At 31.3% G+C, this 56,348-nt stretch overlaps 2 protein-coding genes across 4 annotated transcripts; one reads left to right on the top strand and one right to left on the bottom strand.

Moving 5' to 3' along the window:
- On the top strand, positions 28,930-30,920 carry LOC109358909 (UPF0496 protein 4-like). 3 transcript variants are annotated; one of them, XM_019603398.1, is made up of 2 exons: positions 28,930-29,041; positions 29,475-30,920. In XM_019603398.1, exon 2 carries the CDS (start codon positions 29,592-29,594, stop codon positions 30,765-30,767), a length of 1,176 nt encoding a protein of 391 aa, XP_019458943.1. In that variant the 5' UTR covers positions 28,930-29,041; positions 29,475-29,591; the 3' UTR covers positions 30,768-30,920. The 3 variants fall into 3 exon arrangements, with proteins under 3 accessions (XP_019458943.1, XP_019458945.1, XP_019458944.1); XM_019603400.1 differs by having other exon boundaries at positions 28,943-29,041; positions 29,539-30,920; XM_019603399.1 differs by having other exon boundaries at positions 28,948-29,041; positions 29,447-30,920.
- Positions 34,845-39,075, bottom strand: LOC109357722 (probable U3 small nucleolar RNA-associated protein 11). The gene is made up of 8 exons (XM_019601743.1): positions 38,976-39,075; positions 38,786-38,876; positions 37,620-37,711; positions 37,431-37,524; positions 37,249-37,328; positions 36,001-36,081; positions 35,277-35,376; positions 34,845-35,182 (listed from the first exon to the last, which is right to left on the bottom strand). The coding sequence occupies exons 1-8, from the start codon at positions 39,029-39,031 to the stop codon at positions 35,090-35,092; spliced, it is 687 nt and encodes a 228-aa protein (XP_019457288.1). The 5' UTR covers positions 39,032-39,075; the 3' UTR covers positions 34,845-35,089.

The raw sequence follows: 56,348 nt of genomic DNA, 5'->3' as shown, positions 1-56,348 counted from the left end.
GGAAGGGAGTCAAACCAAGGGATAAGGTTCTTTAGTTTCAAGTGAAAGTCTAAGTGTTGTAATTGGAAGAATTACTTGTAACACATTATTTCAATTATAGTGAAGAAAAATCTCCCAGATCAGCCGGGAGGCCTGGATGTAGTTTGCAAGTGGACACGCAAACGAACCAGGATAAAAATCGTGTTGCATGCTTTTTTTTTCATCTCTTTATTGCTTTAATCGATTACTTTGTATAGTTGTTTTAATTGCAATATCTTGTTTCTATACTATACTGTTGTAACTCTGATATATCTGTTAGCTCTATATATTCGTTCCAAACTCGGTTGATTGTCGTGCAAGAAACCGAATCTGTTTATGTAATCTGAGCTATTTTAATCGATTAAATTGATTACGTTAATCGATTATTTCTATTCTTTTAATCGATTAATCTATGGTTAATTCAGCATTAATTGTTGTTTTCAGAAAAGCGGATACTCTGACCGCTACACCTATTCAACCCCCCTTCTAGGTGTATTCTAGCCACTGATACCTAACAGGGAGAAAAGTTGGGTTGTGTATTTTTATGTAATATCGATTTCAGACACATACAATAAAACAAAGGGGAGTCTACAAGATAGGAGGATCATACTCAAAATCTTCAAAGCAATAACTTATGATATCCTAGATTAGAAAAAAAAACGACTTTCAAAGGATATTGTTTTGTCATCATCAAAAAGGGGAAGATTGTGAAGAAGATCTTGCTCCTAATCTTGACACAGTTTTGATGAAGATACCAAGATCACAAAAAAGAAGAAGACCATGAAGACAAGATGATCAAGCTTCAAGGATTAATCATAGAATAAGTCTTCTTAGGTATATACATCCTTATAACTCAAAGTAAGTTAGTAACAATGTTCAAAGAAAGTTAAAAGTATTTTTGAAAAGAATTGAAATCACTTTGAAAAATATTTCACATACCAAGTAATGGGTTACTGGATAAGAGTAACAGGTTATTTATATTATGTGATAGTTGGTAACATGTTATTAGGATTACGTAAAATGTTACCTCACTAGGAAAATAATTTTGAAAAATAATTGTTATGGCATAACCGATTATTTCAAAAGACAGTAACTTTATTGATGTAATCGATTACACTGTACTATTAAACCAAATTTTCAAATCTAAAACGAAATGTTCTCATTCAAACTTAATGAGTTTCATTCCAATCATGTCCCAAACCTTTGGAAGGGTACCATGACTGATTGGAAGCCTATTTAAAGACCTTGAAACACTTATTTGATAAAAAATAATCAACATACAATTTACATACAATTGACACAACTTTTGTAAACAAATTCTTGGCACTTGCATTCAACTTTTGTTCTAAAATTTTGAGAAATTTTCTAAAGTTGTTTTAAAGTGCAAATTCTTAAAGTTTCTTAAACACTTTTCAAGAATATTTGTTTACTAATTATATTGAGAATCAAAGGATTGCAAGTTATATTATTGTCATATCTTGTAAAGGCAATCCTACCATTATTATTATTCTTCATGTTATTGTAAACTTATCATCACAAGGGTTTGGTGATAAGGAAAAGATTGACTTGGAAAAGTTGTTTTCCAAGGGTGAGATATTTGTGAGTGTGTAAGGTACAAGGGTCTCGGGGAGAGAAATTGTAATTGTAACTCAAAGTATCTAGTGGAAATATCTCTTATGTGACAAGAGTAGTGGGTATAACCTTCAGTGGACAAGAAGTTGATCCAGTATACAATACTCTATGTACTCTTCTTCTATCATCTTCTTGTGTTTACTATTTAAGTATAACTTGGTAAATTTTTGCAACAATATTCTGCTGCTCTTACATTCTGATATTCACGGAAAAATTGACAATTTCTCCCATCAACTAAATCAGCCTCTCTTAGTTGATTAATATAATGAATCAAATCTTCCTTTTATACTGGTGGACCAAATAAATTATCCATTTAATTACGATTGATAGCAGGTAGTCCATTATACACTTGACACTATACCAAATTTTACATTTGTGAAAGTTTTTGTGTGGATGTTATTGAAATCTCTACAAATAAATAAAACAAACAGGCCAAACAAATAACTAAATAGATAGTGGGGGTTTTTATTTAATTAGTGTAGGTTGTCAACCTCCACTATCAATTTCCCATTACAAAACCTAAATCCTAATTCCTTCATTCTTTCCAATTCTTTTCCATTCTTCCACGCAACTTCTCTTCCATGCAACAACAAAAGCTTCTCTTGCACACATGTTTATGTGTTCCGATTCTTTTACATTCTTTCCGATTTCTCCGTGTTTGAGTTTATAAGCTTTGTGTCATTATCAAAACAGGTTTATGATGTTATGTTAACCCTTCAATTTCGTTGTGTCTTCGTCAACAACATGTTGCTCTTTCCTTTTTACTATCATCGAAATTACATTATTCATTCTTATAAGCCAATTCAATTTTCTTTTTTCGTTTATAATCTCCTCTTCACCCTGAATTCTTTCTTCGTAGGTAGAAATTTTGTTTGATTTTGAATTGTTTTAAATGTGTTGCTTGTCTACAAATCCCTAATTCTGATATTCGTATAAAAATTGACCATTTCTCCCATCAACTAATTCACCCCCTCTTAGTTGCTATCTTAAATTCACAATGCATTCATAATTAGAGTTTTGATAGATAATTTCACTAATCCCATGATTTGAGTTTTCATGACATTCTTGGGCATAAAAAGGGGAAAATGACAAGATTTGATACAAATGGCATAAATCAAGCAAGGTGACAAGCCAGCTGACTTGCGCTCATTGCAATAGTTGAGCTCAGTGCAACCCGGCTGAGCGTGGAGGGCGCACCATTTGTAGATAGTCCAAGTGATGAGCTAGTCCGCAAAAGGAGGTCCGCTCAACGCACCGCCATGAGCCCATGACATGTGTCAAAACTCATACATATTAAAAAGAGGTCTAGATAGCCAAAAGAGGATATATCATCTATCAATAGTAAGTTGTAGCAAAACTAATTCCTAGGATGTTTTTGAGTTTCCTTAGCTCTTAGATACTTTGTGTTGGAAATAAGATTTAAAAGTGAGAGAGTATGTGTATTGAGATTGTTGTATATTCATGGAGAAGTCGACACTTCTCCATGACTTATAGTTTTCTGAATTGCTCTTTTACCTTGTTATGTACGAAAATGCTTAGCTATGTTACTTTCTTGCTGTGATTGGTTTTATTATTCATTGATGTAATATTTGAAATTCGATATTGAATAAATTGAAGTTTGACTTTCATAAGTCATTATTGATGTGCTTAATGCTTACTATGTGATTGACGAATTGTTTGGTATGTTTTAGGAAATTAAAGGAATGAGTGAAGAAATTCCAATTCAATAGCTCAATGCATGTAATTCATCTCTTTTGTATAATGCTAGACATAGTTTTATATTTAATTGTCATAATTTGTGCCTATTATGTTCATATGATTTCTAGATATAGATTCATGTAAACTTTGAATCACTCTCAACCTAGATGACATTAACTACTAAACATAGAGGCATGTTTGATGATTCACATTGTTTAATTTTATTATTATAGTTGCTAGACATAGAACTATTTTATAAAGTGTTAATATAGACCAAGACATTAACGGCTAACACAATTGAGGTGTGCACTAAACTTAACTCACATGCATAGACTTCTAGACATAGAGATGTGGTGTATGAGTCATAATACCTTTTGATTTTATATGTACGATTACTAGACATAGAGCTTTATTGCATGAGTGTCTAAATTGACTAAAGTATTAGCTTCTAGTAATTTTGAGGTCGAACATTGTGTAAGAGTCACACTTATCTGTTTGCTTGATTGTTTCGAAATTTACTAACATGAATATATAATCAATCCCACATCTAAATTCCAACATCTTTGGCTATTATAATTTTATAACTTTAACATCAACACTTTCAAAAATTCATTTGAAAACTAACTTAGAATAGTGATTTAATTATGCAGAATCTAGATTTAGCAAGTCTCTATGGATATGACAAATTTCTTATCATTTTACTTGTTTGCAATACCGTTGATAGTTTTTATACACCAAATTGTCAGTTAGCAGTGTTGACTTTTATATTATTTAGACATGACTCCATATTATAACATATTTTGTAGAAATCTTGTGTAGGCTAAGGAAAGTTGTATCCTTTCTTATATATAGTCATTAGTAATTATATTTATTTTTAAAACAAATAAGGGTTCATAAGTAACTAGAAATTTAAAGATGATCTCAATTTACTTTATTTTATACCCAACACTTCACTTTATTGGTAACAATATAAGGTCGGAACCATGAAATGATTTAAATAGAAAAATAGTGCATGAATTATATGATTAGGATAGAGTAGAAAACTAGATATCAAATAAAAAATTGATATTTTGTATAAAAACAAATAGTAATATTGTGAGTAGTATAAGAATGACGTATTTTATATTAAAATGTTAATACAAATAAACAATAAAACTTTTGAGCTTATCTTACCACTCAAATATTTTTTATTTTGCTAGGTTAATATATTTTAAAAATGCTTAAGAACTTGCTTCATGGTCTAATGAAAGTTCGATTTCAGTTTCTCTATAAACTTATAAGAAATTATCATTGTTATACTTAACAACGTGATATATGTCAAAACTTATATTGTCAGCATTCCCTATGTGGTGATGTCACAGTCCAAAGAGGGACATAAACATAGTAAATTTAAAAAATAATACTCATTGAGTTCGTTAGAAAATACATGAACAATTCTAAGAAGATGTTCCTTAAATACAAGAAAAGGGAAGAATAAATTCATTACAATTGAGAAATGATCGGTTGTCCTATTTAATGTATAATTAATTAATAGTAAATTACACTGATACCCTTGGAATTTAGTTTAATTATATTCAACACTCATTTTTGTTTACGATATTATATCAATCTTCCATTTAGGGATAGTCAATATAACGTATGTATATGAATTAGAGAAACAAATGTATATGCTGACAACATATGAGTTTTATACATTATGAGTCCATCATCTATAATTCAATTTTAATCATCATTGACTCTTCAAAAAAGTAATACAAATGAGTGATGAATGATGTAGTGACTGTGTAATATTTACACTAATAATACATAGATATTGCACTCTATGAATTAAGTATGGTTTATGTATGTACAAAAAAAAAGGTACTTTGTATAATTTCACTACATTTTAGGGAATTTCAATGGAATTACTTTATAATATACAATTTTTAATGTATATGAAAGTCACGTTATATAAAATTATAATTTAAGATAAACCTTATGAATTGAAAATTGTCTCAATTAGTTGTATTTTAATTTTTTATCGAATTGGCTCTTCAAACCATGATTCTAATTTCATGTTGCTTCCAAAATTGAAATTAAAATTAGAATTTCAATGCAATGTCCAACTCCTATTCCAATCTAGATTCTTAAACTTCAAACTTACCTTAATGCTTTGATTGGTTTCAAGAATGGAAAATAAGATAAGAGAGAGATGTGAAAAAGGGAGAGGGGAGAAAGAAAGAAATGAGAAATAGACACTTGTGTATTGTTTGGTATGAGAGAAAGAGAGAAAAAAAGAGAAAAAAAAAAGAGAAAGAGAAAAAAAAGAGGAAAGAAAAAGTTAGATATGAATTTTTGAATGATACAAATATTCATATAATAAAAAGAAAAGGTGGCTTAAAAACACATAAGTTGAGGGATAGTCTTGTCATTTCAGACCAAAGTATCTCTTGTCCCAAACTTTCTTTGCACTAGTTGAGAGAAATGATTTTGTGAGGGTCTCATGTCACTTTTTTTCTCTCCCACACTTTCTCTCTTAAACCAAAAAAGATAAAGTTTGTGTTTCTCATCAACCTTTCTCCTCCATTTCTTTTTCTCCTATATTTCTACTCAACCAAATACAAAAGAAATGTTTAATACAAAATGAAATATTATTTTTATTCTAATTTTTCTGAAAGAAATACCTAAATTTTCTAAAGAAAAATACAAAGATGCTATTAGTCTACAAAAGTAATCACTCAATCTGTCAAAATTATAAGTGTGTGATACTTTGGTTCTTTTATCCAATTAGGGGTTAATTTTAGTTACTAATAATGTATTTTTAAATTTTAAATGAAAAGTCACTCAACATGACAGGTACACTTTAAATAAAAATTGGTTGATATCATTAAGATTGACCAATTTTAACTCATATGATTGCATTATTAGTATAATTGTTGTTTCAATTATTAATAAAATGATTTTGTTGTACTATTTTTTTTGTATAATCATGTCCAAATATATATTACATGAGATGGATAAAAAAAGGAGAATAATGTACATAATTTATGTAAACTTAAGGGAACATTTATTGCATTCAAGGTCGAGAAATTGCCTCTTAACAAATATGATAATCGAATAGAATATTCCTTTAATATTAATTAATATAAAAAATCAATATCTATTTAATGTTGATTAATATAATGACTCCAATCTTCCTTTTATACCGATGGACCAAATAAATTCCCCCTTTAATTGCGATTGATAGCAGGTAGTCCATTATACACTTGATAGATGATGAAGGTTTCATCAATGACCTTTATCTTGGATGTAAGATTAGTGAACTTGGTGGTGGGAAGAGGTTTTATAAGTAGGTCCACCAATTGATCCTTGGTGGTAGACACATGTGTGATTAGAAGTTTGTTTGATTAAACTTGTTGTATGATGAAATGCTAATCCAAAGAAATTTACTTCTCTCTTGGATGTAGGATAAGATTGGAGGAGTAATTCAATTTATGGACCGTATCACGTGATGCAGTCACATCAGGTTGTAATGCAACTGCATCAGACCGCATTTAGGTCACACCAGGCTACAACTCAACCACATCAGGCCACATTAGATCACATCAATTTCAAAAAAATTGTTTTACCCACAAAATAATTCACACCACAATGACCACAATCTGCATCACAACGACCACAACCATAGTTGTAATAACCATAATTTAAAACACTGGATTGGAATATAGGTAGGTAACACCCATATTATCACTCCGTAAGAGTGTGGGAGTCAACTTTTGATTTTTTTAGCTAATGAGGTAAATTTCGGAGACACATTAATTCAAATGTATTGGTAGTAACTGTCTGATACTCTGCTTCTATGGATGATCTTGCCAATGCTCATTGCTTCCTTTAGACCCATGAATTTGGGTTACATCCGAAGAAAATGAAATAAGTTAATGTTTATGTTTAATATCGTTCTTCCCTCCTCAGTCTGCATAAGATAATGCTTGCAAAATGTTGGTGTTAGTTTTGCATAACATGAGAAAATGATTGATGGTTTATTTGATGTGTCATAAAATACGATTCAGATGTTGTAAGCAAAGGGAGGTTGGTTTGTGCATGAATTGTGACAAGTTATTGATGAAGTAAGATAAATCAAGACGAGAATGATTAAGGTACTGGAGCCCACCGATGATTCAACGATACTCAATAGCATCTATAGACTTTGTGTCATCAATGATGAAGTATGAGGGAGTCACAAGATGGTCAAGTGGTAAGGGTGAATGGCTTAGAGAATAAGGTGATAAGGAGGTTGAGGGTTCAATTCTCATCCACCACAAAAATATTATTAATATACTAATATTTACCTATAAAAAAGAGTTGAAGTATGACCTTTGAGGAAATAGGAGTGAATGATGGCTTTGCCCCTTCCATGTCAAACCTATTTCCAAGCTCAAAAATATATTTATGTTGGGAAAGGAAAATCCCAACACTAATTGGTATAATTTCAATACCCATAAAATGGTAGGGTTGTTCCATATATTTTAATGAGAATTGTTGGGAGTGTCACAATGAAGCTCTGAAGAAGAGTGGACATGTTGCCTATAAGCACTAGATGATCTACATTGACTAGAAAGTAACTCATCAAATCACTCGAGTGATAAAGGAAAGGAGATGGACTACTTTTTATGGTTTTGAAGCCAAATGATATAATAAATGCCTTAAGTGAGTCATGTCATGCACATGAGGATTGACAAAGGCCATAAATACCTTTGTGGAGTTTGCACGCGTAGGTGTGATGTGTAATATCTTTGAGACCTGATGGTTGAGTCTCGAAAACCTCTCATGTTTGTGTTCCTTGAAGAAACACATTGTTGATCTCAAGTTGATTCATTGCCCACTAACTTGAGATGGCAAGAGTGAGGATAATCTTGATCATTGTGGGTGAACAATTGTAGCAAATGTCTCCTTGAAGTCAATGTTAGGGCATTACGTGAATCCCTTTGCAACAAGATGTGCCTTATATTGAGTTAAGAAATGATCACTATTTTTATTGATGTGAAATAACCATTTGCATCCAACTATGTTTTTCCCTTCCATTACTATATTTTTTGTCTACGATAATGCTTCTATTTTCAACGATTTCAAAACAATGGTCTTAAAGCAGAGTAGACCACGGTTTCCATACCCTCCCAAGAAATTATCAAACCTACATTGAAATCTTCAGCAAGTCCAACAAACCTACCAAGCATATGGTTGTTGAGCAGATGCTTGCTTTTCAATTTTAGGATTCATCTTCACTTCTGAATTCTCTCTCTCGTAAGTTCTTCATTTTATGCATACCTTTTCTTTTCTCGAGTTTTATTTATCTTGTTCAAAATTGTCTATTGGTAAAACATCTAAATTTTTCTCATTTTCAACCATTGTTAGGCTAATTTATGATTCCCTTGATTAATGTATATATTACTCAAAAATCTCTTGTGACAAAATCAAAGTAACCATTTTGTGACATAATATTATCAAAGTATAGGATTGGAGCCAATGAGGTCAAGGCACCAATTGTGAGGTGATAGTATTTCATCCTAAACCATGTAGCAAGCATTGCATAACATAGCTATATCAACAATATAAACAAGAATAACTGTCAATCTAACATTACATAAGTAGAAAATGTCGAGCCTTTTTATCATATAATGTTTTCTTTATATGTATGAGGATTTCTACATAATATCTTATGGCTTGAGTTGAGTTCAAATACCAATAGTGCTTGCATTCTTGAATGCGTCTTCCCATAATACCGATGTTGATGAGAAAAGTAAGGTTGGTGTGACTTATTTAGATTTTTTATAAGATTTAAGTTTATTGATATGCATCTTTATCTTTCTAACTCATGAGTAAGAGAGATAAAATACACAAGCTCATTAGCTAAAATGCACAAAATATGATGTTTTTAAGTGCGATATTTTGGCACTTCACACCCATCACCAACCATTAATTGATCCGATCTTATGTAAGGTTGAGCCATGTCTAGTTGGTCCATATCATTAGTTATGTGATGGGGTGCTTTTGCATCTAAGATCTAGGCTGAAACCCATGGCAACACAGTGTGTGTGCGAAGGGCAGCAGGGGTGGATTCCTTTTTGAATGGCACCCACACAATCAACTTGTAACAAACAAACCTTGGTGATATTGCCTAGTTTGTCACAGAATTGACACATTACTTGCTTTGGAGAGTGTCTTATTTTTTAAGTGCAGTAATGACCCCACGATACTCATTAATGGGATCGTTCAAAGTGTGGATGATGATATCCATGTCACCTACACGAGAGTTGATGATAACTAATTCATTGGACAAAGTCTTGATACAATAAAGATATTTGAAAACAGATTTGGATCCTTTTATGGATCGAGAGAAACATTCTTCAAAATGCATGATTCATGCACTAAGTTTTGCTCACAAACATCTTGATGATAATGGCTCAGTCTTGTTTGAAAGTCTTCACATTATCTAACATGGTATGATAATGGGATCAATAGAGGATATCATAATATGGAGGATGAAGTGATCCTGTATTTTCCACCAAGTATAGGTTGCACCAATTTCTGATCAAATATGGTTCTTGAAAAAAAGTCAACATATAGTCTCAACACATATGTTTGGTGAGACAATTTGATTCCTCCAAATTTATTTCGCGATATAATTTAATTCCTAGAAAATTGGACTAAAGTGGTGAAGTCAAAATTTTAGATGTCTAATTTGTCTCATAAAAAAACTATAAGAATTATTTGATGACTTCAAATTTTCAGTGACCAAATTATACAATAAACTAAAATTTCAAGGATTATTTTAGGAGTTTAGTTTTTTGGGATTAAAGATTCCAAAAAAAATTAGGAACTAAATTGGGGGTTTAATTTCTCCAAATATTTGATCCATAAAAACTAATATATAAAAATAAAATTTGGGCATGGGTAGAAATCCCTCTTAAAATCCCAATCCCACATCAATCTATATGTTCATACTTAAATAATCATCCATCTTTTTAATTTAAATGTCCGAAAGGATCTATTTGTTATGATTAAAAAATTGATTCTCCAAAAATATTTTTAATGCAAATATGTATATAAAACCAAAAACTAATTGTTTGTATTTTAATTCAAAAACTAATTTTAAACCATTTAGATATAATATTGAAAAACAATTTTTAATATGTAGTTACAAGAAAAGTATAAAAAATAAAACCATTTTAATAAAATAATTTTTAATTAAAAAACCGATATCAACAAAAAAACAAATAAAATTTCATTGTTAAAGTATCCATAACTAACTTGTTGGTGACAAACAGAATTGACAATTCAAATAACCATTAGTTTTGGATTTCCATTTCTAGCTTAAGCTTGACCACAACCACAATGAATCAAAAAATTCAGAGCTTATTCAAGGAAAAAAAAAGTCTTGTCCAAATCTAATAATAAGCTATTTTAAACCTAATCGAGCGAGGTTTTCACATGAGTCGATTAAATGATATTCGTAAACAAGTCAGATTCAAATCATTTTTAAAATAATAAAAAATGATTCAGAATTTATTAGAAAGAAATCTAAATCATAAAGCCCAATCAAAAAGTAACAAATTTGATCCAACCCAAGTCCAAGTTAGGTGACATATTCAACTATTTATATTTTGATCCGAAATAAGGGCAAAAACACAAGAACACCATCACTACCATCTCTAGAATTTTACCACCACAATTTCTGATTCCTTCTTCAATGTAAGTCTCCTTAACTCTCTTCCTTTCTAATCAATCAGACCCGGTTCTTATCTTTGATTTCTTCAAAGTAACTCTTGTTTTGTAGCCTTTTTTCTAATCTGGGGTTTTCAATTTTGTTGCAAGTTGATACCTTTCTTGGTTTTTTTATGTTGAAGAAACAATTGTGCATGTGGGTTTATTAAATCTGATGCAAAATTTGATTTTTTTTTTTAATATTTGAATTGTTGGATTTGATTAACTTTGCTTGTGTTTGCATGCTGTTTGTATTATTAATTATTTTTGGGTTTCCAACCTTGTGATATTGAAATGATCATTCACTTTTTTTTTGTATATATTGTTCTGTGATTTTTGCACATAACAATTATAATTTAATTGAGTCCGATAATGGGGTTTTGGTTGGTATACTTAAATCTGGGCACAGTTTAGTATGAATCAGACAAGCATGTGTTGAATAGGTTTTTCCTCATTGAGATGATTTGTAGATATTATGGCTGGAAGCATTTTATTGAATCCAAATTATATTTTGTTCAGAACAATAAGCATAATATCCTAAGTTAATAATTTAATATGAATAATATTTTGAGTATATGTCACCTCATACTTTATTTGGTTTACATGTGTGATAGTACTGGATGAGTCTTGAGTCTTCATGGTTCTGAAAGAGAAATGAGTTCCTTTAACTATTTTTCGAGTAAATTGACTTTTTGTGCGCTTCTGACCCGAAATTTGTTGGGGATATATTTCAACATATATATTGGATTATTTGGAGCTATGGTTATGCAGATATTTAAAATGGGATTTCAAAATGACTTTTAAGGTTGTAGAATTTCACGATATTAATAAGCCTGCTTATAAAAATTGTGGCATAGTTTCAAAATTAGCTTTTAGCTTTTTCTAGCCTTCTCGAGTTTTATGCTCATTTGTATTTTGGCTTTTTTATAGCATTTCATTACTACTTATCGTTTATTTCTGCTAATTTATCTTTGGCTTTGAATGTACATTCAGGGCTGACGAGGAACCTGTTGATCAAAAGAAATATTTTGAAGAGTCTTGCAAACCAAAATGTGTGAAACCATTACTTGAATATCAGGTGTGTATTTTTAGAGTGTAGAATTGTCAACCAGATCTTTAATAGTTGGACTTTATTGAAGTGATCAATGCTAGTTTTTTTCAGTTTTAAAAATCGGTAGAGATGAGTAATTACTATTACCTCAAATGGATCATTTTTAAACTTTTTATCATATGCTGTAGTTGGATTTTATAGTTATTTGTTATTTAGTTAATTTTATTAGTCCTTTGACACCATTTTATTGTGATGTATGTTACTAAAATGTAATTTGAGAGTCCTACAGCTCACTGTGAGTGTATAGGAAAATAATGATACGGTTGCGGAATGACAAAACCTAAGCAACATTTATATAAATGGTGTGTTAGTAAGACACCAGAAATGAAGACAACTATAAGAAATGATCTGCATCAAAGGAAATATTGGATGAATGTTATCTGGTGTCTTTTTCTGGGGAATATGATTTTTTATCTGGGTTTTGAGAAGGGATAGATAACAATTACACTAGATTATTCTTATTGTTATTGTGGTTAATTTAATGTCATTATTGTTATTATTGTTTTTTGATAAAATGGCGATGCTAGATTATTAGACTGATATATTTAAAAATGGTGGCCTAGTGCGCAAGGTTTCCACTTAGCGGGGTCTGGGAAGGGTATATGTACGCAGCCTTATCCCGCAAGCGCAGAGGCTGTTTCCATGCTTTTTACATGTGACCTCATCGTCACTCAGCAACAACCTTACCGTTGCGTCAAGCTCGTCCTCTTATTATTTATATATATATATATATATATCCTTTTCTCTCTTTTGTTCTTCTATGGAAAATATAATACTTCAGCTGTATTCTATAGTGGTGGATTTAGGGATTCTGATACAAGTAAGAAGTTTGGTGTTGACTCTTGAGCATTTAATTAGTGTTTATGAGCTGATTGAGGAATGATACTAACACAATCTCTATTACACTCTTGGACACACCCTTTCCCATTAGTCTACAACCATTGCCCTATTCTTCAAATCAAAGTTATTTCACCCTTTTAATATTATTTTTCATTTTTTTCTTTTAGTTTCAAATTATTTTGGTAAAAATCATTTCTTTTGGGTGGCAGAGTTGTATCAATTGCATAATTTTATATATCAGCAATGACGTTGATTCCGAATATTATCTGATTATGTGTTGAAGGACAACCCGGGTTTTGGAAGTAAAAGTTGAAAATCTCTAGAGAAGATGAACTGTAATCTACCAGGTTTTGGAGGTTAAACGGGAAGAGAATTGTTACTATGTTTCCTTCATATGAACTTTTGGTTAATCACTTAATTTAGGACATGGTGGGGCATTTTCCCGGTGCAATAGTCAGATGTATAGGCTAACTATACCTTCAGTGGGTGGAGTTGCTCAGGAACATTAGTAGTTACTGTATTGATTGAATCATAAATGAGTACCTTTAGCTGTTCTATAAGTTTTGGGCATGCTATATATTTTTACAACAGAATTGATCCTTACTGAGATAGTGTTGACAAGGTCAGCGTTTATAAAAGATAATTTGTTCCATTATATGCATCCATGATCCCAACAGAAAAAGAAAAGGTTAAAGATAGAACACAAGGCATTCGGAAGATGAGATAGATGGGGTTCAGCCATAGAGGGGAGAGGAGGGAAGAATTTATTTGTTTTTTAAAAAAAGTATATCAATTTTTAAGCAACCTGTGCAGGTGGTAACCACCTTATAATAAATTTGAAGTTGATGAGCTGAACCAATAGAAAGGAAAGTATCCAAAATGTGTTGGTAGCGTTCTATTTCTAGATACTTTTGGAGAGTTGGAGCAAATGAATTTCAGATTTTCTTTACTTATGAAGCAAAATGCAAATTGCATTGGTCTATTAGGGATGAAAATGAGTCGAGCTTGGTTCAGATCAAGTCGACTTGATAAAGGATAGCTCCAGTTCAATGTGAACTAGTTTTTTAACTCAAACTTGACTCCTTTAAATTAGTTCACGGACTCAAATTTATGCAACTCATTAGCTTGATTGATGCTCATTGACATAACCTAACGAGTCGAGCTATACTCTACTCGAGTTTAGATTGTTTATGCTCAATTTTTGGCTTAAGTTCAACTCATTTGGTTAATGAGTCAAGTTCATCGAGCTAATAAACGAGTCGAGTCTCGAAGAAATTTCGAATAGCTCAGCTGGTTTCCAGCCATATCGGGTAGGTTAGTGATTTAGGTTCAAGTTCAACGGTAAATAATGTTAAATAGGGACCCCTAGTTAGTTTTAGTCAACCATATAAGTTAGAATTTTTCTTTCTGCCAGCATTTTTTCTGCTCTTCAAATTAATCAGTACTTAGTAGCATAAAATAATCCTTCAAATTTCTACAGGCATGTGTTAAAAGGATCCAAGGCGACGAATCTGGGCACAAACACTGCACCGGACAATATTTTGATTATTGGTCTTGTGTTGACAAATGTGTAAGTATTGAAATTTAATATGCAAACTATCATTAAGTCATTATCTTTGTTTCTTTATTCTAATCAATCATGATACTGCAATGCAGGTTGCTGCTAAGCTATTCGCAAAATTGAAGTAATGTGGGATAATTTTTTGGTATATTATCATCACCTCCTGTTCTATTTTATTGTCAAATAACTTATCATAAACATTTGATTTTGTACCGAAACCGTATGCCTTGTCTGGCTACCAACTTATGATTTGAGTTTACTGTGAAATTTTGAACTTAGATTATGATGAATAAGAAACATTATGCAAAGTTTGAAGCTTTTTAGATTCTGAAGGATAATTCTGTTATGAATCTGACATTTTTTTTAGTTGGGTTGTGTTGCTAAAGTTTTAAAGTGTGGATTGAAGTTTGTATTGTTGGATTTACTGTTGAATGCAATAATTTTGCCTCTGCACCCAAAGTTTCATTATGTGTGGTTTTTTGTTTTGTTTGTCAAAGTGAAACATGAAACTATAGGTAGCAATTCTAAACAGTTTTCCATTAATAGGACAGTTTTGTTGAATTCCATTTGTCATGTAAAGTAACTGAACTGTGTCTATTGGAAATGCATTTGTGGATTTGGAGTTTCAATGAGTTGTGATAGTGTGGATTTTGATAATTACCAATTTACCATTGACTAAACAATTTCACTAGAATGCAGAAAATACTTAAATTACTGTAGAACCAAAACAGAAAATACTTAAATCACTGCTAATACATTCTTCTGCTTAAAAAACCTGTACTAATGAATAGTATGATTTTGTTGGAATACACCTCCAGATTGATTATTCAGTTTTGTTCAAACATCAGTGTTGCTTAAAAAGCAGCTACTTGAATAGTTAGTTGTTTAGCATGTAGCGAGAAAGGGATTACATAGGTAGTCCTATTTTTTGTACCTTTCCATATACTATTAATTCTGATTGGTTGAAAAAATTATATAAGTTAAAATTATAATTATTTTATATTTTTCTGGCTAATGAAATCTCGTAATAAGGGTACATTTGGTTAACTTTCTTAAATGTTTTTTTTGTACTATCAAGGTATCTTTTCATTTTTTTAGGTAAGAAATTAATCTTTTTTAAAGTGTGTGGTTGCTTATTCTAACAAGAGCCGTTCCAAAGAATTGTACCTTTGACTTTTTTATCATCTTGGAGATTTAGACTAGACTAAGTTACTTTTTTAAAGTATTTACTGGCAGTACAGTACTCGTGCATTCGCAGCCCGTGCTGGTTTTGAAAAATATATTTAATATTTATAGTTAAGTAAAAGATCTAAGTTTAGTTAATGATAGACATGTATTAGTTTAATAATATAATATAAATATTAAAGTTGAAACAACAAATAGTCATATAAGTCAAAATAATAATAATATAAAAGCAAAAAATAAATATGAATGAACAATGTAAAGTAATAAATCTTAATGACATAATTAACATTATTGATATTGAATAATTTCAATAAATTAAACTTCAGTTCAAAATCTTTGTTTCTACATAATTGTTTGTAATTCATTACATGTGAGGACTTTAGATAGTAAACAGACTAGCAACTAAAAATTTGAAAAACAACAAAATTTAAGGAATATCAATAATGCATAAAGTTTACAATATACATAACAACAAAATCTACCATGGATTTGTAAATCATGATAGTGAATTAGTTATTGTATTTTGAATTCGAGACTCCACTACTAAAGTGCAATAACATTATATTTCAAGATGCACATTTATGTGATTTTTCATATGGTGGATAGGTTTATATGGGTCAATTACCTTTGTCGAGGGAAGTGCATAGAATTTGGGTAAGTACTTGATGGAAGTGATTTTGTGTGAACAAACTTATCTTGTAATATATCATTATGCATTAAGATCTTATTGGCAATAATTAAAAGGAAGTTATTATGCCTGAAAAATCTGATATGATCTTAAAACTATTAAAATAGTTCTTTCAAAAATCAATATTTTGAGCCTACGTCTCCTACTTGTTTTCTTTCTTCACGAGATCCATTTTAGTTGCAAATTTATTGAATCACTTTCCGTGGTTATTTAATGGACTAAGATAAAATGACTTTGTTGTTACCTAGTTAGTGTAAGCTTGGAATGTGGCTTATTCTCCTTAATATGATAATGGTTTAATATAGTTTTTCTCCTTGGCTACAATAGTCCAACATCAAAGTAATTGATGAGTTTTAGACATTAGATTGATCTTTGGTTCGCTTATCTTTTTATACATACATAACATGATATAGTTAGTAGTATCATATTAAATAAAAAATTATCAATAAATTTATAATTCCATTATTATTTGATTCTAAAATAAGATTAGTATAAAAATACATATTATTATTATTTGACTCTAAAATAACTAAAAACAATATGTTATGTCATATTGTTACTATTTTAATATTGCTATAGTAACATTATATTGTAATATTAGAGTCAAACACTAAACTCTAAACAAAATATATTCATAATGAGCATTACATAAATAGTTCAAAGAAAATATAAATCAAATATACTTTATAATGTATATAACTTTTTATATCTTATGATTGTTTTTAATAGAATACTGAAGAATCAATTACATGATCACAATTAAATTAAATCAAATCAAAAATATTGTTTTTCAATCATTTTAATAAAAATAAGAATATCATTATATTTATTTTAGATTGAGGTTGATTATTTTTTATAATATGAACGTGACGTTTTAATATTCTGAATTCCTATAATAATAAATAATGGTTAAAATTAATTTTAATATCACTAATTTTATCAAATATTATGCCTTATTTTGAAAATTTTAGCCATTGAAAATTTGAATCAATAATTTTGTACTATTTTTATCTTATAATTATCAATAATATATTATGATTCATTCACTATATAAGAATCATAATTATATAGATTGCTTGCCAACTAATCATATACATTTATTTATATGATGAATATCAAATTAATTAATATATTTGACTAATTATTTTAATAAATTAATCGTCTATAATTCCATTTTTTTAACTCATCCAAAAAAGTTGAACTATTTTATTTTTTAACACATAAAAAATATAATTATTTAATTATTTCTTTATCAATATAATTGTAACTGTGTATTAAGTTTGTAATATTAAAGTAGTTGTTAATATGCTCAATAAATGACATACATTATGAAATTAATGTGTTATATCATCATTTTATTATATTTGACCATTTAACTTAATTAATTAATTGCTTATAATGTCATTTTTGTAATTTATTCAAAAAAATTGAATTTTTCTATTTCTTTATGATATTAAAAATAGAAACATTTAATTATTTCTTTCTCAATTTAATTATAATATTGCAATAATTTTCCAATGTTAAATTAATCATATAATATGCTCAATTAATTACGTAGGTTATGAAATTCTATGAATTAAGATAAATTATAGCTTAATGGATCCAAATATAAATAAATTATCGAAAATGATTTAAACATTAATGACTAGATATTACTCTATTAATATTTAACCAATTTATTAATTATAATTTTCAATTTATATTCTATTTTTTAATTGATCCATAATTTTAAACAATATATATATAAATGAAATTAAATATAAATATATTCCGCAAATTTATTATTTATAATTCTGCAAATTTACATCATATTAAAGATTAAAGGCAAATTCAATCGAAAAACACAATAAAAAATCTAATCACAAAATTAATTGTGGGAAAAAATTGTTTAATTTTTAGATAACAGATTAAAAGGCATTTAAATGCAATCATGCCTAATAATTTCGACTTCTAAAATGTAACTATCAATTTATTAATTGTATATAATGTCATTTTTGTAACTGATCGAAAAAATTGGAACTTTTATGTTTATTTATGACATTAAGAATATAATTATTTAATTATTTTTATCATTATAGTTATAATTGTGCAATAAGTTTTCAATGTTCAATTAACCGCATAATATACTGAATTAATCCTGAATCAAAATAAACAATATGTTAACGGTTCCAAATTTAAACAAATTATCGGGAATGATGTAAAATATTAATGAGTGGATATTACTCCATTAATATTCCACAAATTTATTAGTTCCAATTCTTCGAATTTATATTCTATTTTTGTAACTAATCTTTAAGTTCAAACATAATAGAATATAAATGGAATTAAATATAACTATATTTCACAAATTTATTATTTAGATTTCTGCAAATTTATATTCATAATGACAATTTCTTAAAATTAGAGAATCATAAGTAATTTAATAAAAATATAAATCAAATCAATTGATTATTACAATCAAATCAAATAAAATTGCTTTAATATTTTGATTATTACATCCTATTAAAGGTTGAAGAGAAATTTAATCCAAAAACACAATAAAAAATCAAATTACATAATTAATTGTGGGAAAGAATTATTTAGTTTTTGGATAGCGGATTAAAAGATATTCAAAGACAATCATGTCTAATGATTTTGTCTTTTAAAGGGTAACTACCAATTGATTAATTGTGTATAATGTTATTTTTTAATTGCTCAAAAAATTTGAACTATTTTATTTATTTATGACATTAAAAATAGAATTATTTAATTATTTCTTTATCAACATAGTTATAACTATACATTAAGTTACCGTTGTGAAAGTAACTGTGTAATATGCTCAATTAATCACGCACACTATGAAATTCAATGAATCAAGATAAATTATAGGTTAATGGTTCCAAATAAAAATAAATTATCAGGAATGATCTAAAACATTAATTAGTGGATATTACTCAATTAATATTCCGCAAATTTTTTAGTTATAATTCTACGAATTTATATTTCATTTTTGTAACTGATCCATAAATTCAAACAAAATATAATATAAATGGAATTAAATATAAATATATTCAGAAAATTTATTTGTTATGGAATAAAATATAAATAGAATATTCAGCATGATTAATTAGATGAAATATACATGTTCAACAATTAAACAAGCCAAATTAAAATTAAAGATCAGTTTTAGTAATATAAGGTTGACACATTTAGATAGTGAAAAAATTAACTTTGAATGAAAAAGGGTAAACACATAATAAAATTAAACACAATATTCTTCTACACTTAGATAGTGAACGTAACCTCTAATTGTTGTACTCCAGGATGTGAGGTTTTTATCCCGCAAATGCCGAAACAAAGAACATGGTCAATTCATATGTCCTACTTTAGAAAAATAATATCATAAGAAAAAAATATTTTAACAAACACCATGTGAAAAAAATGACATTTTTGTTATAGAATGCCGAGAAAATTGAAGTTTTTTAAAGAATGCAAAAAAGATATTATCTTGTGATACCTTGTTGGATTAAGTGGAAGGTTGAAGAAGTTGATTTTTTTTTACCTCTGAGGATAAAAATGTTGTGTGAGTAAAATAGTTTACATGTATAAATTGATATAATAAACCAATTATATCTGCCAACAAAGAAAAAATGAAAATGATATAAAATCATACTTGTGAGTTGGTTTGACAGTTGAAGATTATAGATTTGTTTAACAAAAATTGAAAAAAAAGATGAGAAATAGTTATGAAAAACATAGTTAAGACAAATATATTCTTACAATTATTACAAGTACTACTAAGTAGTAAGTACCAATATGTTATCATATACCAATAAAATGCACAAATTTAGTTGCTAGAAAGATGAAGTAAAAATGAAAAATAAAATAAAATCATACCTGAGTTTGTGAAGATGATAGATTTGTGGAACAAAAATTGAAAAAAAGAAAGAAATATTTATGAAAAATGATGATGTAAAAATGAAAAAAAATACTTCCAAGTAGTATCTACCAATATGTTTACATATACCCTTAGTTATGAAACTGATTAACTAAAAATGAAAAGAGCATAAAATCATATTTATTTGAGTTGGTTTAGGTTGAAGAAGAAGATTTGTTGAACAAATTTTAGAAAAAGTGAGAAATAGTGTGTAATTTGAGTAGAGAGAATATGAAAAAGATGACATTTTTAGAATTTTAAAGTCATTTGTGAAAAATACCCAAATGAAGAGTTATAGTTTAGGAATTTCAACAACCCATCAATTTTACAAAAAAACCTCTAGTTTATACACTTATCACAAGTGAAGAGTATCTAATTTTGTAATTATATCAATCCTTCAAATTGACAAAAATAAATTTTTCTTTGTACACTTGTCAAAAATATAGAGTATCTACTTTAGTATTTTCAGTAACCCAATTTTTCTTATATAGATAGTAGAAGGTTGAATAATGTTTATTATTTGGAATAAGCTAAAAAAACATGAAAGTCTCCTTCATATAAGTTTTTTTTTAAATGTGGTGAAAAGAATTTATAAGAATGTAAGGAAATTACAGTAACACTCTCTGAGTTTTAGTGAAATTATACATATTATGCATTCTTTTTTTAAACTTATACAAACCACCCTTAACTTACACATCACACTGACTATCCTTTAGGAGAGATGAGTGTAATTTCTTAAACAAAAAATGATGATGAGTGTAATTTCTTAAACAAAAAATGATTATGAGTATAATTAAGTCAAACAAAATAAAATACGATATATTGTGATGACAAGTTCAAATAGTATAAGAGTCAATGTCTATGCATTATTTTTGGTTCGTTACAAACTGTAACAATAATTCCAATGAGATGTTTAAATCTGTTATATTATATTGTAACTAACCAAAATAATGAATAGACGTTGATTCTTATACTATTGGGAATTGTCTTCACAATGTACCATGTTTTGTTTAACTTAATTACATTTATCGTCATTTATTGTTTAAAAAATTACACTTATTTCTTTAGAGGGTTAGCGAGTACAATGTATCTATATAATTAGGTGTGATTTCTGTAGATTTCGAAAAATGTGATTTGTATAATTTTACTGAAACTCATGAATATTAGTATAATTTACTCAATAAATATTATTGTAAGTCATTTTTATAAGTGTAAGTAAACTCTTTCCACACCCCTTCCAAAAAACCAATACAAGAAGCACTACTCTTAAATTTATTGTTTAAATATTGATATTTAACCCAAAATTTCTCGCAAGTAACCCAAGCAAAGAATGTTAATGAAATATTTTTCTCATTATAAACCTCTTTTAGAATAGAGACCTATTTCTATTGTTGAGTCTGAAATAGTATAGAGACATGCCTAAATGCAGTGAAGCTAGAGAGTGAAAATGTAGTGAAGTAAGGAATGTTCACAATACTCAATAAATGACTTTAAACATCCATGTTCCATTAACTTCACCTGTTGTAGCGGATATTTTGCTTATAAAACCAGTTTTGTGCTAGAAGAACTACTTTGAAGAGTCAGGGACTAATATGGTACCTACGATAGTCACACCCAACCACGACCATGACTCCCATTGAACCAAAAACCTAGCAACGAAATGTAAAGTTTGAAGGGAAAATTTACATATCCAAAGAAGTAATCTTCAATGAGTCTCATTTTCCTTCTATGTCTCATATTTCTACCCCTGTTCATAATTTTGTCTCTGATTCCTCCCAATCAATAATCGTGTTCACAAAATTTCATAATTCCAATTGTCCTACTACATCTTCTCTATCATCTCCTGTCCCTAACTTGTCTGACTCTCCCTCACTTCCTCACTTAATGAACAACTCTCAGTCTATTCCTAACATACCCTCTAATCTCCCATCACCTATTTGTCCTACATCCAGTAATTTTGTTCATCTACCATCTTCCTCTCCATTCACCTCTCCTCTTCCGCCTATACTCCTTCTACAACAACATCTTCAATTCCTTGTGACTCTTCTTCTCCTATTCCATCTCATCCTATGCAAACCAGATCCAAATCTGGTATTTTCAAAACAATTCATCTTAGTGTTCATCTTACACAAAGTGAATCAACAAGTGCCAAAACTGCTCTCACTATTCCAGTCTGGCAGCAGGCTATGAAAGCAGAATATGATGTTATCATGGCCTTGAATACATGGACTTTGGTCCCTTTAACTCTTATGAAGAAGGCCATTGGGTGTAAGTGGGTCTTTAGGATAAAAGAGAACCCAGATGGATCAATTAACAGTACAAGGTAAGACTTGTTGCCAAAGGGTTTCATCAAAGACAGGGAGTTGATTATAATGAGACTTTTTCTCTTTTGTGAAACATGTCACAATCAGAATACTCCTGACTCTTGTTGTCTCACATCACTAGATGATTGAGAAACTGGACATCAACAATGTCTTCCTCAATGGTTTTTTTAAATGAAGAAGTCTACATGACAAAGCCTACTGGTTTTCAATAGAGTGACAAATCTCTTGTTTCCAAGCTAAACAAAGCTATCTATGGCCTAAAACAAGCTCCTAGACAATGGTTTGAGAAATTGAAAGGTTCTCTCATCAAACTTGGTTTTCAAATAAGCAAGTGTAACAACTCCTTATTCTTTCAAAGCTCTCCATCTCATCATCTATACATCTTGGTATATGTGGATGACATCATAGTCAAAGGGCCATCCTCTACCCTTGTTAAACAAGTTATCAAAGATCTTAGCAACAAATTTGCCCTGAAACAGTTGGGTCCTTTGGAGTATTTCCTAGGCATTGAGGTCAAGCATAGGAAAAATGGTTTACAATTTCTATCTCAATCTAAGTACATTAGGGATCTTCTAGACAAAGCAAATTTATCTACTCCTAAAGCTAGCATTACTCCTATGGCTAGCAACTGCAAGCTAACCAAGCATGACACTGACTATTTTGAAGATCCCACCTTCTATAGATCAATTGTAGGTGCATTGCAATATGCAACTATTAATACACCAAACATCACCTACAATGTCAACAAGGTCTGTCAATTTCTGGAAAACCCCTGAATTTTCATTGGACTGTTGTAAAATGAATTCTTAAATATCTTCAAGGCTCCACATCCATGGGTCTATCTATCAATCCTGCCATTGGTCCATCTAATTCTAAACTGTCTCTTATGGCCTACTGTGATGCTGATTGGGCTTCTGACATGGATGACAGAAAATCAACCTCTGGGGCATGCTTATATCTAGGACCAAATTTGGTAACTTGGTGGTCTAAGAAACAGAATACCATCTCAAGGTCTAGTGCTGAAGCTGAGTATAGAAGCTTAGCCTTAGCTTCCCAAGAATTGATGTGGATTGAATCTCTGCTTACAGAACTGCAGATACCATTTACTACTCCTATTGTTCTTTGTGACAATCAAAGCACAGTGGCTATGTCTCATAATCTAGATCTACATAATAGAACTAAATACATAGAATTAGATCTTTACTTTGCTAAGGATAAAATTCAAAACAAAAGTCTTGTAGTCAAACATGTTCCCTTTGAATTCCAAACAGCTGACATATTAACTAAACATCTTCTAAACAATCAATTTCTTACTTTAAGGAATCAACTAAGAGTTCAAGATTTTGGCACATCAAGCTAGTACCCTAAGGTTTAGAGGGGTATATTAGAATAATGCATGTAGTGCATTTAGTTCAGTTATTAATCTGTTGCAATTTAGTTAAGTAAAGTAATTGAGTTTGTTACTATAATTACTTTACCATTTTACTATGTTTAGATTTTTCTATATAAATAATTCTGTTACTTGTTACTTATTCTAACTCAAATTTTTCATTAATAAAAGAATTTCATCTTCTACTCTTTCTCTCTCAAGCTTCTTCTTCTCTCTTCTCTTTCTACACTCTAGTTTTCAACTTCTTATAGTTTTGAGTTTTAGAAGTCTTAAGAATAGGATGGCCAAACTTGTTCACTATACCTTATTTTTAAAATGAATATTTATTTTGGTCCGCCAAGATGTTTGTGCGTACAAATTTGGTCTAAGTATTAAAAAGACTTAAATTGATTCTGGTAAAATTAATACATTTGTGTTACAAATTTTAAATTAACTTGGTGTAGTGGAAGACCCATAGAGAAAATAACACCGAAAATTTAAAGTGGTTTGACAATTTGCCTACGTCCATGGTTGAAGAGCAACAAGAATATTCCACTATGATAAAAAGAATTACAAGTGTTTCACTCACTTCCCAAAACTCAAGTATACTTAATTTCACTCCCACTCAAGTATTTCTCACGATATTAGAACAAGAGAACAAGAAGAGAGAATATGCACTAAACTAAGTAATTGGTGTGTCTTACAATGGTTTGAAGCACTCCTATTTGTAGCCAAAACTCTTAAAGATTATGTGGTCAAAGGAAAAGAACATTGATGATGGTTTCATCATAACCACTTCTTTTACTTGGCTAGAAATTTTCCCTTCCTTCAAGTTGATCTCTAGCCACTTCCTTTTTGCTTGGCTCAGGAAAATCTTTTCATTATCTTTTTCTTTTAACCAATATTACCACTTTTTAATTAGTTGAAAATGTTGAGTATGTTTGCTCCAATGAGTTTTGAAGTTTGTTTGCCCCAATTGATAATCTAAAGTTAAAACACAACCTCGACATGTCTCATGAGAAATATTGCTCATATTCACAAATTCATATTCATATGGGTTAGTTTTTTCCCCAGATAAAGCATGAACTTCATTATTCAATGAACCAAAAACTTCAACTCTAGCAAGTAATGCATTCTTATTCATGAAGGCCCCTCTAGCTACAACATCAACTTCATTATGGTCTGTTGGTTCAATTCATTGTAGAATTTGTGCACCAAAAGCCACTTCATAAGACCAATATGAGGAAATACTTTTACTAATTCCTTTTATATATATATCAAGTTTCATAGGTGACTCTCCTTCCTTTAGATTGAAGCCTGTGACTTGACTAGTCCTGAGTTTAGTAGTGCATGGAAAGGAATATTCTAACAGTTAATCTTCAGTGTCACAATATTTAAGGAACACCTTTATATGTAGGTTAGAACCCTTTGTAGGTAAGCCTTCAAACTGATTATGTAGAACCATGAAAAGGAGAAAAGGCTTTTAAACTGATCAAGTTTAAAGTTATTATTATTACCCTCTATCATGTTTTAAATATCAGTTCTTCACTCTACCCTTTCTCAACTATTTTCTCTCCTCTTTTTTATGAAAAGTTTTCTCTATTAAGATATGCTTCAACAAGAGTTTTAAGTAGGAATGACAAATTAACTGGAACATATGGATACCTTCATGAATCCAACCAAAATTAAATGGGGAAAACCTACTTTCACTGGATTCAAGTTTGGGTTTTTCCTGATTTGAAATATTAGGTTTGGATTTAGTATAAGTGATTATAGAAATTGTCCTATATATAAATAATGTATATATAACACTAAGGATGAAAGATGTCCATTTAAATTATAAAAGTGTGTTTAAGGCTAGTTTAATATAAGTTTGAGTTATCTGAAATTGGATAGAGTCAGGGCTGTATTTATTTTTTAGGCCCACTATGCTTGAGTATGAAATTTTGGGTTCAGGGTTTGGTAAGTATAAACCTAACCCCAACTTACCATCCCTAGTTTTAAGTCTACTTCTTTGCATAAAGTATTAGAGAAAAAATATATCCACTAATAATGTATGAGTTTTATATACTATTTCTATATTATCCACTATTCATATTTTGTCATTACTGATTCTTCAAAAAAAATATAAAACAAATAAATGATAGATGATGTCTTTACTAAGACTACCGCACCCAGTGACATGATTAGTCCTGCCTGTTTATCATAGATGGCAGCTTGAACCGAACTGAGATAGTGTGATGGTTGTCATAGCTTTTCGTGTCTTGAATATTGGGAATAAGGGCAAATTCTAACCAAAACTTATGCTGTTTTCTTGCTAAAATAGCTCTAGTCTTGAATACTGTTTCTTCTAATTGTTTCAATGACTTGCAATTATGAGCGGTAATAATATGCATATCATTACCATATGATTGTTTTTGATAGCTCTAAAATGCTCCTTTGATAGGCCCAAGTTAATCCTTTTGCCATATGTACACATTTGTTGTCTCACTATTTTGTGTCACTCCATAGGTTAGAGAGGTGTAATTGACCAGAAAAAATTTAATAATTTTAATTTTAATTTAACTAAATTTTTTAATTAATCAAAATTAATAAGGGTACAAAAATTGGACAGCAGATATCTCCCTTTTGACTATTGGTATCCGCTTAGAATAGATCAAAAGACCCCATAGAAGGTGAAGCATAACGTTTTAGCCCATTCACTAACAAAACATGACGGTAGGTAATACTTGTTTTGTGTTTGATGTCATGAAAAATGACCACATTTCTCATTTCAATCGCATTTTTTGTCTCATAATTTATGTGATTCTATGTGTTAGATTTATGATTGGTTAGAAAAATATTTAACAAATAACCATTTTAATATATATTTTTAACCAATCACAATTGATGATATATGAAGTGACACAAAAATGTGGCTCTGATTCTCATTATTGGCCCCTACATTTCTCTTATTGGACTTCAAATTTGGGCTAGTTTTGGCTCTACTTAGGCTTGAAGGTTCCAATTTTCCATAATAGCAATATAAACATGGAACCCAATTATATTTCTTCCTAAAAAGAATAATGGAAGACACAAAGTTGAAGGGTAATTCATATCTATATATCACACAATTTCACATTTATCACCAGTAGACATTTGAAGAAGTAATATGATATGTTTGATAGTTTTGGAGGGGATAGAATAAAAATGAAACATAATGATATTATACCACTAGCTCTACCCATTTCTTGGATTATTTTTTAGGCAGTTGCAGTGATGAGAATTTTAACCGTTTAAAGAGGATAGTTTTATTACAAGGATTTAATATGTATATATTAACAGTGTAAGTATTTCTTACACTATCATCAAATCATTCACATTTTATATGTTAATTATTATTGACTCTCAAATAAAAGTAAAACAAATCAATGATAGATGATATGTTGACAATATAAAAAAATTTATATTACGGTGCATAAATTTTAAACTCTTATTACTTTACTAAAGATACCATCAGATAGCCAAGATTGGTAAGAATGGTAGGTTGTAGGCTCAGGAAAATCACTTGACTTATTCTCATCCTTGCCTCCGATTAATATATAATTGCAAAAAAAATAATATTGTTTGATGGTTTATACTTTATACCTTTCTTGATTGACTAATATGCTAGCTAACTTGATCCTCTAGTGATTATTTGGAATGTGACCTTTTTATTATTTTCCACTTTTGTACACAACTTTGGTAACAAGGAACAAAGTGACAAGTGATATTTTGTAGCTATAAACAAAATCAGAAAATACAAAATAGAAACCATTTTGTTGGAGCAATCTAGTGTCCCATGAATAGTCATTTCCTATGCTATTGTTGATGATTGATTGAAAAATATATTAATATTAAATAATTAATAATTAAATAATTTTCTAACCAATTATAAAATAGTAATACATAAAGGAATATACTTTGTAAATAGTAGATATTCACTCCCATTTTGTAAATGCAAGTTTTTCATGCAAGTTTTTCATTTTGCTCATTCACTTATTTTGTTTTGCAGCTCCAACTTGCTTTTCGAGTTAAGCAAAATACTATCACAACATTTGTTTTTAAAGGAAAATGTGGTTGAATGCTACTTTGTCAAATTTAAAATAGGATATGCCCGTTATTGTGTAACATCATAGGTGTTCACATTTGTAAAATAATTAAAAAATATCACTCAATTTATTTTTAAACAACCAATTTATTCATTTTTATTTACAAAACTCATTCTCGTAAAATAATTAACCTCTTTCTTTACGACACTGTTGAGGGAGATATCAGTCTTAAAATCATACTTTCATTCATGGGAGTGACGCTTATTGAGAGGGATAATCACAAATTTCGAAAGAGATTAACTCCTTCCTAAAAAAAGTGAGAAATACATTTTATAGTACCAAAAAATTCTTAAAAACAGAAGAAAAAAATACATGTACTGATAATATACGATTTTTATAAACTATCACTATATCATTCATAATTTATTTATATTTAATTTTATTAATTCTTTAAAAAAATAATCCAAATAAATAGGTAAAATATAATATAATGATTGTGTAAAACTTTATCAATGCATACTCTTCTAGAAATAATAAAATCTTTGACATATTTTATCCGGACACAAATAGGAATTAAAAAACTTAAACAGAAAACATAAATTTAAATTTAACTAATCAATCTAAACATTATTTTTGATAGATCCAAAGTGAATTTTTTAAACCATTGAAACAGAACAAACATTTCTGCTAGGAATAAAAAACATTCCACTGTTAAAAAATATGTTGTTCTGTCACTTCTTCTGTTAGTTGTCTCCACAATAATAATAAAAGTATTATTATTATTATTACATTTATTTTCCTTCTTCTCTACAAGTTGAAGTGTTGAAGCACAAGGAGGGGCTTTGGTCCTTCTTACTAGGGTTTCGGAATTTCGCCATTTCCCTTAAAGGTACTTCTTTTATCCTCCATTTTCAGCTTCCTTATATACACTTTCTGCAGTTTTTTTTTTGGTTGGTTCCCTCTCATGATGAACTGCTAGTTATTGAAGATTTTTTGAGCATAAGGGTATATGGGTTTTGGAGAATTTAAGGTTTTGGCCTTGGGTTAGAAATAAAGTTTAGATTTATTTTGGGTTTTGTTTTGTTTTTTAATTTTATTTTTAAGGTGATGGGAGGGAAGTAATTGAAAGTTGAGATCTTTTATTCTTTGGGTTTCAATTCATGGATTGCGATTTTGGTTAATCTGTTTGCTCATATCAATATTCACTTTTGATTGATAATTTTAAGCTTTTCAATTGGATTCTGGGTGTTAATTGTGTTGAATGTTCTGTTTTTTTGGTATTACTTGAACTTAGTTACTTACATGAAACAAAACTGAAACAGGGAAATTCTATGGTGCAATGATGTTTATGATGAGTTTTATGTGATCTTTGTGGTTCTGGTTCAGTGTAGTGAGGATCTCGAGGGTTTTTCTCTCTCCAAAGGGTGTAGTCTGTGACGATGCCTTCTACAGATAATCAAAGACCTTCATCATCAATGTCCTCCTTCGGCCGCTCGTTTTTTGGTGTCAGGCAGGAACAAGTGCATTCTGTGGAACCAAGTCATGAGGCTGATTCATGTAATTTAGAGCTCGGGTCATTCCAAAAGCGGGTTACAGATCGATTTAATGCCCTGTCGGGGGTTGGCGATGATCAATTGCTCTCAATTGAATGGATGAAGAAGCTCCTTGACGCATTTATTTGCTGCCATGAGGAATTCAGAGCCATTCTGTTGAACAATAAAGAGCAGGTCTCGAAATTCCCCCTGGATCGTCTGATTTCTGAATTCTTTGAAAGGTCGGTGAAGGCGCTTGATATCTGTAATGCAAGCCGTGATGGGATTGAGAAGATCCGTATGTGGCAAAAGCACCTGGAAATAGTCCTTTGCGCATTGGATTCAAGTAAGAGAGCGTTAAGTGAAGGTCAGTTCCGAAGGGCTAGGAAGGCATTGGTGGATTTAGCACTGACAATGCTTGATGAGAAAGACTCCGGATCAGTTTTTTCTCAACGTAACAGGTCTTTTGGGCGACATAACTCGAGCAAGGATCATCACTCATCAGGGCATTCAAGATCACATTCATGGAGTGTTTCTCGTTCGTGGTCTGCAGCCAAGCAACTGCAGTCCATTGCAAGTAACCTGATTCCACCTCGTGGAACTGAGATCGCTGCAACAAGCGGATTCGCAGTTCCTGTTTATACAATGAATTGTATTCTCTTGTTTGTTTTGTGGACACTTGTTGCAGCAATTCCTTGTCAGGACCGGGGACTGAATATTCACTTTTCAGTCCCACGGCAATTCTCCTGGGGCACTTCGGTTACCTCACTTCATGAGCGGATCACGGAAGAATCAAAGAAGCGAGAGCGACGGAACTCAAATGGTTTGCTGAAGGAAATATATCAAGTGGAGATATGCACTCGCCGCTTGACAGACTTAGCCGATTCAGTTCAGTTTCCATTGACCGATGAGCAGAAAATGGAAGTTGAACAGGATTTGAAGACGCTAATGGTCGTTTGCGAAGCTTTTAGAGATGGATTGGATCCATTGGAGCGCCAACTGAGGGAGGTGTTCCGGAAGATAATGACATGCCGAACCGAAGGTCTTGAATACCTAGGTGCATCAAGCTATACAGAGCAATGAAAATGGTGGATGAGATGTAAAAAATTTCGGAACATGTATATTTGCATCATTATCAGCTTTTTTTTGTGAGGAGGAAGAATGACTGGAGCATTTATCTCTCTTGTAATGTATGTATTTATTTCAGCAGTAAAAAACATTGATCTATGAATTATGGTTTTCTTTGCTTGATTATATATATATATAGCTAGTGTTTTCTAGCACTTGTATGAGTAAATTTTTGGTATAGAAGTTCTTCAAGTTGATTTAGAATGCAAATGTATTATGTATAATAATGCTTAACAACACCTTCAATTAAATGTTTTGGTTATTATATATGCTCTTTTTGTGAGAAGTTGGTAACTTCTGAAAACTTCACCAAGAGTGGAAGAAACACTTTGCATCAACAAAAACAAATAGAATTTAACTTGATAAAAGGGTGGAGGTGTATGAAGCACCTAAACTTTTCTTTCTTGTTGAGATTGACATCTCTTCCATGTGTGTATGGATGTCTTTTACAATATGTTCAATTTAAAATGACTCTAATATTTTTCTTGTGCTACTAAGAATATTTTTTACATTTTGGATAAATAATTAATCTCTTTCGAAGTATATAACTGTCTTTTTTAATAAATGTTGCTTCTAAGTATTGAACCCTTAACTTTTTGTTCTTTCTGGAGATCTAGCGGAACTTTATACTACTAGACCAATAGCTTTTGTTAAACGACTTCAATATTTACCATGACCCATCACAATGAGGATTAGATTTTGTATATGTAACTAATATATAACACGTGATATGAACATTTATTTCTCTTATTTATATGCAGCTACAAGTCTATACATGCTTAACATAATTTTAAAACCCAGTAATTTTTTTGCTCAGGTTTTAGGCAAAACTAATTGAAATTTTAAATAAGTTTAAAATGATTAGAATAAGGGTTTTATTATCCATTTCAAATTGCTATTTTAATGATGTGGATATGATTTATTAGTTGTGTTTGGCATGCTAGCTATGAACTACAAAAAAAAAAAAATTAACACCAAAAAACAGTTAAAGAAAGTAAGAAAGGGGTAAAAAGGGAATAACAAGGCTGGTAAGTACTGTAGAAAATTCTGAAATAGAAGTTTTCTTTTAAGTTGGAGGAGGAGGGAGTTTATTTGACTATGAAAAATAATCACGATTCGCTTTGACTACCTGTGCATACACACGAGATAATATTTTTTTTGTCATATGATTAAAAACATATATCTTACTCTTGCACACATGTTATTCCGTTCATTTATATAGTTAAGAATATACATATTAGTTGTGCATTTGCATGATTCAAACCTGCTCAAATACATAAGTAAAATACATGACAATGATATTGTGAAGCTTCCTATTGAATCAAAATGGATGTAATAGTAGCACGACAAACATTGAGGATATAAAATAATTGGAGAGTTAATAGTTTAAAACACAAAATAATCATTGATCTTCTTGAACACTCAAAATGTAAAAAAATAATCATATTTTTGAATAAACATATTAGCAAGAGTCTGAAGAGAATGCAAATACTACTTGTGAGATGAAAATATTTAGTAAAAGATAGTTTTGAATGAATAAAAATATATAAATAGATTGAAAAAATGATACATTTGATGTTGAGAAAATAAACTAATAAATGATAATTTCATTCAGAAATAAATAAACTTAATACAAACACTAATAATGAATGAATAAATATATTGAAAAAATAAACTAATAAATACAATTTTACTATTAAAGACGTGTTATAAATATGTTATTTCTAGAAAACTAATAAATATATATTACAAATAATTTGCATTAATTTCTTATTTATAGGTAATAGATAGAATAGAAAAATAGTAATAATAAATATTAAATAGATTTTGAGGAAAAAAAGAGAGGTTTGAGTTAGATTATTTTTATAAACTAAAATCTAAAAGGAAACATTTTTAGGGGGTTGAATAAGTTGAAATATTAGAAAGATTTTCTAATGATTTTTTTAAAATGAGAAACTCTAAAAAATGAAAGGTTTAATATGTTTGAGCTGGAAAAGTGACTTAAGTCACATGTATTTTAAGAAGAAATTAATGAGGTCATGACACATGGAAGATGAGGTGCATTGCATATGATGAAAGTTTTTGGGTGCGATTCTCCCACGAGTTGACAAGTGGCAAGTACCAAAAGTTACAATATGGTGAGGTGCATTAAAAACAAAGAGTCACATGATACAATTTCCAGAGTCTATAAAAATATGGACAAGTTTTAGATGGAAAAAATGAATGAAAAGTTGACACTTATCATTAGGAATATTTTTTCTTATATAGGTAATAGATGTATGAAAAGATTATGTGTGCACTTAATGTAATATGTCAATTGTTAGGAGTCGTCCCACATTGAGTAGAATAACAAAATCAATGTAATACTTAAGCTATGAGGCTCTCCGACCTAATAGATTAGTTTTTGGGTTGGATTCTCTTCATATGCTTAAGTCCTAACAATTGGACTTTCCTCATATGTTTAAGTCCTAACAACTACACGTCTATTGAAAGTGACATGGGTATAGGTATGGAATAGAGATCATCTGTCCCAAAATGATTATTCGTGTCCCATATCAATCCACTTTCTCCATGTAATATAAAATTATTATTTTGTGTGTTTAGAATTTTTCTTTTTAATTGAGTGACTTTTTTCCAATGTTATTAATACCGTACTGGTCATTAAACTGGACATGGTATTGGTATAGTGATATAATTGTTCAACTGGTAGTTCACTAGTTAAACCACAAACTGGTGAAGTTAGGTATACTTATATTTTATTCTATTAATGTTGAAAAATCAATAAAGAAGACAATAATTACTTTTATTTATATCACTTATTAAAAGAATGTATATAGTGAGTCAACATCTGGTGTACCAAAAGACTATGTCACTCCATGTGGTACTTTCTTTGATGGATTGAAAACATATATTTAAGTTTAAAATTTAATAAAGTGAGTGACACATGAAGTGTCATATTTTTTGGGACAGAAGATGTGCTTTCCTATATGGTAGATCATGTTTTAGATTTATAAAAATGTAATAGTTATGTGTTTGATTCTCCATGCAAAAATTTTGGTAAAAATAAATCATTTTTACTAGAAACCGGTCAGTATGATCGATACGGTTCAATTGAAAGTCAGTCAATATGTTCGATTTTTGTCAATTTTAACCGATATAATTACATGGCCGGTATAATTGTTATATCGTACCAGTATTAATACTTAAAGTAAATGACACTGTTTATTTTGTTTTCAATTGCAGAATATCTATTTATATATTTAGTTTTTCATTGCACTATCTATTTTTGACATGGTAGAAATGATACTTCCAAAATGAAGCCATTTTGGGAGGAACCAAAATTTGTAACACTTTTCAAAACAAAAATGCAAGAAAAAAACAGATCATGTTTAGAAAAACAAAGAAATCCAGAAAGGGGAGTAGTGTGGAAAAATGAGCACAGGAATAGAAAAAATGAGTGTGAATCTTGACACAAATGTAAGTTTGATTACCTTCACTTGATGGCCATGAATTCAAATTCAGAAAATAGATTATTCACTTGCGATGGTAAAATTATATACATGTAACCTCCTCAGACACAACTAAATAGAAATAGAAACTTCGTACATTAGACAACCGTTTTTCGATACAAATAGTCAACCAAACATAATAATGAGACCAATGCTAGATTATTGTTGTATTATAGCCATATTTTTACCTATCTATGTCCCTCTCATGTGAGAATCATTAATTTTCCTGAAATACTGACATCACTAAGCTAGAAAGAAGAAAACACAATTTTGATAATACCAATTAGTAGGAACTAGGAAGATACAAAGTTATATAGAAAATTGTAGCTTGCAGTTTAGTTTAGTTTTTGTGCTACAAAAAACACTGATAATCAGCTATTAAGTTGGGTTTGCACTTTCATAAACTTTTCACAACCATTTTGAAATTTTGTATTAGTTGTGTAATTATCATGCATATATAGCATTTGCAACATGGACACATGGTACAGATATATCAAGAGAAGAATAGTTACACAATACAACATAAACAGAAACATAAATTCAACATGTAAATGGAGCAAAGTCCAACATCATATAACATTGAAAGCAATGGAAATGATATTCAACAGTTACATATGATTAAGGAATTCCTAACAAGAAAGCCATAACTATTAGCATTAGTAGTAATTCCACTTAACTTGCCCTTGTAAGACATCATTCAACTCATGACATATAAGTTCTCTGCTTCTAACTCTCATCAAGAAAATGTTTGAGGTATTATTATCTCTTTCATCGCTTTCTTTCGGCACGCCACTTGTATACTGGTTTAGTGGTTGGACAAACAATCTCGTCTTCACGTAGTTTGCGCTTCCTACCGCTTTTCTGTTCATACACAGAATTCCCTTTCTAAGCATTCTAAATATGTTTCAAGACTCGAAATGGTTTTCATAATTAAGGTAATGCAAAATGTCAATACCTGTAACTCCTTCTTCATTGACATATCCAAGTAGATTTTCTCTAGCTGACTGAGCCTGTTCTTCCTTGCTTCCAACTCTCTGTAAGACCGCTCAGTTTTCCTGCTCATGGAAGAAAATACCTTACTAAATAAATTGACATGGCACTAGAAATCGTGATAAGAAAGAACATGGAATTAACAATACTACTATACACATCTGAAACAAATAAAGCAGCTTTCTATTATGAAGCTTTGATCTACCAAAAATAAATAAAGGTGGCTTTCCTTGAGCAATATTACAATAGATTCAACCCATTCCCGAAAAGCTTCAATAAATGGCCTAGAAACTTAGATATCAGTCCTTTGTTCTTCTCTTTCTATTTTTTTGGGTTAAAAATATTACTATCCCTTCTGACATACGGTTATCAAAACTTTTGGGGTCTGTGCATTGTTAGTTGTTATAAACATGTTCAAAACATGTTAAACTCACCACTCGTGATCACATCTCCAAACCTTGTTTTTTGAATAGGGGCGGTTGTTTTTAAGGCTTCAGAACAAAGGTCAGATATTTCCTTAAATTAACAATCTTCAAGTGCATAAACGAGAATAAATAAAATCTTCGGTACAACAGATCATGGACAAGCTTCAGTGCTGAAACTGTTTAACAAAATGTTTAATCTAAGAAAAATCAAACAAAATGAGAAAGGAACCAATGAAATCTTTAAAGCCAATTGTAAGTAAATACCTTTTAATGATAGCAGGAATATCATCAGAATTGAGTGGAATTTTATTTCTTGCATGCGATTGTAACTCTTTAGCCTCTTCCCTACATATATGTAGATAATGTATTAAAAAAGCCACTCAGTTAGAAAATAGTGTAACTGTTAAGGAATGCAGATAAAATCTATAATTATGCACACATGTGTGTTAAACTAAGTTCGAAATAGTTAATTATGCACACACTTAGTTAGAAAATAGTATTAAACTAATAAATAGAAAATGACAATTTTCCTGGAAGAATAAAATATCAGCATACCGCTTTGAATCCTAAACATGTGTGTGTCCGTGTGTAGTCTAAGCATGCACTTCTGTGTGTGTTCGTGTGTAGCCTAAGCATGCGCTTGTGTATGTAATGCTGATGAATCGAAATTCTTTTTTCAAATAGGATTACGAATTTCTTAAATGTTTTCATTGGTAGAAATCAGTGCTTGTAATGCCTAATGTAAAGGCATGTCACTGAGTGCCAATAAAAATTACATTCACCATATAACTATTCATTAAATCTTTGCTACATGCCCATTTAAGAGTCTCAATCCTAATCCTTGTGAGTGATGACAACAAAGAGCTTCCCCGTAAAATACATACATATGAGCAAATAAGGATTCACAGTAACTCTATTACATGCTCATTGAGAAGAATCAAATGATAATGAACATTCAACCTATGACGACTCCAGATGTACAAGTATGATCGTTTTTCTTTTGCAATACTTTTTCTTTCTCAAAGTGCCAACTTGGGAATATGAAATCTCTCCTTTGTATTTTTCCTGATAGTTAATAGTTTACCAAGATAAAAAGCGAATACAAACTCTACAACTACAAGTTCAAACATTCTTACAGTATGTTCAATATGTCTTTTACATAAACTTAAATCACTCAAATTTCTATTCCCTGCTTGTGTTTAAAAACACCATCTCTTACCGTTGATCCTTAACCTGCATTACCAGCCTAATCAAGTTTATCATCTTAAGTCTAAACTACAGCATACATTTGAAATTGGAGAAAACTGAACAATTAAGTTTTAATAAATTTACAAAAAGCCATCCATTAAATCTGACCATTGAACTCTTCTATTTTGTAGCATAAAAATAAAATACTAAAATCGAAAGTGACAAGGTAGAAACACATAAAACAGAATTCACCAATCAAATATAACATATTCATAAAAATCAACACATGCTTGTTACAGGATGATAGCACATAGAAAGCTCAACCTATCCTCAGCATAGTAAACATGATTCTTCGATGGCTGATTATCAATAGAGTGAAGTGTGGCAGTTAATTTTTCAATTTTCTGCAAGGAAGATCAAAACACTCAGAAACAAACCAACAGAAATTATTTTTTTGCACAAATACCCGACAAAACAAGATAGCAATTTAATGCATTGGTAACCACCTTTCTCTCACTCTGAACTTTTTGAAGAACATATCCTATATCTTGGGTCTTCATCAGCATAAGTTCTTCTTGGGTATATTTGTTAGCTTCACTCCTACTCATTTAAACACATTGAGCAAAACACGATTAAAAAACACAATCACGGAACAACCAGACATGGAAAAAACCAAAAGGGCAGGAAGTCGTTACTCAGGTTTATGAACTCCGCCAACAGTTTTTGTTCTGGCCATCTTGAAGTAAAACTCATCTTCATTTCTGTTTGCTGCTTTTTCCCTAAGTCTCTGTAGTACAAATACAGAAAAAGCAACTGGTCATTAAATCATCTTAGTCTGTACTTCAATAGCTTTAGCTTATTTTGTATTCAAAACGTGCTGTTCAGAAAACCAATATGAACTAAACAACACCAAAACCACTAAAACCCATTTTCGTGAAAGGTGTTCTAATAACTGTATCATTTTAAAAAAATCGGTTGAAGAATTCCAAAACAACTTGGTGAACCAAAAACAAGACCCACATAAGCATGATCTCCAATATCTCCAATCCCAAGTCAGAGACCTTATCGTTTCTACTTTTGCAAATCACGAACACAAATAGAATACCTTACTGGCTTAGTCCAATTTTGAACCCTGAAAACACTAAATCTAATTTCAAATGCAGGTTGCACAAAACAAATTCAACCATGACATATGTTTTCCACCCATCACCATCACCATCTTCAAAGCTCATACTCGAACTTGGGTTCCATCACAGTGCAGTTAACAGTGTTTTCTTTACATTTCTTCAACTCATTCTTAATTTTCATTTCAAACAATTTTTCATCTTCATAAGTTTTATTAATTTAAAGGTCCTGCTAAAGTACAATTTTTAGTATACCATTACCATTTACCTTTGCATATACAACTAGAAAGTGAGTGTTTTTTTATATAAATAAAGCTTCATTCAAGTTGTGCTTAACTCTATGGATTCTTTATCTGTCTTTTATATATATATATATATATATATATATATATATACATATTCCTTTTGTTAATAACAGTTAACCTAAAGTGGTAACCAAAATGAGTAAACCTGCCTATATATATATATATATGCACTTAATGTTATACATAGTCGACCCTAAGCCCGGATCAAACGTGAAGGTTGTTGTTAGAAGTCTCACATCGAGTAGCTTAGTTAAGTCATAATAAGCTCTCACACATAATGGACTTAGTCTTTCGGGTTGAGCTCTTGTCATGTAGTTAAGTCCTAACCTAACCGCTGTTATGATAAGCAGTTGACGGATAACATAGAACTTTGTCGAATCGAGAATAAAGCTAAATGACAAGTTGAAGGAGAGAAAAGAATGAAAAAAGTACCCGCAAAGTGTCCTCTTTCTGGTGAAATGCTTTAGCACGGACAACATAGTCCTTATGTTTCTCAAGCAAACCGAATTTCTTCCTCGTGGACCTAAAAACAAGATCAAAAATTGAAGAAAACCCATTAATATAGAGAAGAAGAAGAAGAAGAAGAAGGAGAAGAAGGAAAAGGGTAGTTTTGGAAACTGACGGTTGAGAACGCTCTTTGTGAGCAGGTCTAGGAATGGCGTTTCTGAGAGAAGACATGATTGATTCAGGTTACACAAACAATACAACCTTTCAACTCTCAAACCTTATATTCAATACATCATTGGGTCTGCCTTGTATTTTTTGTTTATTGGGCTTTTTTTATTGACCCACTTTTTTATTTTTATTGTCAACTTTTTCTTAACGGTAAATATTCATTTGAGTCTCTCGTATTTTTTGACCTTCCCATTTTGACCACTCAAAAATTTAAAAATCCCCAATGGTCTCCAAAAACTTTAAACATGAGTTTAAAAATATGAGGGACTGAAATGAATATTTACTCTTTAAAAATGATTAGTTTAACCTACATTTAAGATTTTTGGGACGATTTTAGGTTTTTCAATTTTTTACAGACCAAACTGGGAAGGTCAAAAAATATGAGCGACTGAAAGACGTATTTTGATCCTCAAAGTTTTTACGTGTATGAATTTGGTTCCTACAAAATGTAAAACTTAAAATGGTCCAAAAAAATATCAAATATGGATTGAATTAGCTTTTTTGAGCATTTTTATGATTTTCGTAAGATATTATTTTGACTCACATTTCCAATTATCAAATACAAGTTTGGATTTTTTATTTTTCAATGATCAAATTGGTATATATAAAAGTTTATAATTAGGAATGTGATATTAAATCTTATCATTATATATGCATAATTGCATTTGTCATTACAAAGAAATTAGTGTAAGCCATTTCTAACTATCTAGTATTGTTGGAATGAAAGTTTCTCTAATTTCAATTAGGGTTTGTCAAAAAAGGAAATACATATTTTTAATAAAAATATAGATCATGATAACTTAAGGTTGAAATGTATCTATAAGTATGTGTTAGAAAAGTATTATTTTTTATAGAAAAAAATGTATGTACTCACAGTTTAGATTGGTTACTATATAATCCACAATCATATTTAATCAAGATTGAATCTTCAAAAAAATTAATCCAAATAAATGATAGATATTATACTGAGTATGTATAAATATTTACACTAACAGTTATGAATATTAAACTCTTTTTTAAAATACATTCCAATAAATACATGTTGAAATATATTTTAAAAATATATTCTCACTCATAAATCTTGGAATGTATTTTACTCTTCTTCATCTATCACCTACCATTCTCCCATAAACTCATACATATACCCATAATAAAGTAGATTTGTTGTAAACTACAAGATTGAAAACAACCAAGTTTTGAAGCAAAATATTCAAAGATCAAGAAAAATATAAGGGGTGAAGGAATTAATAAGAGCGAAGCACAATCACTCGATATTGAAATATTTCGGCAAGTCTACTACTCTGTTTTCTTAATAAATCTAGGTAATTATTGGAATACAATTCAAATATGTAAGACATACATATTGAATCAGGAAATAATGTGAATTAGGTTTACGCACATTGGGAGTGTTTCCCTTGTCTATAAACTTTAACTATATAAGAAAAAAAAACTTTTTCTATTATTCCTCTTGGACAAGTGTCATCTCCTTAAGCAAAGATTTCCCACCTAAAACGGTCTCATAAACTATAATGCATGATCGCACACCATAACACAACCCACTTACACTCACATCATTATACATACATTTCACTTCCTTATCTTTCTCTTCATTTCATTTTTTTTGCCCCTTCATATAAAAAAAAACTTCTACCACTATTCATCATGGACACGTGTCATCTCCTCATACAAAGTTTTCCACCCAAAAAACACTCACATCAACCATAATGCATGGTCAAACACCATATCATAGTCTACTTACACTCACATCATTATACATATGTTTCACTTCCTTCTATTTCTACTCATTCCATTTCTCTGCCTCTTCGTTTTTTAACCCTTCATTCACATTCATCGCTAATGTGTAGAATAACGTTTTAAATCTCTCCTACCCTCATAGTTTTTTCATTGTTTAGGTTGAGGTTTAACAAACTCATTTTTTTCGGATTTTTTACTACATTTTGATGGATCTATCGTTAAAGTGTTAGTTCATTGTAGAGCATGTATAAATTAATGTTCTAAATATTTTTTATCATTGTCGTTTTTCATTGTTCATGTTTTTGTTTAACAAGCCCATTTTTATGATTTTTTTTACTACCTTTTATGTTTATTCTTTAATTTCTTTCATTGTTTGTAAATAGATCTTTCTATGAAATGAAGTAATTGGATTATGTTTATAATGATTTTTCTTTGAAAACCAATACAATTCAATTATTTATGTATAGGTAGTGTAGGGAGCTTTCTAGGTTTTTTTTTTAATTTTGTTGCCAAAAAACTTTGTAGGTTCCTTGAAATTGCTAATGGTTTAATTGTTGTCTACTTCTTCCGCTATTCCTCTTGAACACGTGTCATCTCTCCAGGCAAATTTTTTCTACCCAAAAGCACTAACATCAATTATAATGTGTTGGGAATAAGCAAGCAATCAAATAATAAAAGAATATAGAGAAAAGAGAATAACACAGGATTTGGTAACAAGATTCGACCAATTGAGCCTATATCCCGAGAGTGTTGAGAGGCTATCACTATGTATTATTAAAGAATAAGGATTTATGTTTGACTATTTTTCTCCTTGTTACACTAGGTTTACATAACATAAATATATAGTTATCTACCTCACCCCTTTTATATCAGCTCAAGCCCATAACTTGTATAGCTATTATCTAGAGATATGAGTCATTGCACAACAATCTCTACCTTAGTGAATATCATTAATCTCAATCTTCCGCCATTGAGTTGAGGGCGCTCCATAGTCTAGCATCAGTAAATGTTCAGCAAGCTCAGGCAATGCCTGAACTTGTCCACGATAATCAGCTTTGGTTAACATATCAGTTGCATTTTCTAAAGTGTGAACTTTCTACAATAGTATCTGCCCACACGCTACCAACCCCCTGATCTTGTCAAATTTCACATCAATGTGTTTGGTCCTAGCATGATATACATGGTTCTTTTCCAATAATATAGCACTCTGATTGTCACAATGCAACAGAACTTCACCTTGCTCAATGCCTAACTCATTTGCCAGCCCCATAAGCCGCAGGGCTTCCTTAGAAGCTTCATCAGATTCTATGTACTTTGCTTCAGTTGTGGACATAGCAACAACAAATTGAACTGATGATCTCCACATAATTGATCCACCTGCAAGGGTGAAGACAAACCCCGTTGTGGACCTTCTATCATCCAAGTCACATATATAGTCTGAATCAACATAACCAATAACTCTGAAGGCATACTCTGTTGGCTGTCAAACGTGAAAATCCATTTGACTGTTTTCCAATGTTGCTTCCATGGTTTCGACATGTACTTGCATATTTGACTAACCTCTTGTGCCAAGTCCAATCTTGTACAAACCATAGTATACATTAAGCAACCCACTGCTTTAGCATATGGAACTTTTGACATGTACTTTTTCTCCTCATATGTCTTTGGACATTGATCTAGGGAAAGCTTGAAGTGATTTCTTAATGAAGTGCTCAATACTTTAGCATTGCTCATATCAAATCTCTCTAAGATCTTTTTTCAACACATCTTTGGTGAGAGAGACATAGTTTTCTAGCTCCCATACGCCTGTGAATCTCTATCCCAAGAATCTTCCTAGCAGCCCCTAAATCTTTCATGTCAAACTCCTTACCTAGCATGACTTTCAGCTCATTAATATCACTCAAATGATTAACAACAATCAACATATCATCAACATAAAGTAGTAGAAAAATAAAAGAACCATCATCCAGGCTTCCCACATAAACACAACGATCATACTCACAAAGCTTGTAACCAAGCTTCAATATATAAGTGTCAAACCACTTGTACCATTGTCTGGGAGACTATTTCAACCTATATAGAGACTTCTTCAACTTGAAAACCAAGTGACTCTGTCCAGCTGCATTAAGGCAAGCAATACCCTGATAGAAGTGTGTCTCACTACTAGGGAGAAAATCTCATTGTAGTCGAACCCCTTCTGCTGTGAATACCCTTTTGCTACAAGACAAGCCTTGAATTTTTCCCCTTCTTTTTCTGAAACTACTAGCTTCCTCTTGTACCCCCACTTGCGCCCAGCTCCACACTTGTCTGGGAGTAATGGGACAAGTGTAACACCCCAGCCTTGACATGCGACCCTAAGGTCCATGAATTTACTGAGTGTGCCACCTATTAAGCTTAAATACCCCATGCAATATTTTATTCCCCCAAAGGGAGCCTCCGCGACTCGAACCCATGACCTCAGGGGACTTATAGTCATTGATTCCATTGAGTCGCTAGCACTAAGTTACAAGACATTCATACGAACTCAGGGCACTAAGTGAGAGGCAGGCACCTCCAGCAAGCATGCTGTGTGCAAAACTTTTAATCATGGACTGAGAGTTTGAGCCGATTAATGCTATATGCAAATTGATTGAAGCGTTATGATGTGTCATGTTTATATTCCTCTTATTTACATTTAAGTTTTGTGTAATGAGCTAGAATATAAAATTAAGTGAAAGTATTGTTATTTCTCTTTTGTTGTTCCTTATGGAGATTTTCTGTACTTGTTACGGCTAGGAATGTCATATTTTCAAAGGTTTTGTAATTATAGTGTTACTGAGATTTTTATCTCACTATGCTTGGGTTTTTGACATTTCTAGGATCTTCTAAGAAATGATTGAGTACCAGATGGAAGAATTGCAATCAACCCACTATTGTAGATGATAGCTTATTTTTATTTGCTAATTTTATGGAGACATTTATTTGTTTGAGGGTATTTTAAGACTTTGTTCTTATCCTCTTTATATGGAGTCCAGTTTATTATGTGGATTTAAGTTAATGATATTTTATTTCATCTTATATTTGGGGTGTTATTCATATATATATCAAGGAAAGTTTAATGCTGTAGAATTCTTTGTTTATGGACATGTTTCCGCTCGTATATTATTATCCAAATTAAGGTGTTACATTTTTGGTATCAGAGCAGTTCGATTTAGCTCGGATTATAGTAATAATCGATCACTTATAAATTGGACATGTTTCCGCTCGTACATTATTATCCAAATTAAGCTGTTACAACAAGCTCCCAAGTTTGGTTCTTGTGTAGAGACTCCATCTCCTCTATCATAGCACCCATCCATTGTTCTTTCTCCTAACTATTTATAGCCTCTTGAAATTTACATGAATCTCCTGAACTAATATGGAGAGTAACTGAAGCCATATTCTCAAAGCCATATCTTTGTGGAGGTTTTATATGACGCATATCACTGTCTCTAGCAAGTAGATACTCTTGCACACCTAAACTTTCCGCTTGAGAATCATCATGTTCTTGACTTGAACTAGTTCATAGTTCCTTGCCTTTATTTACCTGAAACGTTTCATTGCTCAATAAAATTGTATTTGATACCAAAGTCTCTCCATTTCGCTTGGGCGCCTCTGTCACAACTGACTATTTCAGCATGAAATTTTCATCAAACACTACATCTCTGCTCAACACCACCTTTTTGAAAACTGGATCCCAGAACTTGAACCCATTCACACCTTTGGTATATCTAATGAAGATACACCTCTTTGAATTAGGATTAAGTTTAGATGGTTCATCACTATGTACATGTACATAAGGAAGACAATGAAATATGCATAACATATTATAATTGATTGAGTTACCTGTTCATACTTCTTCTGCAACTTTACCATCCAATGAAGCCCATGGTGATCTATTGATGACATAACATGCCATACTAAGTTCATCTACCCAAAATCCTTTGGAAAGTCCAACATTTAGTCTCATACGTCTGGCCTTTTCTGTAAGAGTTCTATTCATCCTCTCTACAACACCATTCTGCTGAGGAGTCTTCTTCACTGAAAAGTGCCTCTGAAGGCCATATTCCTCATAGAATTTCTAAAACTGTGAGCCTTTATACTCCATACCATTACCTGACCTCGGATATTTGATTTTTCTACTAGTCTGGATCTCTACCTCTACCTCCCAAACATTGAACTTGACAAAGACTTCTGACTTATGCTTCAGAAAATATACCTAGACCTTGCAAGAAAAGTATTCAACAAAGGTAACAAAATACCTAGAACCTCCTAGGGATGGTTACTAAGTGAGTCCTCATATATCAGTGTGGACATAGTCTTGAATACTCTAAGTCCTGTGATGACCAGCCTTGAAACTAACTCATGCCTGTTTCCCAAGCACACAATACTTGCACAAGTCTAGCATGCATTTGCTGACTCCCCTCAATAATTTTTTTTTGTATAGTTCTGTCATGCCACACACACTAATATGACTGAAACGCATGTGCCATAATTTTGTAGCACCATGGTCTGAATCTACTGAAATCTCTTCAGCCACTCCAGCAACTCCACCTACAATTGTTCTCCCTAATAGTTTGTAAGTGTTCCCAACAGTCCTCTTACCCTTCATCACAGTTAGAGCACCTTTGCATACTCAAGGAATATCATTATCCCCATCAGCTTTATAGCTAAATTCTTTGGCCTACAATGTCCCCAAAGAAATCAAATTCTTCTTGAAATTTGGTATGTGCCTAACCTCACATAACGTCTTCACTACACCATCATCCATTACAATTATGATTTCTCCCATACCAATAATTCCACATCCGTTATTATTTCCGAGACCCACGAAACTAAAATTGCATGCCCTGTATATGGTGAACCATTCTTTATTTGGCGTCATGTGGTGGGAACAACCAATGTCAAGTATCCGCTCATCTACACTATGATTTGATGATATAGATAGTAGATCAACTTCACTATTGTAACCAGAGTCATATTGTGAAGAAGATCTTTACTCCTGACCTTGACACATTTTTGACGAAGACACCAACATCACCAAAAAGAAGAAAAGGAAGAATACTTATGAAGACAAAGAAGACAAAGCTTCAAGACAAATTAGTCTAAGTCTAAATAGGTACTTCTATCCTATATTCTCGAATATACAATAGTAGTAATACTCGAACTATTTTTTAATAAAATTGAAACACTTCAAGCATAAACAAAACAATTTTCAAAAATAGTGTGTAATATATTACTGTATCTAAGTAACATGTTACATAAGTGAGAAAACCAGTTACCCAACAAAAGCTATTCAGGGTAATCGATTACTCAAATGCTGTAATCGATTACTCTAATTAAATTTTAATTGCCCAGTTGGACAGCGTGTTTAAGTAATCGATTACTCAAGGCTGTAATCGATTACTGAGAGCTGTTGCACCAGTTTTCAGATTTCAAAATGAATGGTTTTCATCCAAAACGAAATGGTTTTCATCCAAAATGATATGGTTTCATTCCAATCAATTTCTACCCTTTCAAAGAGGTGTTATGGCTGGTTGGAAAGCCTATTTAAAGGCATTGAAACTCAAAATCAAAGATATAACTCTTACAGAAGCTTTCAAATATAATTTTGAAAATTCTTTGAAATATTTTTCTGCACTTTTTGCAACTTGTTCTTAAACTTTCAAAGTGAAATTTCTAAGTTTTTTGAAATAAAGTATTTCAAAGTTTTACAAACTTATAAGAGCATTATACTTAGTACACTAAGAGTTATCAGATTGCAATTGATATTACATTCAATACTTATAAAAGCAATCCTGCCATTGTTGTAAATTCTTCATTAACATTTCAGAAATCTTTCTTTCATAAGGGTGTGATAAGAAAAAGGATAGAGTCACTTGAAAATGTGTTTTTCAAGAGTGACATAAGTATTAGTGAGTATGTAAGGTACATAGAGGTCTCGGGTGAGATATTGTAATTACAACTCCTAATATTTAGTGAACAAATCTTTTGTGTTGCAAGAGTACATGACGTAGTCTTCTGTGGACATGAAGGTGAACCAATATAAAATCTCGGTATACTCTCTTCTCTTTATCTCTTGATTTTTTACTTGTTAATTTTTAGTATAATTTCTCCGCTGCACTTAACTCTTGATTTTGCAGGAAAAGTGACCATAATTTTAAGTCATCTAATTCACCCTCCCTCTTAGTTACAATCTTAGTCTTACAATTGGCACCAGAGCTATTTTTGAGTAAGCTATACTCGAATCTGATCCTATATCGAAGATGTCCTCAAGATCATTCATAGGAGAAGGTTCCAACATCAACCGCCCTCCAAGATTTGTTGGAGAGTGCTATGACTTTTGGAAAATCAGAATGAGAATCTTCATAGAATCTCAAGACTTGGACATATAGAATGCAATTGAAGAAGGACCATATGAACCCTTCACCATAGTCAACAGTGTAAGGGAAGTAAAGCCCAAATCTTCATGGAATGATGAAGATAAAAAGAAGGTGCAATATGATCTCAAAGAAAAGAACATCCTCACTTCAACACTTGACATTGACGAGTTCTTTTGAGTATCAAACTACAAATCTGCCAAAGAAATGTGGGATACTCTAGAGACTATACATGAAGGAACTGAGGAGGTAAAGAGGTCGAGATTTAACACTCTTTTCCAAGAATACGAAATGTTTCGTATGAAACCTGGAGAGAAAAATCTGGATCTTCAGAAGAGATTTACTCACCTCACTCACCAGAACGTGGTAACCAGAGGTAACAACCATTTCTGAAAAGAAAAGTTTATCAAAAATGTCCTTGGCTGCTTTGTTTGGTAAATTGCAGGAATATGAATTAGAACTCAGCGAACTTGACCATCATGAAGAGCAGGAGAAGAAAAAGAAGAATATCTCTCTCAAGAGGAAAGTAGACAAATATGAATCATCAGAAGATGAATCTGAGAAGGAAGAGATGGAAGACATGAGTCTTCTTGTAAAGAAGTTCAGTAAGTTCCTTAAAAGGAACAAGGGTGCTAAAACTAGACAAATGAGGAAATTCCCTAAGAATAGTGACGCCTCCACTTCAAATTAAAACTTCACATGCTTTGAATGTGGCAAGCCTGGTCATATGAAGATGGACTGTCCAAACCTGGAAAAGAATTCTTTCAAAGGAAAGAATGAAATGAGGACTAGACGAAGAGCCTATATTGCTTGGGAAGACAATTATACCAGTTCCGCCTCTGAACAAGAAAATGAAGAACAAGCACATATCTCCTTAATGTCATCTCATCATTCTGATGATGAAGAGGTAAACGATACTAAATATATTCTTCTGAATTACAACTGCATTTAATGACTTGCATGATGAATATATCAAACTCACAAAAATGTTTCTAAAACAAAAAACTGAGTTAGATATATTTAGAAACAAACCCTCATCATCTTCATGGCAAAACTGCATTGCTCTTGAAAATAAAGTTTTAACATTAAGTATTGAACTTAATAAGCTGAATAAGAGTAGTAAAAGTCTGGAAAAGATCATTGATGATCAAAGACACTCAACAGACCGAAGAGGTATTGGCTATTCAAAAAGCCATATTTCTAAGAAACAAAGTGTCTCAACAAAGATAAATTTTCATAAACAATGTATCCATAATTTTGAACATAGTAATAAATCTAGGATAGATAACCATCAACCCACATGTAAATATTGTAAAAACCATGGGCGTACACCAAATACTGCATTTAATGATTTGCATGATGAATATGTCAAACTCACAAAAAAGTATCTAAAACAAAAAATCCGAGTTAGATATATTTAGAAACAAACCCTCATCATCTTCATGTCAAAACTGCATTGCTCTTGAAAATAAAGTTTCATCATTAAGTATTGAACTTAATAAGTTGAATAAGAGTAGTAAAAGTCTGGAAAAGATCATTAATGATTAAAGACACTCAACAAACCGAAGAGGTCTTGGCTATTCAAAAAACCATGTTTATAAGAAACAAAGTATCTCAACAAAGATAAATTTTCATAAACAATGTATCCATACATTTGAACATAGTAATAAAACTATGATACATAACCATCAACCCACATGTAAATATTGTAAAAACCAAGGGCATACACCTAATACTTGCATAATTAGAAAATATGGTGTACCCCTAGGGCATTACAGATGGGTTGAGAAAGGTACTAACTATGTAGGACCTAAAGAATATTGGGTACCTAATAAAACTTAACGTGTTTTGCAGGATAATTTGAGAGCCGCCTACAACTTATGGTACTTGGACAACGGCTGCTCAAAGCACATGACGGGCGATAGAAATAAGTTCTTTGTCCTTACTCCAAGGGACAAAGGCTATATCATATATGGTGATAACAACAAAGGAAAAATACTTGGAGTTGGTAGAATTGGCAAGCCACCCTAACAACTATAGACGGTGTATTGTATGTTGAAAGACTCAAGTACAACCTACTAAGCATAAGTCAATTATGTGACAAAGGCTTTCATGTGGCATTCTACACGGATAAGTGCATCATAGAAAGTAAGAATTCTCGAAACTCTAAACTCATTGGTAAGAGGATAAATACTATATATATGATTGATATAGACTCCTCTTTACCAATAACATGTTTAGTTTCTAATGATAATCATGATGCATGGCTTTGGCATATGAGAATTGCTCATATTCATATGGACCATTTGAATAAACTCATAAAGAAAGATTTAGTTGTTGGTTTACCCAAAATGAAGTTTGTTAAAGACAGACTATATAGTGCTTGTCAAATGGGTAAATAAGCAAAGACTTCTTTTAAACCTAAGCACATGGTTTCTTCCAATAGACCATTGCAGTTACTACACATGGACTTATTTGGCCCCTAAAGGACAAAAAGTTATGGTGGTAACTACCATGCTCTTGTTATAGTAGACAATTTTTCGAGATATACTTGGACTCTATTCTTAGTTCATAAGAATGAGGCATTCAAAGCTTTGAGCCTTTTTGCTAAAAGAGTTCAAAATGAAAAATCACTAAAAATAGCTACTATAAGAAGTAATCATGAGGGGGAATTTCAAAACTCTTCATTTGAAGAATTCTGTGATGATCTTGGCATCAATCACAATTTTTCTGCTTCTAGAACACCACAACAAAATAGTGTTGTAGAGAGAAAGAATTGGTCTTTAGAAGAATTGGCTCGTACAATATTGAATGAAACTAATCTCCCAAAATATTTCTGGGCTGATGCAATAAGTACTGCATGTTATGTTTCAAATCGAGTTCTTATAAGACCAATTCTTATGAAAACCCCCTATGAACTCTTTAAAGGTAGAAAACCAAACATTTCTCATTTGCATGTATTTGGTTGTAAATGCTTTGTTTTAAATAATGGTAAAGATAACCTAGGCAAGTTTGATACAAAAGTTGATGAAGGTATCTTCCTAGGCTACTCTCTTACAAGTAAAGCTTATAGAATTTTTAATAAAAGAACTCTAGCCATGGAAGAATATGTTCATGTATCTTTTGATGAAACCAATCTTGTAATAAAGGATGGGTTAACTCTTGATGAAGAGGACTTGCTAAGTTCCCCTTCTAATGAAAAGTCTATTATTGATTCTACAAGTAAATCTTAGCATTTGAAAATGGATGATAATCTATCCTCTCAAGAAGAGCATATTCACTCTAATTTACCAAAATAATGGAGAACACATCGAGATAATCCTATTGAAAACACCATCAGTGATATTAGCAAGGGTATTACTACCCGCTTAATTCTAGAAGATGCATGTCTTAACATGGCCTTCGTCTCTCAAATAGAACCCTCCAAGAATGATGATGCAATCGAGGATGAACATTGGATTCTTGTAATGCAAGAAGAATTAAACCAGTTTGAGAGAAATGAAGTTTAGAAACTTGTTTCCATACCTAAAAATAGGCATGTCATACGAACTTATTGGATATTTTGTAATAAATCTGATGAAAATGGTATTATTCTTAGAAATACAGCCAGACTGGTAGCCCAAGGATACAATCAGGAAGAAGGTATAGACTTTGATGAAACCTTTGCTCCGGTTGCTAGATTTGAAGCTATTAGACTATTACTTGCATATGCATGTTCTTTAAACTTTCAGCTATATCAAATGGACGTAAAGAGTGCTTTTCTCAATGGATATATTCAAGAAGAAGTGTTTGTAGAACAACCTCCTGGCTTTGAAGATTACAAACATCTTTCACATGTTTACAAATTAAAAAAAAGCTCTATATGGCTTGAAACAAGCTCCACGTGCATGATATGATCGTCTAACAAATTTTCTACTTGAAAAAGGATTTACCAAAGGAAAGGTCGACACTACACTCTTTATAAAGAAAATAAATCATCATACTCTTTTTGTTCAAATTTATGTAGATGATATTATTTTTGGTTCTACTAATGAGTTTCTGTGTAGTGATTTTGGAAAATTGACGCAAGGAGAGTTTTAAATGTCCATGATTGGGAAGTTGAATTACTTCATTGGATTACAAATCAAACAACTTGATAATGAAATTTTTGGAAGTCAATCCAAGTATTGCAGAGATTTGCTGAAAATATTTGATATGAATGACTGCAAGCTAATAGCTATTCTTATGGGATCTTACACTTACATTGATACATATGAAGCAGGAAAACGTATTGAAATATCGAGGTATGATTAGATCTCTTTTATATTTAACTGCTAGTAGACCGAATATCATATTTAGCGTATGTCTGTGTGCAGGCTATCAATCTAAATAAAAAGAATCACACTTAGTTGCTGTTAAGAGAATCATGAAATATCTTAAAGGCACAACTGAAGTTGGATTGTGGTATCCAAAAGGAAGTATATGTGATTTGGTTGGTTATTCAGATTCAGATTTTCTTGGATGCAAAACTGAGAGGAAAAGTACAAGTGGTACTTGTCATATTTTAGAAAATGCTTTAGTCTCTTGGTCTTGTAAGAAACAAGCATGTGTTGTCCCAAGCACTACTGAAGCTGAATATATAGCATTAGGTAGTTGTTGTGTTTAAGTTTTGTGGCTTAAACAACAATCACGAGATTACCTATCTTAACATGATTATATGATTATATGTGTTCTTCATTATGTTTATCTCATGTCTACTTATACTTAAATGTGTTCACTCATGTTTAAAACTTTTAAATTTTGGGTTAAAAATCATTTTCATAGCATCAGTATGCCGAAAATTAATTTTTTTGGGTCAGTAATTGATTACAGTAGAGAGTAACCGATTTCAGGATTGAATAGGGAGTTTCAGTAACCGATTACTCAAAATGAGTAATCGATTACTCAAATATGTTGTTTGAAAATTTTAAAATTTTAAAACTATGTAACTTATTACTCAAAGTGAGTAACCGATTACTCTATGCAGGTATATATATGATTTTCTGCATTTTTTTACACTCATCTTCTTCCTCTTTCTCTCTCACTCGTGTAAAGTTCTCAAATCTCTAAAAACTTCATTTTTCATTCGTTTGAGTGATTTTTGTGTCCATTCATATCATATTTTCAATTCTAAATACTTCTATAACATCATTTTCGTGATTAGGAAAGTGCAATGTGTCAAGAGTGCACTTATGCTTGCCTATGTTTTGATGAAGACAAAGGACTTAGTGAAAGCTTAAAGACAAATCAACAAATCAACATGCCAAAGATTCAAGAGCTTCATGTCTAGACTAGAGTCTTAGATGTGTCTTAGTTATTGAGTCTAGGTTAGGTAAACCTAGATGCAAATCTCACAAAGTCTAAAAACTATCATATCATTTACATGAGACATGCCATCTAGTTTATTATATGTTCATGCATTAATCATTCATGTTATTTGTGCATTTTAGGCATAACATAAAGGTAAAACATGTATAGTTGATAAGCATAACATATAGGTAGTTTACCAATTAACATCATAACTGAAAATATGTCAGTTAATCGATTAAGTGAAGCTTTAATCGATTAACGCAAAAGCAGTTTTTAAACAGTTTCAACAGATAACTGAAAAACGGATTTCAATTACTCTCTAACAGCCCGTTAATCTATTATCAGGCAACATAATCGATTAACTGGGAGAAAAACAACTTTTCTATATAAATTGTTTCTTTAACAGATTTCAAATACGATTTTATACATTCATACATTCACATTAAAATTGCTAAGTTGCGTATTTTCATGTACATGTATATCATATAGGCAGAGGGAGTTGCATGTGAGATTAGAGTGAGATAGCATTATGCTTAGGATTAACATGTCATCCATTGCATATTATCAAATGTGTTCTTCATCCTATCGTGTTCTTGCATGGTTCTTTCACTACTGTTTAGAGATCTATTAAGGGTAGAAATTGCATGGTCTTCATGATTTTCATCTTATACATATTCATAGTAATTGTGAGATTTGTATAGGTTTATAGCTTGTTCTTTCTTGTTATATTTGAGCTAATTTAGTGCTTCACATTACTTTGTTCTTTGTATTGTTTATGTAACAAGGAAAGTCGTCTCTTGGTGTTGTACCACCAAAGAGATCAAAGAGTCTTCACCAAGACATGGAGGTCTTGAGTTTAGAGCATACTCTTGGCTGGGGCTAGATCGTAGGAAACGTTTTCCTAGGCGATTGGGTAAGGTCAAATCAATGTATAGGTTCTGGGAACTCAAGAAAGGAGCATTCAAGGTCTTGTAATTGGAAGTGTGTTTGTAAGGAACATTGGTTTCAATTTTAGTGAATAAAAATCTCCTAGATCAGATGGGAGGACTGGATGTAGTTTTGCAGTGGACCGCAAAATGAACTAGTATAAAAACCTTGTTGTGGGCTGTTTCTTTCCCTTATCTCTTTACTATTTTTAGTAGTTTTAATTGCATATTGTAGCTGATATTTTGAATATAGCATTACTGTCAAATAAAGATCATTTGTGTTCAAATATATCTGTTATATCAATTCTGTATAATCTGTAATTGGTTGTGTATTTGAGTCAGTCAGCGACTGCTTATTTTGTGCGACTTAATCGATTAAGTCATAACTTTAATTGATTAACTAGGCAAGTTTCCAGAATAGGACTTTGGTGCAAATAGCGGTAAGTGAGAACCTTCTATGTGTATTCTATCACTGTTACCTAACATGTAATTAGTAGACCAAATAAAAAAAACCCAAATCTCCAAACCTAGAAACCTAAAACCTTCAAAAACCCAATCCATTACATCTTCTTCAAGAATAAAGAAGCAACACACTAACGTGACGCAAAAGAAGAATGGGACTTCATCCTTGAAGTGTAACCCTCTAGATTTAGTAAGACTTCTTGCAAACGATGAGCAATGCAAAGTCTTCGAAGAGCACTTCCATGGACGAACCATATTTACTCCAAAATACAGTAATATTGGGAGCTTTAAGTTTGAAGATTTTCTTTTCCCTTATCTTTTACGACAACAAAACCTTTTCGATTTTTGTTGTGAATCAAATGATATTTATCCTGAACTTGTTAGAGTATTTTACAGCAACTTGAACTTCTGGAAAAATCGTCTTACTTCCTATGTGAAAGGAAAAGACATTGTTTTGGATTTGAAAACTTTGAGTTTATTGTGCTGTAACATACCCACTCAAGGTAGAACAACGGGTTTCAGCCTTGTTTGTGAATGGGATAGCTACGATCGAAAGGATTTTTTATATTCTCTGTGTAGAATTTCAAAAAGGGAAATAGAAATGCGTAAGCAACATGGCTTTGGTGAGACTGTTAAGAATAGAGATATCCTATATGCTGGACATCTTAAACTTGAGAACTGTTTGCTTCATTACTTTCTAAGCTATGTCATTTTGCCTAAATTTTCAAACCATACTCAAATAAGTGACATAGAACTTCAATTGATGTATGCTATGAAGTATAACATCAAAATCAATTGGGCTCAGATGATAATGATACAAATGTGGACTGTTCGAGGAACTCAAAGCCCATTGCCTTATGCAATCTTCGTAACCAAAATTCTTGAACATTTCGGTGTTTCTACTACTGGTGAAACCTAGGTCTCTCCTAATCTTTGTGAAAGCCATATTGATGTGGATGTGATCACAAAATGGGCTTCTCTTTCAATCCTAATGACCGCACCTATAAGCATAGAACATATAGACCGCCTGCTCCTGCTGATCAATCAGAACCTGCCCCTCCTAACCCTTTTGAACCTCAACCTTCTGAGTTTCATCTTCAATCTTCCTCATCTGCTGTCATTCCTTCAAATCAGATTATTATGGATGATTTTTTTCTCTTCGAGACTACATCACTAACCAAATGGATGCTCTTGATGCTTAGAATCAAGAAATCTAGTTTGAACTTTATCGTCTCTCTTCTAGATGAGTAGTATGGACATTGATGAAGGCAACTCTGAGCTTGAGTCTTAGAATGTCTTTAATGTTAGGATTTTCTGGTTGTAATGTTTTCATGACTTTGGACAATTTCTTGTTGTTGTTTTTGTGGTTATGGTTTGAACAATGTTTGAACATCTTTTAACTTTAATGATTACTGCTATGCAATATCACTTGAATGATTACTTTTATGCTTATAATATACATATTGTATGTTGTATATTAATATTCTAATGTGTTGGTTCATTGTGGAGCATGTGTATATTAATATTCTAAACCTTCCTACCATTGTCGTTTTTCATTGGTTATGTCGTTGTTCAACAAACCCATTTTTCTGATTTTTTACTACCTTTTTATGTTTATTCTTTAAAAAAAATTTCATTGTTTAAAAACAGTACTTTCTACAAAAATGGACTAATTGAATTTTAATTGTAATGATTTTTCTTTGAACAGACAATATTTAATCTCTAGCTGATGTAGGGAGTGTTGCATGGTTTTTTTTTCCTATTTTTGTTGTCCAAAAACTTTGTAGGTTCCTTTAAATTGCTAATGGTTTAGTTGTTGTCCACTTCTTCCATTATTTCTCTTGGACACGTGTTATCTCCTCAAACAAAGTTTTTCTGCCCAAAAATACTCACATCAACTATAATGTATGGTTACACGTCATCTCAGAGCTCGCTTATACTCACATCACTACGCACATGTTTTACTTCCTTATCTTTCTCTTCATTTCATTTCTTTGCCCCTTCGTTTCCTAACCATTCATTCAGATTCATTTCTTTCTCTTGATTTCTACTCAATTTTATGGATTCATCGCTAATGTGTGTTAGGTATCAGTGGTTACAATACACCTAGAAGGGGGGGTTGAATAGGTGTCGCAGTTAGAATTACCGCTTTTCGCAAATCAACACTTAATGCTGAATCAACCCTACTTAATCGATTAAAGAAGAAAGATAATCGATTATTTGAACAATATTAATCGATTAACAAAAGAACAGTTTTAAACAGAAACAATTTTAATCGATTAACAGAAACAGGATAATCGATTAACACAACAATATTAATCGATTAAACAGAACCAGTAAGCAATTACAGAAGCGATTAAATGCAGAACAATTAACCGATAACAGAACGAATACAGAGCTTACAAATTTGTATATCAGAATAGCTTGCAGTACAACAAATGAACAGAATGT

The sequence above is a fragment of the Lupinus angustifolius genome, chromosome LG10 (assembly GCF_001865875.1).
Source record: "Lupinus angustifolius cultivar Tanjil chromosome LG10, LupAngTanjil_v1.0, whole genome shotgun sequence".
NCBI lineage: Eukaryota > Viridiplantae > Streptophyta > Magnoliopsida > Fabales > Fabaceae > Lupinus > Lupinus angustifolius.
The sequence above is the reverse complement of the archived record's forward strand: the minus strand, read 5'-3'. Positions and strand labels throughout refer to the sequence as shown.

Excerpts from the sequence above, each read along its gene's own strand:
- LOC109358909 (XM_019603398.1), top strand. The coding sequence starts at position 29,592 with ATGCCTTCTACAGATAATCAAAGACCTTCATCATCAATGTCCTCCTTC.
- LOC109357722 (XM_019601743.1), bottom strand. The coding sequence starts at position 39,031 with ATGTCTTCTCTCAGAAACGCCATTCCTAGACCTGCTCACAAAGAGCGT. Across the intron at positions 37,712-38,785 it reads AGAAAGAGGACACTTTGCGG|AGACTTAGGGAAAAAGCAGC; the intron begins GTACTTTTTTCA and ends TTTGTACTACAG. Across the intron at positions 37,525-37,619 it reads GGCGGAGTTCATAAACCTGA|GAGTGAAGCTAACAAATATA; the intron begins GTAACGACTTCC and ends TTAAATGAGTAG.